The sequence below is a fragment of the Mustela lutreola genome, chromosome 12 (genome assembly GCF_030435805.1).
Source record: "Mustela lutreola isolate mMusLut2 chromosome 12, mMusLut2.pri, whole genome shotgun sequence".
Lineage (NCBI taxonomy): Eukaryota > Metazoa > Chordata > Mammalia > Carnivora > Mustelidae > Mustela > Mustela lutreola.
This window is the reverse complement of record NC_081301.1, coordinates 18,316,268-18,388,356: the sequence shown is the minus strand read 5'-3', so window position 1 is coordinate 18,388,356 and position 72,089 is coordinate 18,316,268.

The window sequence follows — 72,089 nt, the reverse complement described above, 5'->3', positions numbered from 1 at the left end:
CATTGACTTAGCTGTTCCTCGATGGGCAGGCATGATTGCTTTCAAGGGGCCATTTCTCTCACTGTGACCACATAGCTGGGGGCACTGCCAGTGGATGGGCTTCATCCAATAATTCCTAGTTGATTCACATTTGGGTCAATGATGTTGTGGGCAGCATCAGCTGCAGACCCAGGATCCAAAGGGCTACTTTCCAAGCTGGCCTTCCTTATAACCATGCCCTGTTAGTGGAGGTGAGGGGGGGAAACTAGGGTGGGTCACTCCAGGCATGATTAGGAGAGGAGAGGAAAAGAAGGAAATGGTTTCCATGAATTATTGCTGGGGTTTTTAGAAAAAGAAAAGCCTGGTTTTAAGGAAGAGGTAAAGGGAATCTCAGCATCATGTCACTCCCATAGCTGTTGAATTAAGGTTAAAATGGGCATGAACTGGTCTGTCTCTCTAGCCTCCTCCACTACTCTTATCTTCTCCAGCCAGGCTGTCCACCATCTTTAGTTCCTTTAATGCTCAAAGTCTTTGCAAATTCTGTTCTCTTATCCTGAAAAGGTTTGTCCTCTGATCTTTCTCCTGAGTGGCTCCTACTCATTTTTAGGATGTAATTGAAACATAATTTTCTGACCTCTCAGACTAGGTCAAATTGCTGTTCCAAGTTTCCATAGTAGTCTGGTCTTCACTGTGGTTATCCCAATTACAATCCATGGCTATGTTTCTTCCATTAGTCTGTGAGCTATACAAGGGTTAGGACATATCTGCTGTGGTCATCCCTGTACCATCAGTCTTACCCTAGCACCTGACCCATAGTAGCCATGACTGAATGTAATACTAAATTAGAGGTAATGGTGGAGAGAAAGAGCCAGAGGAGGAGTGGGGGAGGGAAGGAAAAGATGGGAAAAAGAAAGAAAGAAGCAAGGAAAAACTCCACATGAAAGAAACGATATCAATCATTAGGTTTAACTTCTGGAGTTGCCTAAAAGTAAATGGGAGAATGGAGAAAGTTAAAATCTAGACCTCCTGAATCTCAATCCAATAAAATAGACAAACACAATAAATCTATAATGAGTGTCCAGAAAGAGGTCAAGTATCCTCATACTTGGACGGAGTATTGAGTTTATGTCTCCATGTAAACAAATTCCTTCAGATATCCTATCAAGTCGCCACATGCCCTGCCTCCCGCCATTACTGACAGAATGGCTAGGGTCATTAATATTTATCAGGTAGGAGCTCTATGCCAAGGATTGTGCAGAGCACTTCAAATCTATTTTCTCATTTCATCCTCAGAAATCACACATTGAAATAAGGATTGCTTCCCTGTGGTGCTGATGGGGGAAATTGAGACTCAGAATCTCAAAATGTATTAGAAGAAAGCACACTGCCTTGGGTACCTGGAGACCTCATTCATTTATTCACTCTCTGACCCCATGCCTAACTGATGTCTTCTACTAATACTTCAATTGCTACTTTCTTAGGGGGGGGGGTGGTCCTTACTTCCCTTGCTGGGTCAAATCCTCTCTTGTGGGCTTCCATCTCACCTTCCTTATACCTCTCATAATTCTATCTTGGTATTTTTGAGAGATTAATTGACAACTATCTGGAAGCAAGACACATGCCTGGAATTGGCCTTGCTTCCCCAGCCCCTAAATAGTCCCCAGCCCATAAAAGGTTGCCAGTAAGTAGAGTTATAACCAAATGATTCAGATCCTTTTATAGTGCACTTATTGTGTTTTGGGCCCTGTACTTGTCTCCCTGGATACAGAAAAAGTATGTACATGGTCACTGCTTTAAAAGAATCCACAGCCACTTGGGGAAAAAAGTGCTACTAGAAAGAAAGACTGAGAGAGAGAGAGAATTGAAATTAGTAAACAGCTTTTGGGAAATGTTTTCTAGAGAGGAAACTTGATGAGAGTCCTCAACTGTGAGGAAGATTTTGTCAAGTATGCAAGGGTTAGATGTGATTAGAGAGAAGGAAATGCAGATGTAGGGAACAATATGAGCAAAGGAAAAAGAAAAGGAGGTATGAACATATGTGTCTGGCAAGTGTAAACAGATTGGTTTGCCTAGAGCGCAGAGCTGGTTAAGGGCATTGGCCAGGAAGGGATTGCAAAGATTTGAAGTGGGCTACAGCACGAAGTGGTTTTCATGATTGCTTTAGGGGCTTGAACTCTTTACTGTAGGTGATAGCAAACACATGTTGGTGGTGAAGCACATTTGGAAGAATATTGAATCATTCATCTGTTCTTTGAATACACATTCGCTGGGTATTGATTCTACACCATGCCCTGTGCTACTATACTGAAGAATGTGGGTAGAAATTAGAAATTAATAAGACAGATTCCCTCCTCTGCAAAGATTGAAATTGGTTAAATACATAACAGAAGTCAGTTCCTGACCTCTACTTTGCCTTTAGAGATGCAGATGCAAAAAAATGAAATGACTTGAAAGCAATCACAGAGTCTTCTCTCACTCAGCACACCCAGTGCAACCTGGTAATGACAGAAAGAGCAATGGTGTGAGGCAGTGAGGTTGGAGGGACTGCCATAAGGAGAAGCCATAAGACTCTTGAGGAGAGGAGCTCCTAGAGAAAGTGGATCATAGTACCAATTCCACATTACCAAGAGAAGAATGCACATATTTTTCTGCCCTTAAATATCTGTTGCAATTTTTTTCAAAATTCTGGCCTAAAAAGATTCTCCATCTATGACATCAGATGCTTGCCCAAATTTTATAATCCTCCTCTATCCTCCCCTTAGCTTATCTTTATTGGGTACCTACATTTTGCCAGGTACTTCCATAAACATTTACTTATACTATCCTGTTTAACAGGATACTAACTATGTGAGATCAGTTCCAGAAACACCATTTTACAGATGGGAAAGCTGTAGAAAGGCTAGGAAGTGGTCCAGCACAAAATGTGTTTCCAAAAATGTTCTACAACAAAATCTAAGAACTTTCCAATACATCATGTTGCATAACATGAGTTTTAGTTTGGATTTAAGCATACCAAAATTACCGTTATTAAAACATCACTGAGTGTTAGCAAAGGAATCATCCGATAATTATTATCCCACAAGTATCCATTACTCCCCATGAAGTCAGTGGATTTCACACAAACCCAACACTCATTTCTGAGACCCAGGGAAGCTCAACCCTGGCCCAAGGTGATAGTGTGTTGATAGCAATGCCTGGATGGGGACCCATGTTTGTAATTCCTGTTGCCCTGATACTGACACTAGGAGTTATAGATTCTAATGCTTGATTCAGATGTCTTTGCAATGTACTTTTTCCTTACAGAAAGGTATGTTGGAAAGGGTGTAACTTGTGAAGCCATCTGGGTCTTGGTCCAGATCCAAGCTCTACCATTGACTTATTTGGTGACTGTGATTGATTTCCTCCTTGGGTTTCAGTGTCCTGTGAAATGAGGTGAGCAATATCTTTCTAGCAGGTTAATGAGTATAAATAACTAGCACATGTATAGCACAGAGAGCATAGTGCCCAACACATAATATAACTTCATACATGTTAGTTCTCCAGCTTCCTATGCTAGAAGATGGAAGGAAGGGACAACTGCCAGTATGACCTGGATACTCAAGGGCACAATACTCTCAAAGGATGTGAACTTTATTTGCTTCTTCCCCAACCAGGATTTATCTCTTATCTTTGTGACTGTGCCATCAGTTGGGGAGACCTGGTTGGAAACACTTTCTAAGATTAGAAAGACCAGCTGGGATTCAAGGAATGCCTCTCTCAACTCTCCATGTCAGCATGCCCTCACAGTCACCTGTTGAGAAGGCAGTTACTTCTCTGGATTGATGGATCAAATCCATTATTCATCTACCCAAAAACTCTGTCCTTCATTGTCAGGGCTAACGTGCTAGTTTTATTATATGAGGGAAGACTCTGGGTCAAAGCCACTCTTTTGTCTCATTTCCAAGAGAGGGGCTTTTCTTAGAAATGGCAGGAATGGGCTGTGTCTGTTCATGGAAGGACACTTTGCTGAAATAGTGGGGCTTTGTAAGTCTGTAAGGGTATGGAGGTGGCCCAATTTCCAGAGGGGGATTTGGCTAAAGGGATTGCTGACAAATTCATCTCTTCAAATGGCAACCTTGGCCTCACTAGAGATTCTGGAGCAGAATGAAACAAGTTTTGCATTTTGAGAATAAGAAGCATGCCCTCCTCCCTCCCCCACCCCCTCATATTTATTTATTTTTTCTTAAATTTTATTATTACTATATAGTAAGAAAATAAGTAAAGTCAGAAAGACATGCACCTACAATCTATATTTCCAGTGGAAGAGGATAAGATTCAGACACTTCTCCAGATGTTTCCAACCCTACAGCTTTCTCGAATTACATAACTTTTTTTCAAAAATTGAGAATGTTTTTCAATGTATAGATGCAAGTGATGTTTTCAATATATAGATACAAGTGCTATCTTCTGTTTTTGTTTGTTTATTTCTCTCTAAAGGTCCACTTTTCTTTTTCTGTTTGAATAATTTTATTATTTATTTATTTTTTTTTTTTAATTTTTTATTTTTTATAAACATATATTTTTTATATACATATATTTTTATCCCCAGGTCTGTGAATCACCAGGTTTACACACTTCACAGCACTCACCAAATCACATACCCTCCCCAATGTCCATAATCCCACCCCCTTCTCCCCAACCCCCTCCCCCCGGCAACCCTCAGTTTGTTTTGTGAGATTAAGAGTCAATTATGGTTTGTCTCCCTCCCAATCCCATCTTGTTTCATTTATTCTTCTACCCACTTAAGCCTCCATGTTGCATCACCACTTCCTCATATTATTTATTTATTTTTAAAAAATTTTTTATTTCTGGGATGCCTGGGTGGCTCAGTTGGTTGGACGACTGCCTTCGGCTCAGGTCATGATCCTGGAGTCCCAGGATCGAGTCCCGCATCGGACTCCCAGCTCCATGGGGAGTCTGCTTCTCTCTCTGACCTTCTCCTCATTCATGCTCTCTCTCACTGTCTCTCTCTCAAGTAAATAAATAAAATCTTAAAAAAAATTTTTTATTTCTTTTCAGCGTAACGGTATTCATTGTTTTTTGCACCACACCCAGTGCTCCATGCAATCCGTGCCCTCTCTAATACCCACCACCTGGTTCCCCCAACCTCCCAACCCCCGCCCCTTCAAAACCCTCAGATTGTTGGTCCACTTTTAGGTACTCTCATGAGTTGTGTGTGTGTGTGTGTATGTGTGTGTGTGTGTGTTTTAAATAAAATTTTGATCTGCTCAACTGTCATGGTGACACTAGTGAGTGACTGGGATGGTACTGACTGGGATGAAAGCAAAGATCATGAACTAATGAAGTGGACAGAGTGCTTGCCATGTGGCAGATACTGGAAGCTGAAATAATAGCACAGCAAAATAAAAGATATAGTCTTTGCCCTTACGGAGCTATTTTCCTGTAAATTTTTGACTGAATTCAAAAATTTTTTTATTTTAAAAAATAATTAATTAACTTAAAATATTAATCAATTAAATTAAAATTAATTAAATAAAGTTTTAGAGCAGTATAAGGTCCACACGAGGAAGGCAGAGTGTTCCCTGCTGTTAAACGTGCATAGACCCTCCTATTATAAACATCATTTGTCAGTGTAGTACAGTTGTTACAACTGATGACCATACATCAACACATCATAATCACCCAAAGTACAGTTACATTAGGGTTCACTCTTGGTCTTAAACCTTCTATGGGTTTCCACAAATTTATAACTACAGGTATCTGTCATATTATTATACAGAGTGTTTTCACTGGGAAAAATTCAGTGTTCCATCTTGTCATCCCTTTTTCTTCCCTAAAGCCTGGCAACCACTGATCTTTTTACTGTTTCCATAGTTTTGCATTTTCCAGAATGTCACATGTTTGGAATCATCCAATATGTAGCCCTTTTAGAGTGACTTCTATCACTTAGCAGTGTGCACTTACATTTCCACCTTGTCTTGAAAACTCATCTCTTTTTAGTGCTAAATAATATTCTATGGTCTGGATGTATTCTAGTTTATTTATCCATTCACCTCTTGAAAGATAGCTCTGTTACTTCCAAGTTTTGGCAATTATGAAAAAGACTGCTATGGATATCCATATGTAGGTTCTTGTGTAGATATAAGGTTTTAACTCCTTTGGGTAAATAAAGAGGAGCACAATTGTTGGATTGTTTGGTAAGACTATGTCTGGTTTGGGGATGCCTAGATTGCTCAGTCAGTTAAGCTTTTGGCTCAGGTCATGATCCCAGAGTCCTGGAATTGAGTCCCACATTGGGTTCCTTGCTCAGCAGGGAGCCTGCTTCTCTCTCTGCCTCTGCCTGCTGCTCTGCTAGCTTGTGCTCTCTCTCTCTCTCTCCCTCGTCAAATAAGTAAATACATAAATAAAAATCTTAAAACAAACAAACAAACAAGAATATGCCTCCTTTTGTAAGAAACCACCAAACTCTCTTCCAAAGCAGCTGTACCATTTTGCACTCCCACCAGCAATGAATGGGTGTTCCTTCTGCTCCATATTCTCACCAGTATTTGGTACGGTCAGTATTCTAGATTTGGGCCATTTCTAACAAGTGTGTACTGGTACCCCATTGTTTATTTTGAAATTCCCTGAAAACAAAGAATGTGGAGCATCTTTTCATATGTTTATTTGCCATCTTTGTATCTTCTTTGGTAAGTTATGGTCATTTCTTCATTTATAAACTGTTAAAACAGTTGTGAAAATTAAGTGATATGCTATCTATGAAAATGGGGGGACATGGCTAACTAGATTAAGATGGCAATCTCTGAAGCCAGAATGCCTACCTTTGGAACCCAGATCTAAGCTACTAAGCCATTTTCTGCTTCATGTTTCTCCTCAGTAAAATGAGGAAAGTGATTATAATTACTTTATACAGTTGGTATAAGGAAAAAAATAGATAACTTATGAAAAGCATTTAGTGTCTAGCATAGAAAAAGTACCTAGTGAGGTTGTTTCTTGGGTACATAGTAAATGCTAAATTAAATTTGCTTGCTGTCATCCACTGAAGCCAGAAGAAAATGAAATTCTGTGATGTGGAGTTGGGTTTGCTTTTGGATGTATAACTTTCCTAATACAATTAGGTTTGGGAGATGCTGTTTCCAACCAAAAACTTAACAATTATTACACAACTCATGGGAATTTGGGAAAGATTTACTCATTCTTTCAAATCATCTCCCTGAAGACTAAAATTTTCCCCCCCAAAAGTTTCCACTTTCTTCATTGGTGTGGAATTTGATCAGAGAGACAGATTATTTCCCCCTTAATGGACATCTTAAATCAAGCCTTTTTCTTGAGTTCGCAACTGAGCACATGATTCCTTGGGAAGTTATAAATGAGAGAACCATGATGTTGTTAAGTCAGGCACTCAAGCATCAGGGATTCAGTTGAAATGAATTGATTGCTGAGACCCCTTGAAACTTATCTTCTAGATTCCTTCCAGCTTCTGTGACCAGAGGTAGGTGGTGACTCCCAGAAGCATTTCCCTTTCCTCTCAATCCTATCTTCACTGTCTTAAAGATCACAAAGCTGATTCATTCATTAATCAAATGTTTATTGAGCTTACTCTGTATATGAAGCACTACGCTACATGCTAATGATTTAGGTGTGAATAAATCACCATCTCTGTTCTTATTAGTGTCTTCCAGGGGAGAGTCAGATAAGAAGGCAGGACTTTTCAACAGACTGTAGCAGATGGGGTGCTCGTACAGGGACAGAGCTGGAGTATAAAGCAAGGCCCCTACTCCTTCTGGGGACCAGAGCACAGAGAGTGAGCTGTCTGAGCTGAGGTCTGAAGGACAAGTAAATGCCAACCCAAGCAAAGTAGACGTGGGCGTTTGGGATGCATTTCAGCCAGAAGTAACAGCCTAAACAGACCCAGGAATTAGCAAAAGCATGGTACATACAAGAAATGAAGGTTGGTATATGAAGTTGGGTGTAGCAAGACCTGAGGTTGGAAAAGTAAACAAAAGGCAAATCTTGACAGCCTTGTAAATCATATAAGGAATTTGAAATAGCATAGTTCTTGGAACTTTGGTACAACTTTGTTGAAAGACTAAATGGATAAATGAACTTCATTCTGAGGGCAACAAAGAGTTCTTAATTGATTTTTAAATTAAGTTCTGATTTGTGTTAGGTGATATATGATTGAGGTAAAAAGTGACTCACCCAGTGCCTTGGATGGGGGATTGACATAACAAGAACAGTCTTCTTCCACATGTTGCAACCACTGGGAATATGGGGAATCAGGAGAAGGAGCCAGATAGAAGAGGTTTCATCCTTGGGAACAGACTAAATAAGACAGGTCAAGTCCCCCCAAATGCAGAGACTATCAAGTCAACTGGGATGGATAAGCAAATGAATACATTTTGTTGTGGTTTAAGCAAGCTTTCATAGAGGATGGGGTTCGAAGCCTGCCTCTGTCCCTTACCGTCTATGGGCTTCTCTTCATATGGAAGAGGGAGCCATAAAATCCTCATACAGTGTTGTTGTGAGTCTGTAATGCTTTATATATAAAATTCCTAGCACAGTGTCCACATTTCCGCTGAGGTACTCAGAACAGATCATTTAAGATGAGAAGCCATCATTAAATTTGGATATTTTCTAGAATACCACCAAGAATAACCATATTCATTGAGTGCTTATATCATGCAAGGCACTTTCTCAGGATTTAAAGTGATAATTGATTTAATTGTCTAAGGACCCTTTGTGACAGAGAATTCTATTATCATTTCAGAATGGAGAAGACAGAAGCACAGAGGGAGAAAGTCTGAGTTCACAGGAGGATGCACTGCTGAAGTGGCAACGATGGAATTCAAACCCGGGCTGTCTGCTCCAGGCCATGGGACTGAAATGCTTTCTTATATTATCAAAACTCATCAGCCATATAATGAATAAAAGAGCAACATGTCACATGTGAACTCTCTGGATCAGGCAAGCATGATGCGACGACACAGCATGGGGTCATAAGCTGAAGTCTCAGGAAAGTTGTCTTTTGGAACAATCTTAAATCATCTCATCCAGCCCAGTGATGCGCAGATCAGAAATCCTATTTTGTGTTGATTGTTAGATAATTACCAATCACCAAACTGCAGCTTTGCCTAAGCCTACTTTGAGTCATACAGATTGAGCTGGAATATCTTGTAGCATTGCATAAATGTTTGTGTTTTTTTAGTATCTAAGTAGGAATCACCTTCTATACACAAAGCAAAACCAGGCTCTATTTAACATGAAGAGACTCGCTGAAGCATCTGGGATCTGTCCATACCACTGACTGCCTAATAGAAAAGATATTTGGGGCTATGGAGTTTGACAAACAGGAAAGGATATTCAGGTATGAGCTAGTCTGCAACACTGGACTCATTGGACTCTTTGGTTGTATGTAAGAGAAACAAGTCAAAGTTGTTTAGATAATTAAGGAAATTCACCAATGGTCACATCCAAAAGTTCAGAGGTAGAGCAGGCTTTCTGTGAAAATCAATCCAGTCACTCAACATTAAAACGAAAGGCCTATTATATGTCTTTTCTTCATTCTTTCTACCTTTTTGTTATCATCTTAGAATATAAGCTGGATATAAGATATTGGACAGATGCTCTAGGTCTTCATGTTTATTCATAAACAGAGACAAAAAGAACTTTGTTCCCATTAGGAGGTGCCTAGGTGGCTCAGTGTGTTAAGCCTCTGCCTTCGGCTCGGGTCATGGTCTCAGGGTCCTGGGATCGAGCCCCGCATCGGGCTCTCTGCTCAGCAGGGAACCTGCTTCCCCTCCGCCCCCACCGCCTTTCTGCCTACTTGTGGTCTCTGTCTGTCAAATAAATAAATAAAATCTTTGGAAAAAAAAAGAAAAAAGAACTTTGTTTCCATTAGCTCTCTTTAAAGAGTGAGAAACCTTCACTTCCAGAAGTCCTTAGCATGCCTCCCTGTGTCACATTAGCTTAAACTGGGTCACATGCCAGTCTCTAAACTAATCATGTGGGAAGTAAATGGGCTTCACTAGTAAACATATATCAGTCAAGGCCTACCTCTGGTACTAGGGGTAAGTCAATTCTACCTAAAATGCATAGCTAAGAGTGATGGAGGGTCAGGTCTCTAAAGGAAATCCAAGAAACTGTTACACTCAGAAAGGGAAATAGATGCTAAACCGTAAACCAAGGTGTACCCAGTCACCTCTTTCTAGGAGGACAGAGTCTAAGTTCAAAAGTCCCAAGTTTTGTCTTGAAGCAACATTTGCATTTAGAATGAACTTTTCAGCTGTTGCATCTGGTAGTCTGGGATCACCTAGCATGATGGGATCATATGGCCCAGCACTATCTGGGGGTCATCCTCAGAGCTTATAGGACTATGAGATGGTAGTGTTTTATTACCTGATAGAGAGACTGATGTTCTGGGGGAGAAAGTGCCTTATCTAAGTTCCTCAAGCTGGTAAACACAAAGCAGTCCTGAGAACAACACTATTCCTTGCTGTTTCTCTGAAGTACACAGAGATAAACAAGAGAGGTTTCAACTAGTCATGACAAGTACCAAACTATTCAAGAGATTACCCAAACAACTTAGCTAATTCCTCTGATTATTTTAAACATGAACTCACAAATGAGGCGGGACAAGAGTACGTCAGAAGCTCACACATACACTTTCGGCATGCATCTGAGTGGTAGTGTGTTTGTGCTATTATTTGTTTACGGGTCTTAGTATCCAAGGGACATGTTGTATTGTCATTCATCAAGACTGGGGCTTGAGTTTGACTCTGGTGTAAGTTTTCCATGGTCTGCTCGCTACATTTCTTCCTTTAGGCAGCTCTTCCACAATGGTAAAAGCATTAAGTGACAGCTTCCATCTGGCCAGTCCTAAGTTACTTTTCATGTAATTCATCATTATAAGTTAGCTCCCAACATGTTGGACCCAGCTTGACAAGCCATGGCTTTTTATGAGACATCGTTCTAACTATCTTAGGATCGTAGAAGAAAGAACTCGTAATTATCTTTTATGGAAAGACTCAGGACACACATTTTTAAATTGCATGCCCAGGACTTTATGTGCAGAAGAATCAAGGTATCATATTATCCAATGTCCCTGGCAATTCCCTAGGACTAAATTTCAGGCTACAAGATGTTTGTTGTTCATCTCAAAGGTCAGATTTGACCACATTTATTAAATTACAAACTTGCTTGTCTTTTGTCATCAGAAGATGGTATGAATTAAGGCTTTCTTGTTCTGGTTACAGTGCAGATTAGAGGTGAAAACATCTAAAAAAATTAAAGTGACCAAGAACATTGAACAAAACAAAAAAGATAATAAACACTCACTGATTTGGGGGGTCTCCTACAGCATCTGTTACAATACAGAAATGAACCATTTGTTAAAATACAAGACATTGTTAAAACACAATCCCTTTCTCAAAATAAATCAGGCTCTCACTAGATAAACCCTCCTGCCACCAAGCTTGCCTACTTCAGTTCCCAGTACAATGGTCGTGCTGTGTTCTTACTACATTTGCAATCAAACCATCTCAGTGAGTTTTCATTCCCTTAGCAAAGAAGTTCAAATGGCTTAGAAGATGTGCAAAACCTACTCCAGCCCTGTATCCTGCTATTTTTCAGACCCCCAATTTTACCAACAAGTACGAAAAAACTTAATTTTCTGTTAGAAGCTATCCTTAGTCACATATCTAAGCTTGTGTAAACAAATAATTCATCCTAGAATAAGTAATAAATAATTCAGCTTGGAATGTACTATCCTACTTATTCCAAATAAATACGTCCTCTTTCATGATGTAGCATAAGTATCAAAGCTTTTAGGAAGAGTGAATGTTATGGTATGTGAATTATTATATCTCAAAAATATTAAAAATAACAAAATTTTCAGAACTCTATCCTGACGAACTTCCATCTCTTACCTAGTTCTACTATGCACAGCCAGGTACCTGCATGCAGATAACAAAACACACACACACACACACACACACACACACACACACACACAAACAGGTTAAGGCACACAATTTGCCCTCCTCAAGCACTCTACATACTTACTTATTTTCCATATTTTTGAATTACTTATTCATTTTCATCTGGAGACTCGGCCATTAATGATAAGTGGCTGTGGAGCACTTGAAATATGTGCTCCAAGGTGATATGTGCTGAAAGTGTAAAAACCCCACACTAAACATCTTGTGTAAAGAATAATACAAAATATCATTAATAACTATAAATGATTAGATGTCAAAATTAAAATATTTTGGATACACTGGGTTAAATCAAAGTATTAAAATTCACTTTATCTTTTCTCTTTTAACTTTTTTTAGTGTTGTCTACTTGAAAATTTTAAGTTAGGTTTGTGGTTCCTCTTATTTCATTTGGATAGTACCGATCTAAACCTCTTGATTGAAGGGACAGTGTCTTGTTCATCTCTGTCTATGGAATCTGGCCCATTGTAGGTGCTCAATACTACTTCTCTGAGTAAGATGAGTGAATGAATATGATTAAGACTCAAATGAAGAGCACAGATACTGAAAACGATGTGAAGACACGGGAGAGGACATGAACCTATCCTCATGCAAGACTAAGAGTCTCCCTAAGAAGGGAGAGTTGATTGAGCCTTGAAGCTGGGAGGGGTATGGATAATAAAGTACTTCTTCTCTCTGAACTTAGGTTTCTCACATGAAAATAAAAAGGCAGGGCAAAATGACAATGCTTCGATGTCATTCCATTAAGAATCTATGGTAAGGTGATACCCGACAACTAATGGGGACCAATCCATTTGGAATATTTATTTTACCCTTGATTTCATGTTTCCGACTGGCAACCAAGTTGTGTAGAGGGTCCAAGCAGGCCTGGAGTTGCTAGAAAGAGTTTTTTATATATATATATGTTGATTCAGCTTGTGAGTTGGACAAATTAATCTAATGCTACCTCGACTTAAAACACCATGCCCACAGTCTCGATTCACGAAAGCCTCTGCAGGCTGTTCTTTGCATCTTTGATTGGGCTGTAAGTGGGCATGGGACCCATGGCAGCCACTGGCTGATGACCCAAGGTGATATTTTCTTTCTTGCTTGCTTTGTTTTAATATTTATTTATTTATTTATTTATTTATTTATTCATTCATTCATTCTAGAGAAAGAGAAAGAGAGAGAGAGGGAGAGAAAGAGCACATGGTGGGGAAGGGCAGAAGGAGAGGGAGAGAGAGTTCCAAGCAGACGCTGCTGAGCATGGAGCATGATGCAAGACTCTATCTCATGACCCTGAGATCACCACCTGAGCCAAAACGAAGAGTGGGACACTTAACCTACTGAGCCACCCAGATGCCCACAAAGGTGATGTTTTCCAATAAATCAATTCAGACAGACTACCTCTAACATTTGGATCTGAAGATACGAAAGAAGATATGATAGTTATTTGTAAGAGAAATCTCTCCCAACCATAAACATAAATATAAATATAGAGATAGAGGTGCCTAAAATGTATTATAGAAATAATGCTAATAATGACAGCTTTTCCTAAAATTTCATACTGTATTAGGCATCACACGTTATTTCCATTATTTCATTCAAGCTCCAGAAGAATAGTTTGGACCATTATTTCACATTTATAGACAATGTAAGAGGTTCAGAAAGCAGAAGCAACTTGGCCAAGAATAAGAACCCATGTCTATTTTGCTCGTTTTTGCCACTATATGACGTTATCTTTCATCTCCCAGATCTAAATCTGATCCATGCTGTCCAGCTGCTGATTTCATAAATCCATTGTTTGGGTGGAAATGACCTACACACACAAAAATCTCCAACTCATTCAAGAAAACGGAAGCTTGGAACTCTGAATTTCTGTTGAGTATCAGCCTTAGTGATGAATTAGCACCTAGAGTACCGGGGTCCCTGATTTTTCCCCTGGGACTCTGCAGACCACCAGGTTTTTCCCATCCTCTCATGAAGCCAGGTTGTTAAGGATATCTTTAGGTCTGACCCTTGTGTCAGGGAAAGGAGCCTCTCTGCTCAGCCCTTCAGATCACAGAGCCAGCCCATCCTTCCTAGATTCCAGGAATTTATGCGCAACCTTTATTTTTCCTTTTGAAGGCCCTGCACAGGCTGACATTTGTGACTTGACACATAAAAGAACATGAAAATCTGGTTCTGAACCACATGTTCAAGTCTATAAATGGGACCCTTTCCTGGATGTGTGGAAAATATAACTGCTGTTTTTTCCTTCTCTCTTGAACTACGAGTACAAGGGTCCTTCTTTTAGAATGGGCTCAGAAATGTCTATAAGGAGCTCCCCCCCCAACTCCACTTCTTTTCCAGATTATAATTTATATCTGAAAACATTTTCTATGGTTCAGAGATATTTTTAGAAGTGTGAGGGTGGCCTCAGGCAAAATATTAAATACTCTGAATTTTTTTTAAAACTTTCAACTTCTTGGGCTCTTGGGTGGCTCAGTTGGTTGAGCGGCTGCCTTCGGCTCAGGTCATAATTCTAGGGTGTCCTGGGACCGAGTCTCGCATCAGGCTCTTTGCTTTGCGGGAAGCCTGCTTCTCCCTCTGCCTGCAGCTCCCCCTGCTTGTGTCCATGCGTTTTCTCTCTCTTTCTCTCAAATAAATAAATAAATAAAATATTTTTTAAAAAGGAACAAAGAATAGGAAACTTTCAACTTCCCAATTTCAATCCTTAGCTTCTAATCTGGAAATTGACCCTCTCACTATCTCAGAAAGCCATCCTTCTCCCCTGTTTAATTTTGTCAGGGAACATCTGATGGAGGAGATGGCCACTCTGATAGTCATCATAGGTAAGTTGCGTCCTTCTGGAGATCACAATTTCTATCCTGACTGAAGCCTTCCGTGATTAAATCAGAGAAGCAGTGACTTCCAGGTTGAAGGAAATAGACCCGTGTATACTTGGGGAGAGGGGAAGGGTTAGCACTGCAGAGTTATTTTTTTTTTTTAATTTTTTATTTTTTATAAACATATATTTTTTATAAACATATATTTTTATCCCCAGGTCTGTGAAGAATAAATGAAACAACAGAGTTATTTTATAAGCAGCCTCTGACCTCATCTACAGACACAGAAAGGCAGAGGAGACCCTTTTAGGGTCATAATTCCATAATCTATGGGAAGGTAGGATTTTAGCATTGAAGAGATCCTAGACCAGTGTTTCAGTTAATGTGCAGTGTCCTTTATGCAACACCCTGACAAAGGAACATCAAGGCTCTATTTGAGTATCTCTGGTGGTTGGGCGCTTACTACTGCCACTGTTGGGGAGCCTGAGTGGCTCAGTCATTGGGCGTCTGCCTTTGGCTCAGGTCATGATCCCAGAGTGCTGGGATTGAGCCCTTCATGGGGCTCCCTGCTCATTGGGAGGCCTGCTTCTCCCTCTCCCATTCTCCCTGCTTGTGTTCCCTCTCTGGCTGTCTCTCTCTGTCAAATAAATAAATTAAATCTTAAAAAAAAAAAAAGCTTGTTGTTATTCTCTTCTGTTTCTTAACATGAAGCACATTCTTACAGCCTGTGGTGTAAAGCTGGGAAATCTCAAATCACTGGGGAAAAAAAGCAGTGCTCTGTATTTGCCCTCCACACAGATTACTTTCTCAGCGGGGTCCCCGTGTCTGGTACAAAACTGAATAAAAAAAGAACATTATGGGGCACACAAACATTTTTACTCCCTCCTGGCAGGACCAGAGGGGATTTTGGCGATCTGGGGTCAAAGACTATTATAGATGAAATAGCAAAATGGCTAAAGGATATGGCCTCAGGATCCAGAGAACCTGGGTCCAAAACCTGGCTCTACTACTTGAAATCTGCATAAACTTGGCCTTAGTTTCAGCATCTATAAAATGAAACTAATCATAGTACTTGTTTCATAGGGGTGTTGGTGTTGAGAGGATTAAATCATTTAATACACAGCAAGTATTGAGAACACTGCCTAGCACATAGTAAGCACTCAGTAAACTTTTCCTATTACTACTACTACTACTACTACTACTGTTACTGTTGTCATTGTTATTACTCTGGCTCAACTGCACATAGAGGATTCCTAAATTTCTAAGTGCAAAACTGTCTCCTACTGAGATGCAACACTTGGGGGTCAAATTTTTGCAACTGCAAAGATCTCACTGCGTACTAAGTGCCCTTTGCCCCTCTCCAAAATCCTGTTGTCTGGGCACATCTTATTATTCCCCATATTGCCCATGGGAAACCCGAAGCTCAGAGAGGCCAGATGCTTTTCCTGAGGTCTCCCTTTAAATGTTGCATCTTCAGAGATAGCTGTTTTCATCCACCCACGAATGCCCCTTCCTATTTACTCTAAGATTATCATTGGCATACTATTTACTATCATCTGGTATTTTCCATATATTTCCATGGATGATTTTGCTTATTTTCCTCACCTCCCAGCTAGAACACAAGTTCTCTATGTACAGCAGCCCTTTCTATCTCCCTAAAAGAATCAATCCCAAGTACCTAGTTCATTGCAGGCCTTTGGTAAACATTTGTTTTTTGTTTGCTTTTGTTTTATTTTTATTTATTTATTTATTTAAATTTATTTTTTTGACAGATACATAGTGAGAGAGGAAACATAAGCAGGAGTAGTGGGAGAGGGAGAAGCAGGCTTTCTGCCGAGCAGGGAGTGCAACGTGGGGCTCTATCCCAGGACCCTGGGATCAGAACCCAAGCCAAAGGCAGACACTTAATTATTGAGCCCCCCAGGAGTCCCTGTTTCTGTTTTAAAAACTTTATTTATATATTTATTTATTTGAGAGGGAAAGAGAAAACAAGTTGGGGGTGGGGGAGAGGACAGAGGGAAAAGCAGACTTCCCCATGAAGCAGAGAGCCCCATGTGGGACTCGATCCCAGGATCCTAGGCTCCTGATCTGAACCAAAGGCAGACACTTAACTGACTAAACCACCGAGGTACCCTGGTAAACATTTATTAAAGGACTATGTGAAGGATACCAGGAGGCATAATCAAACAGTATCTCTCTGAGAGTCACTAAAGGAGCTGGCTTTTTCCCAATTTCCTGACCTTGGGTAATTAACTTCCTGGCTCTAATTAGTGCAATGGGAATAATATCTCAACTTCCTTATAGCTGTGGTGAGGAAAAATAAAATAAGGTTTAAAAACCACTTAGCACATCACGAGGACTCAAGAAATGCCAGCTCTTACTCATCTGAGGAGACAGGATTTGTGGGATTTGGGTCAGAATCCTTCCTGCCATGGGCTCTGCATGTGTAGGATGAATAATAACTTTAATGGGCACAAGGAAGTTCAATAAACCGAGAACCATCATCTTTCTGTTTCCTTAGCTACTACAAATTCAACAGTTATCTTTTAATGGAGAACTGAACCAAATGTTCTCATTATTTTCCTTCTAGACCAATGTTCCTTCTCAATCAAAGTGTCTCAATGCCACCTCATATGTGACCATTTATTTCTTCCCACTGGTGTAAGGAACATCTGAAAAGGAACCCTAGCACATGACACTTGGTGGGATCTCAGGGAGGACTTAGAGGTTGCCTAATGTGACTCCTGCCTATGTTGGGGAAACTGAAGCCAAGAGAGGGAAAGGGATTTACCTCACATGACCCAGTAGACAAGCCAGGACATGAGCCCAGGTCTGTGGGATATACTTTCTGCCACATTTTGACACCGACACTTCTAGATGAAAAACAGCCCAGTTATGTCTCCAGTTCATAAACCTTCCATTCTCCGTGACCACTTCCAAATGAAGAACAATGGCAGTTACAGGAATAAATTGTTACTTTCCCATCTTAAACTGCCATCTGGGGACTACCACTTTTAACACATTTATATAAAGATTAGGCTACTCTCTGCTCTGTTGGTCATTTTTCCACTGAGGGAGTTGCATGAGCTCAGCCTGAAGCAGGCAGTCTCACTGATATACAGTTCAATCTACTGGGGCCAACACGGAAAGAGAACTCTTCCTCACTTTTTGTTTTGACCTCCCCATTCAGCCAAGGCTCTTTGAGAGAGGACTTCACTTACTAAACAACCCGCTTGGTGGCATCAATAACATTTTAGATTCCTTTTAAGAGGACTTCATATGACACTCAATTCTTGATTCCCCAATAAAACAACACAGCTGTTCCCTTGCTACTCGTCTCTCAGCAGGAGCTGCAAAATCATATTTAATCAACTCTGCTTTAAAAGCCATCCAATTTCCTTTAGGGCGCTGGCGTGCTTCCCCAAGCCAGGATGGCCCCTGCTGACATGTCAGCAGCAGCCGCCCAGCCCAGACAGAGGGAGCTGCCATTTCTTGAGCACTTACTCATGTGCTGGGCCCTCTACCGGGTCCTTCACATTTAAGATTTCATTTAATCCACCTTGCCATCCCATGAGGTAGGAATTAGTCTCAGATTTAAAGACAAGAGGACTGAGGCTTAAGAATGTAAAGTCATTTGTCCAAAGTCATAGTAACAAGTGAGAGAACTGGGATTCAGCCAAGTAGTCTCCAATTCCAAAATCAGAGCATTTTTGACTTTTCAGTCTGGCTTTCTACATATGGAAGTACCAGAGAATTAGAGAAGGATGAGTGTGAGCCAACTGGATCGACCTATCAACGCTGTCAACAGAGAGTCCCTGCCCAATGCTATAGGTCCTAAATTCCCTTAGGCTCACAGCTTTGTCACACAACAATGAATTTTCTGTTACAATGGGAATACCTTTTGGTTCATCTTTTACTCATCAATCCTTGACGGTAACCATATGCAGTTCACTCTCCAAAGCGAGGTGGAGGGAAACAGTGATGAAACGCATATGAATCTTGCCCTCAAGAAGTTCCAAGTCTAGGAATAGATATATCATAGCAACATAAGTCATTTTGGTAAGATGTAGAAAGCATAGGTATTATGAGTGAGCCAAAGTCTTATAGAAGCTGAGAAAGAAAGGTTATTGCAGTCAAGACATCATGTTAGGCTTTATGGGTGAGTGTAATAGCCAAGATAATTACCGCTAGCTGCTGTAACATATAGCCTCCCAAATCAGTAGCTTAACATTGTAAGAATGTCTTCCTTACTTTCTGCTGGACTTAGTGTTTTCTTCTACACCCTGACTCGGGATACAGGCTTCCTGCCTCTCATGGCTCGCTTTGAGAATCCTGTGTTTCTAGCCCCACGAGCAGGGAAGACTGAGCAAGTGGAAGGTTGAGGGTCCAGGCCTGGAAGAAGCTTACTTCATTTCACTCACATCCCAGGGAACAGACTCAGTAACATGGACCCAAAATAACGACACTGGAGGGATGGGGGATGTGTGCTTCCTGTATACCCAGGACAGATGGTTCATTGAGCGCCTAGCACTGTTTCTGTCAGGGAAGCTGACACAAATATTACAGAACTGTTAATCGAACAAGTTGAGGGAAAAGCAGGATGTAGATAGTGTAGGGGACGTTCAAGGCCACTTTGATTCAAAAACATTTGGTTTGGAAAGATAGTTCATATCAGATTTTGAAAGGCCTTGAGTGACAAGCATTTCCCAAAACATCTTTTCTTCATTTGTTAGTAAGTATGATGTTAAGAGTGGTTTGAGTGAGCAAAAGGATTTTGGGAAAGCTGGCTTATCAAATTATTATTGTTTTAATTCCTATAGGAGTCCTTGAGATTTTTGGAGGTAGGTAGGTTATACCAATTATAGTAAACCTTTTGATCACAAAATCTCTTTTTCACAGAGTATCTTATAAGATTACTATTTTGTGAATCATGTTTTGTATAAGGAATCTTAGGCAATGAAAAGCCACTTAGCAGGAGATAACAATGACTAGACCTGTTTTAAGCGTACAAGCTAGAGATGCGTTTCAGCTTGATTTGTTGGTCACAGTTGGCAACAGCGCTGCTGGGAGAGGAATCAAGAAGCCTTGTCTGAACTTACCTGGGAAAACACAGTGATTGATTAGTAATGCCTGCTGTGTATTTAAAAATGTAAACATGTGATGGCTGATTTTTTACATCAACCTAGCTAGGCTATGGTGCCCAGCTACTTAGTCAGACTACAGTCTAGATGTTGGTCAAATGTATTTTGTAGATATGATGGACATTTACAATCAATGTCATTTACTTTACAATCAGTGTTTTTAATAAAGATTACCCTTGATAATGTGTCTCACCCAATCAACTGAAGGCCTTAAAGCCTTAAGGTTTCCGAGATAAGGAGGAATTCTGCTTCAAGAAGGTAACATAAAAATCCTTCAGAGTTTCCAGCCTGCTGGCCTGACCTACAAATTTCAGACTCAGTAGCCCCCACAATCATGCAAGCCAATGCCATACACACACACACACACACACACACTCACACTCACACACAAACACACAAATATATGTGTATACACACACACACACACACACACACACACATATATATATTTTTTTTTCATATTCCATACATAATCTTTTTTTCTTGCCTTAGGTGAAGATAGCAAGGTGGCTACAAAGAGATTTTGGGTACCTGTAAATGGTGTCCACACCAAAATAGAAAAGGAATTCAGTAAGAGGAAGATAAGAGCTCTGCTTTGGAATTCTGTGCTTTACATGGCAGCAGGGCCGCCAACCCTTAGAAGCACATTCACTCACACATAAAGAGAAACCAGCATTATTTCCAGTGTGTAAAAATATTTTGGTGATAAGGGCATGACTCATTAAGAATCTCTGACAGATACACCTGTCAGTCTGTCTGTCCATAAGAATTTCCTGAGGTTGAAATACGGGAGAAATCCCTCTACTGACCTGGGGACAAAAAGAGCTACTTTGTTCTGAAAGGCAGCAGGCACCACTGGCATTCAGTGTCCAAGACACACCGAAGTGGGGTGTGAATTAAAAGAGAGAGAAGGAGACTGGACGTAGAGAAAGGAGGAAAGGAATGTTCCTTGTGGGGAAGCTGAATGGAGCCAAGTCACTGGTCATGACTAGGACCTCCAGGGTGCTGGGTGAAGGTCTCACCACTAGGAGAATGGAGTGACTTAGTAATGCATGTGTGCATGGTGAGCCACTTCTCATGTGGTTATGAGAACCACAGGAAGCTCTCCACTGTCACAGCTCGACAATTGTATATTGATTTCTCACAGTGCTGAAGGCACTCTCTAGGCACGGGTGTTTCACCCGGGGAAAGATATGAGTCCAGCCCTGTTTTGAATCAGTGTTCTGATAGCACCCTGAACTTAACCCTATCTTACCACTCATGGGTGTAAATGAGGTAGCTTTGTTCATACATTCATTCAGGATTTATTGAGTTCAACAATGTTCTTGTCATGAGAAATATATTAGTGAACAAAAATAGCAAAACTCCTTGTCCTCATGGAGCTAACATTTTAGTGTGGGTGACAGAAAATTCTATGATAAAGAAGTACACTATTTGACAAAATAAGTCATGATACATTAAGGAAAATAAAAAGCATCTATATCAATCAAGAGAAGCCAGGTTATGATGCAACAACAAACAACTCTGAGATCTCAATGACTTCTTCCATAGGCCCAATATCCATCATGGGCCAAGGGGGGGAGGTCTCTGCTTCCATATCTTCATAGTCTTCCTCACTTTAGGATCCAGGCTGATGGAGCAACCAATATGTGTAATATTGCTGGCAGCCGAGGCAGGCCAGGTGGCAGGGTGGGGGTCGGAAATCTTTTTTTCCCTGCTGGGTGTCGTATTGGCCGTGCAATACTCAGCCTGGAAGTGACACATATCACTTCCAATATAAATCACTGGAGTGAACGGATTACTTGGGTTGACCCAAAATATGGAATCAGAAAACACAGTCCTGGATGCCTGGGTGGCTCAGTGGGTTAAGCCTCTTCCTTTAGCTCAGGTCATGATCCCAGCGTCCTGGGATTGAGTCCCGCATTGGGCTCTCTGCTCAGCAGGGAGCCTGTCTATCCCCCCACCCCACATGCCTCTCTGCTTACTTGTGATCTCTATCTTTCAAATGAATAAACAAAATCTTAAAAAAAAAAAGAAAAGAAAAGAAAAGAAAAAGAAAACAGTCCTACCATGTTTTTTGATTGAAGGGAAACCTATACATTTGATAAATGACAATAGAGACACTGGGTCACAGTAAAAACTTCGGCTTTTCTCATGAATAAAATGAGAAGCCACTGGAGATCATGAACAGAGAAATGAGTATAAGATGAAACAGGCCTTTGTGGGTTATCTTGACTCTGTGACTTAAAAGGTGCATTTTGGGATACCGTGAACTGGGATAAGAGAACCTACCTTACTGCGCTGGAATGGAGATTAAATGAGGTATATGTATAATATCTGGCATAGAATAAACTTCTGTAAAAAGATGCTGATATATTGAATTTACTATATGTCAATTTGTTTCTTTAAATAAAGATTAATTTCTTCAAAAACAAAAACCATGTCTTATTCATCAATGAATTCCCAAGGCCAACATGAGTTTCAATCCACTTCACCCTTACCATGTGTGCTTAATTCTTCAAAGGATGGCTGAATGTAGGGGTAAGAAGCGCAGGATGTCTGTGTGTATGTTATTTCTCCTAATAATTCACTTTTTCTAAAAAAAAAAAAAAATGGTGGGGGGTGTTGCTTGAATATGAAAGGTCAGGAGAGCAATGCATCAGGCATGGTTAATGATTAAGCTGTGGCATTCCAGCAGCAGAATCTGGCACAGGCATGTTCTCTGTGGCCTCATGGCTTGGGGGCTGTTTGTAACAGGGTTAGCTGTCACCTTTTATTTCTGATATAAGATATGTTCTGCCCAGAGATGACACATCTGCCAGCCCCACAGACTCTTCATTCGAGGGAAAGGTAGCAGCAATAGCAATGCCTAGAGATAGAATTACAAGAAACCTGAAAAATCTTCCTCTGAATGTGTGTCACCACTATGAATAGAGGCTCCAGGGTCCAAGGTCAAGCTAATGCACAATGGGGAAATCAGAAATTATTCTCTTATACTCCACTGTATGTGTCATCTCTCACTGTGCCTTTTCCACAGCCCTCCCATCTCAATCTGACAGTGATGCTAACTTTGAGCCATCCGATAGGCTCTTGACTCTCATCCTTGTTTTTTCTCTGAGACACTCATCTTTCATATTATTGAACACATTCAGTTCATAGCTGTGCATTTAGAGAGATAAGCATATCATCAGGTAAGCAATGAGGATCATACTGCCTGGTTTGCTTAGAAGGATCATGGCTTTTTTCCTAATGCCCAGGGATAATTATTAATAGTGTCTTCTTCTGCTCTCAATTTTTCCCAGTTTGGGAGATATGTAGGATCATTAATTATAGCAGAGTTTTATCTCTTTTTAAAGGGCCAAAAAACCCCTCCAAATTATCAAATCTTTCCAACAGAATGACCCTAGAGTTAGCTTAACTGTTCATGTGATTAATTATAGTTGTGAAGGGATTGGTGGTCAACCAGAATAATCCCCTGGGGTCCCAGGACAGGAGGGTATTGTCGCAGGAAGTCTAGAGAGGTAGCAGTCCACTCTGCTGCCAATCCCAACTGGAGCTTGATCTTCCCAACAAGTTTAGGTGTCATATTCTTTGTCTTCTGGGAGAGGCCAAGTAGTGGGGATAAAATACCCAGCCTCAGGCTCTTATGAATCTTGGTTCAAACTTTGACTTTGTCAACTAAATTACTTCTTAATTCTAAGACTTTTTTTTTTTTTTTTTACAAACTCAAAGTATTTATTAGGAGGATTAATAGACATAGAACTCCTATATCACATTGCAGTGTGTTTCTAGATGCTACTAAAATTTTGTTAAGCAACAGGACTTTAGAACACAGATTTTATCTTCCTTTCCTCCTCTTTTATTTCCCATCTCCTCTACCCAAGCTCCCTACCCTGGAGCTGAATAAATCCATTTTTTGGGCAATGATTGCTCGTGCCTTCCTCTCCCACAGACAGTCTGTGAGGCCATTAATTTCAAGTTCTTAACAAGAACAATAATACAGATTGTTGTAAAATTTAGTCACATAATGGGTGAAACTGTTCAACATAGATTATTGAAAATAACTTAGGGCATCTCTTAATATTATTGATAAAATTTTACTTTTCAAACCACTGCCAATATGAACATCTGAAGTCTACGAGAGAGTGTGCATTGGTGGATTTGAACTGTTGAGACAATCATAAGAAAATCCTTCATCTTGGATCTGAAGTATAGATACAGCATAAATTGGTCCTCAGAATATTTTATTTTGATTGGGACAGGAGAGGTCTTGGATATGGGAAAGAAAGAAAAAAAAAATCTGAACATAGCTCAGGCATTTGGATGAGTTATAAGATATTCCCCCAACATGAGATCTGCATTTACATTATAAATAAATAGATGTGCTACTGTCCCATTTCAAAATAGGCAAGATATAAAAATGATGCAAGCTGTCTTGGAGAAGTTAGAGCCATTAGTAGTAGTAGTAGCAGTAATAGTAGTAGTAGTAGTAGTGTTTAGGTATTTGGTGTTTAGGTGAAGTTTATTGTGCATATAAGAAAAGATCACTGAGGGGTGCCTGGGTAGTTCAGTCGGGGGTGCCTGGGTGGCTCAGTCATTAACTGTCTGCCTTCGGCTCAGGTCATGATCTCAGCATCCTGGGATCGAGCTCCACATCTGGCTCCCTGCCCAGCAGGAAGCCTGATTCTCCCTTTCCCACTCCCCCTGTTTGTGTTCCCTCTCTCACTGTGTCTCTCTATGTCAAATAAATAAATAAAATCTTAAAAAAAAAATTACTGAGAGCAGTTGCGGAAGTAGAGCTGCTACCACTGCAAGCAAAAGGGAATTCAATCGAATCCGATTGTTCACAATAACAAGTCATGGTTAAACAAATGAGTGCAATCTGCTACTATTTTCATAGAGTTGGGTACACTGAGCAAAGTGCCGGAGAGCACACCATAGAGTTTGCCCTTATGTGCTGTGGCATTAACTCAAATTTGGGCTTAACCTGTTTTGAGGAGCCATATTTTTTAAATACTTATTTTGTATATTTGAGAGAAAGACAAGCAGAGAGTGAGAGAGCTCAAGTGGGAGTGGCAGGGACAGAGGGAGAAAGACAATCCAAGCAGACTCCCCACTGAGCATGGAGCCTGATACAGAACTCAGTCTCATGTTTGATCCATGAGATCATGACCTGGGCTAAAATCAAGAGCCAGATGCTTAACCATCTGAGCCACCCAAGTGCCCCACTGGGAAGTTAGGGAGTTAGAATTTGTATTAGAGAAATGCAAGGAACCACTAGAGAGAGAGACTTCAAATTATGGTTTTGAGACCATCTGGATTAAGTCACTTGGAAATCATCTTTGAAATGCTGACTTCTGGGTCTTCTCATTATCTAATGGAACCTATGCCATTTGACTATTTGGAAATGGGATCTGAAACTCACGTGGCATTTCTATCCTCATGATTGTTAGAAAGTTAAGTTAGTGGCTCTATGAACAATCCAGTGTAATGAAGGGAAATAACTCACCAAGACCCAGTAATGGTAGGTGACATTATCTTCATATAACCCTTGAGACAACAGAGGGTCGGAGGAAGTACAGAAGGCACAGGACCCAAAGGATTTGGTTACAGAAGAGGTAAATCATTGTTAGCCACCTCTCAACTGAAGTGGCAGTGAGATGCTTTCCCAGATTCCCATCTCCTTGAAACAGCAGACTTGGGGAGGTAAGATGATTTAGGATGGAATATATTTTTTTTGATTATTTAGAAATTCCTATTTTTTTGATTATTTGGAAATTTCTATTAAAAATCTGAAAAAGGGGGCACCTGGGTGGCTCAGTGGGTTAAGCCTCTGCCTTCAGCTCAGGTCATGATCTCAGGGTCCTGGGATGGAACCCCAAGTCGGGCTCTCTGCTCAGCGAGAAGTCTGCTTCACCCCCTCTCTTCCTGCCTCTCTGCCTACTTGTGATCTCTCTCTCTCTGTCAAATAAATAAATAAAATCTTTTTAAAAAATCTGAAAAAGATGATAACCAAGTACAAAATAATCCCTACCACTTTGATTAAGTCCCATCGTCCCTGCTACCTCTGATTATATCTAGAAGTCGGAGGCATTTTCCAGGGGCAAAAGTAACTATTGCCTTGAGTTTATGTTTTAATTCATGTTCAAGGAATTGGAAAACACTTAGATTTTCGGGAAATAGTAACTCACAGGTTACTGAGCAGATGGTAATTTCCCCTCTGCCTCCTACCTAAAAACACATATTGGGTGCGTCACCAGCAAAGCCCAGCCTGGTATAACCAGCTCTGTTACTCAGTCCTGAAGCATTTGCTTCTGTATTTATCATGCAGCCGAGAATATAAATATAGATCTTAGACATTTGTAGTGAGGCAGCTTCAGGAGACTGCAGGGCAGCATATCAGTACAGAATCTGAAGACAGAGCATTCATTTTTGGAATAGGTTTGATTTATAGAAATAGACCCTTGGGTCCTTTGCTTTGGATAAATGTTCTCATCTGATTAGTTTGTTTCTTGCCACTGCACAGAAAGCAATCACTCATTCACTCCTTTCTTATTCAACCCCGAAGAGCATCGCCTGCTGATTTAGAGCAAAGATTTTTAAACTTTAATGTGCATACAAATCACCTGAGGATCTTGTTAAAATGCAGATCATGATCCAACAGTCCTGAGGTTCGGCATTCCTAACCAGTCCTAGGTGACCTCATGCCCACTAGTTGGTGGACCACATGGAGTGACCAGATCTTAGAGTAGAGACCAAGTTACAACCAAAGTTTACAACTCTCTAGTTATGAGATCATGGAAACATTCTTTATTTTAAACATATATATTTTATGTATATATGTATATAATGTTCATAGATAATGAGAGTGCCTAACATAGGACTATTTTAAGGATCCAATAGTGGTAGGTGCAAAGTATTAAAATAATTTCTTGTTACATCATGCTATATCAACAGATGCTTGCTATCACTGTAACCAGGCATTTATTGTATGCCTATCAGATGCCAGGGCTTTAGGAAAAGAAACAGAAGATGTGATTATTATTGTCTTATATCTAATAGTCTGGAAGTGATCAGTAAAATGGATAGGGGATATACAGATACGTAAATCTCCCATAAGTTAGTTGATGGGCTAGTGCATGCTGTGATGGCGGGAATACTGGTTATGTGGTCAGGAAGACTGGGGACTCATTTTCCTCTGTCATAAAGGATTTTGTGCAAGCCCCCTTCTTTCTATGGGATGCTGTTTTCCCATTTGTAACAGAAAAAAATTATATCAGACCATACAGTAGTATTTTCTAAGTCATAATTTATAAGTTTTATGATCTTGGTTGATTTGTTAAACTCCTAGGCATTATTTTCCTCATTTATAAAGTTAAGATAATAATACGACAGTTGAGGTGATTATATATTAGTGTAGTGTTTAGATCGTTATCTGGCTTCTTTGAACCTTCAGTAAGACTCCTCTTCTTAATCCTTCTCCTCCTCTCCCTCCTCTTCATCCCTTACTGGCTCTTTTTTCATACTCTTTCTTACTAGGTCTGTGACCTGCCAATTCATATTTGCCACTACTCAGGGCTTTCTGAAATTGCTTAACTATATACGGTACTTACTTATTTTCAAATTTTATTTAGGGTGGTTCACAAAGCCAATCAATTCTTTAAATGAGAGGTCACCAGATTTTTTTTTTTCCCCCTGAAAAGGGCCAGACAGTAAATATTTTAGCCTTTGCCATAGACAATATGTAAACAGACGGTTGTGGCTGTGTTCCAATTAAACATTATTTACAAAAAAAGGAGGTAGGCTGGATTTGGTGTATAGGCCACAGTTTGCTCACCCCTGCTTTAAATTAAAGAAACTGTAAATGTTCTGTGATTTATGAGAAAGTTGTTTCTTCCAACACAAACCTTTGGTCCATAAAATGCATGACATTGTAGGAAAGTGTGTGGCTCTGAGCTCTTCCTCATCCATCTACAGGCCTGCCCTTACTCTAAGAACCCCACAGCCTTAGAACCAGAGTCTTACTTTAGAGGAGGCATTCTGAGGTTAAACCTCTTCTTTTTACAGCTAGAATAAACTAAGGTCCAAAGAGGGGAACTGATTTACTCAGTCAACTGCTCTGGGGACAGAGCTAACACCAGAAACTTAGTCTCCTGACTTGCAATCAGGGACTGTATACTTTTTTCTCTTCAGTCTGAAAAGAGAAAGGAATACATTCCTTAAGAGAGAGGAGAAAGAAAAAACAAACCTTCATTTCCACTGGAGTTTTAATACAAAAATGGATTTTTCAGTCTTTCTGTTAATGGATATGCCATAGTCAGACATAAAAACACTACTATGTCAGCCTAATGGAAATCCCAGTTCCCTGTCCTTGTCGTTTGGAGCTTGCATTAAAGGTCTCCTTTCATTTCTAGCAAAACAGAAAAACACCCTCCTCTTACATCTACTCAGATTCCAGAATAATTTCTCTGGCAGTAAATCAGCAGTGAATGAGATGGCTATTCACATCCATCCACATCCAATCCCCAAAGAAGAAATGAGAACAGAAAGCCCTGGAAAAGAAACTGGCTTCCCTCTGCTAGAATCTGAATGGAAATATTTCCTCTTTTAAACCTGTGATTTCTTTATCCTGGCCTTGCTGAGCTGTGCTGGGGTAAAATCAATAAAAAAAATAATAATAACAAAGTGTGATTTATTAAGCATATAGTATTTACCAGGCATTGCACTAAATGCCTTAATCATATGTGGGAGCACTATGAATCTCATTTTAAAGATGAAGGAACTAAGGCACAAAAAGGATAGGAAAAGGGTTATGCTCAGATTCTCCCTCCAGATAACAAATAGATATAAAATTCTGACATAGAAATTAATGATGTGGACGTGTATGACTCCATTTACATGAAATGTCCAGAAAAGTAAATCTGCAGGGATAGAAAGCAGATTAGTGACTGCCTGAGGCTGGAGGTCGGACCAGGAGTGACCAGTGGCCAGTCATGCTTGGGCTGATGGGAATGTCCTAACATTGTATCGTGTAATGACTGCACAACTTGGTAAATTTACCTGCATCATGAATTGCATTAAACTTGAAATTAGTGAATTTTATGGTAAGTAAAACTGAATGTCAATAAAGCTGTTAAAGTAATCATGCAGAGCAGAAATCATAAAGACTTCTCTTCACCTTCAGGGCCATTCCTTTCATGTGGGTATCTTCATTTCTCTCTCTCTTCTTTTTTTTTTTTTTTTTTTAATTCATTCAGGAGAGACACACAGAGAGAAAGAGAGGCAAAGGGAGAAGCAGCCTCCCCAAGGAGCAGGGAGATTGACATGGGACTCAATCCCAGGACCCTAGGATCATGACCTGAGCTGAAGGCAGACATTTAACCAATTGAGCCACCCCGGTTCCCCTCTTCATTTTTCTTTAAAGTCATGGGAAGGTTGGTCCCCTCTCACCCAGGGTTTTTAGCTCCTATTTCTTCTTTGATGACAGGACACGGAGGGATGAGTGTGGACTCCTACAATGCTAATTGAAAGCCCAAATGATAATCCTGGAATTTGAGCAGGTGCAGGTAGAGGAAGAGGATGCTTCTTTGTTTTAACAGAAAAGAAAGGAGACTTTTATTATGCATGGACGATTAAAAGATTAGGGGGCTGTTTTACCCATTAAATGGGCACAAGCAGATTGCAATAAGCTCATTTATGTATTTGTGTATTCACTCAACATATATTCATTAAATCCCTATTATATGTCAGGCACCTTCCTTAATTTGGGGAACAAAAGAATGAATGCCACAGGCAGTACCCCTGTCCACCTTGATCTCAGGTCCACCATGCAACTTTATTGTGAATATTTATTGTGAAATTTATTTTTATTTATTGTGAAGTTTATCTTTCCATCGTTGTGAAATTCCCACCTATTCTCTGGCTCTATTTGGAGTGAATCTCTCCCATACAGTTTCTCATTTTTTAAAAATTATTGAATACGTTTTATAGGCAACATTGTGTAAGTTTACCCCACACAATTTTATCTACCTCTAACGACTCCAGTTACACCTAAATTGCACTAGAGTTATATTTGTCACCTTCTCTATAAGTCTATAAAATTCCTACTAGTAGATGCCATGAATAATTCATCTCTCTATCCCTCACAGAACCCGTTATAATGCCTTGCACACAGCAGACACTCAGTAAACCTCTCTTAAATGAATTTGTTAATTTATTCACTAGCTGATTTTAATGTATAACTTTCTAGGTGACAGGTACTCTTCTGGGCATTAGGAGATTTAACAGTGAACCAGACTGGCAAGGTCCTTGCCTTTTAGGAATTTACATTTTCTTAGAGGGGACAATCAATGAACAAGAGAACAAAGTGCGTTCATATAATGAATATTAAAAAGAAAATAAACAGAGGGTGAATCATTGGAATGGGCAGTAGGGAGCCACTTCCACAAGGATAGTCAGAGAAGGCCTTTTTGAGGACTTGGCACTTGATATTAAACATGAAAAGTAGAAAAGAGCCAGTCTTATGAATAGGTAGGTGCAAGAATGTTCTAGATAGAAGAAACATCAGGTTGAAAGACTTAGGCCCAGACTCTTCCTTCCCTCCCTTCCACCTTCCCTTCCCTTCTTTCCTTCCTATCTTCTACAGATTCCCAGATTAACAGATGAGGATGAGATTGAAAAACTCATGCAGCCCAAGCCCTCGTATTTTCCTAATACATACGGTAATGACACCTTATGTATTTGGCTCAAATGTATTCAGATGTTGGTCTATTCAGCCAAGACTGTTCACAATAGGATGGTTCAGGTGTGCATTGATGGGAGTGGAGGGTAGATAGTCAAATCCAGTAGACCTGGAGGTTGTAGGTCTAATCAAATCTTCCCTTATGCTGATTCTTTTGTGAAAAGAGAGGACCAACACCCACCCCCCAATTCCCCACAATGTTCACATGGTTGGTGGTTGGTTTACTTAACCATATGGATGAGAAGAGGATCAGAGTAGTTAAATGCATGGGTCTCCCTCTCAACCCTGGGCATTCATCCTGGCGTTTATGAGTTGTATGATACAGGCAAGTTCTTGAGCTTTGTGGAACTTTAATTTCTTTATATACAAAATAAAGATTATATGATCTACTCATGGCTACCTGGAGACAGTATAAGAGAAATGCATGAGTGGGTTTTCAACACATGGTGTATGTTATTCTCCTTACTTTTATCAGTATTATAATTTTAGTAGTATGTGTATCAGAGTTATTAATAGTAAAGTATTAGTGTCATTAAATTATAACATAAAATTTGTTAGTATTACTAACAATATTGTTCAGTATTAATATTAATGATTATTTTATTTTAAGTATTCTGTCAGGGTTCTTAACTATTTGTATTCATATGATTACATAATACAGAAGATAAAAATAATACCCACAGTCAAAATCTATGCATGGGCTGATATTCCCATGGTGAAGACCAACAACTGGGCAAGCTGAGGTTATCTTTTAAAAAAATGGACTAGGACTAGGTTTCATCTTCTCTACAAGGTTGATGCTCAGCAAACCACACTTGAATTTACTGCTGTATCAGAAATCTCTGGGGTGGTCTTGTTAGAAGCTGGGGGCTAGAAAGAAGGTTAGAGAATGTGCTGGCTGGATGTGTGGGGCTGCTGCAGGTGGGTGGCCCAATTCTGGTCCACTCGGAATCATGGCACCTGCCCAAATCAGAAAGCACAATTGTTCACAAAGGAAAATTTTCCTGTGAGGGAAAAAACAGTGGGTTCATAAAGGAGAAATGAAGGGCAGGGCTTGCCTATCTGGGTCAGGAAGGATTTATAGGGAAACAAACATAGTAACTCGTGAGACATTAGAGGATATTATCTTTAAGAGAAAGACCGGCTTGGCTTAACTCATCTTTCCATGTGGTTACATTTTATTGGTGCTTTCTGGGTGACAAATCATCCATTTTTAGCTTTTATTTAGCTTTAGTTTTGATCTTATGAGTTAAGAATGACTAATACCCAAAAGGGTATGACCCTGGAGCAAAGCATGCTGGGAAAGCACATTTCTTGGTGCATGTTCCCTCTGTGCCTAGAGACACGGATTCAAATAAAAATCAAGACTACTGTCCCACCAGGGGCCATTACTTTGGAAAGTACAACAGGGCTTTTGAATGTGTCTTTGTTTGCCATTCTTATTCAAGGTTATCCAAAGAGGAATCTGCTTCAAGAGAGGAGAGAGTAGTAAATTTAATTGGAGCTTTCAAACAATGTTCAGACCAAAGCTAAGATGCTCAAAATCGAATAAGTATTTAAAACCACTGGCCAAAAAACACAATTAGTGTCTTCAATAGGCTTCACTTCTTGAGTCTCACTGGCTTAGAAGAGCAAGTACAAGGGATGAGAGGTTCTGTTCTTGTTTAATTCCATTAATGGTCAGGCTGTTGGGGAAGAAAGCTAATCATCTCCCATCCTTTTCTGACTATTTTTGTTGCTAGAGTTATTCCCATAAGAGGTCAAGTCTCTATGGCTGACGAAGGGAGCATATTGGATATCTAGTTTTGAACTTTGACATGCACAGGCTGTGATGTGCTAGTCAGAGGCTAACTCTGGCCAGTCTGCTCCTCTCAATGATCTTGGAAAGGAAGCATATTTATGGCTTTAACATCTCCACTTTACAGGTGGAGAAACAGATTCCTGTAGAATTAGGGACTTGCATCAAATCATACAATAAGTTAGTGACACAGCCACAATATGAATCAGAGTTTCCCAAATTCTAGAATCTATGCCATAATTGTTTGTACAGCCAATGTTGTTTTTCACATTTTCAAAAATCAGAAAAATGTTTAATGACCACCCTCTGCATGTTTCTTTATTTATCTTGACCTGTGGGCTAAGATGTCCACAATCTCTCCTCTTGCTAAGCCACATAGAATTGCCACCTGGTGACTTCTCAGTAAGCTTAATAAAAGCAGGTATGTGAGACTTTACAAGTTGAGATATTTCAGCATATCATTTGCTGTCATTAATTGCATCTTTAGAGTCCAAGAATGGTGGAGAATGAATGGAGCTTAACCCCATCATTTTATTTTACAGAAAGGGAAACTGAAATTTAGAGAGAAAGGAGTGATTGCTTGAGGTTCATACTGTAGACCCCTCAATGTCCTCCAAGAACTGATGTGACAGTTCCTGGTAGAAAAAGTTCATGGAAAAGAGAGAAGAAAAAAGATGTATGAACATTCCTTTTTTTATTTTTTTTTACACAACCCTGTCAACATTTATTATTTCTTGCTCTTTTGATTTTAACCATTCTGACAAGTGTAAGGTCATATCTCATTGTGGTTTTGATTCACATTCCCCTGATGATTAATGATGTTGATCATCTTTTCATGTTTCTGTTGGCCATCTGTATGTCTTCTTTGGAAAAAGGTCTGCTCAGGTCTTCTGCCCATTTTTAATTGCATTATTTGCATTTCAGGATTTTTTTTTTCTTTCTTTTTTTGGTGTTTAGTTGTATAAGTTCTTTACACATTTTGAGTATTAACTCCTTACTGGACACAATATTTGCAAATATCTTCTCCCATTCAATAGGTTGTCTCATTGTTTTGTTGATGGTTTTCTTCACTGTGCAAAAGGTTTTTATTTTGGTGTAGTCCCAATAATTTAATTTTGTTTTTGTTTCCCTTGCCTAAGGAGATATATCTAGACAAATATTTCTATGGCCAATGTCAAACAAACTATAATTTATAGCTTGTGTTTTCTACACTGCTGGTAGGAAAGCAAATTGGTACAGTCACTATGGAAAATAGTATGGAGTTTCCTCAAAAAATGAAAAAATAGGATTACCATATGATCCAGTAATTTCACTACTGGGTATCTACCCAAAGAAAATGGAAACATTAATCTGAGAAGTTATATGCATCTCTGTGTTTATTGCAGCATTATTTACAATAGCCAAATTATGGAAGCAACCCAAGTGTCCATCCATAAGTGGATAGTTAAAGAAGACACGCTACATATCTAGACACACACACGCATATGTGTGTGTGTGTGTGTGTGTGTGTGTGTGTGTATATGTATATATAATATGTTTTTATATATATATGGATTACTCAATCATAAAAAAGAATGAGATCTTGACATTTGTAACAACATGGATGGGTCTAGAAGGTATAATGCTAAGTGAAATACGTCACAGAGAGAAAGATGAATACCATATGATTTCATTTACATGTGAAAGTTAAGAAACAAAATGAACAAAGAAAAAAAGAGACAAACAAACAAACAAAAAAAAACCAGACTCTTAAATACAGAGAACAAACCAGTGGTTACCAGAGGGGAGGTAGATGGGAGGGTGGATGAAATAGGTGAAGGGAAACAAGAGTATCTTTATCATGGGGCTCCTGGGTAGCTCAGTTGGTTAAATGCTCTACTCTTGATTTTGGCTCAGGTCAAAATCTCTCTGTTGTGAGACAGAGCCCTGTGTCAGGCTCAGGGCTGGGCATGCAACTTGAGAGGGATTCTCTCTCTCCCTCTCCCTCTATCCCTTCCCCTCCTCTCTACCTCTCTCTAAAACAAACAAACAAACAAACAAAAACCCTAAAAGCAAAAACAAAGAGTACTCTTATGATGAACACTGAGTCATATATAGAATTACTGTTTCAATATCCCTTTGGCTATTCGAGGTCTTTTCTGGTTCCATATAAATTTTAGCATTATTTGTTCCATTTCTTTGAAAAAGATGGATGGTACTTTGATAGGAATTGCATTAAATGTGTAGATTGCTTTAGGTAGCATAGACATTTTCACAATATTTATTCTTCCAATCCAGGAGCATGGAACATTTTTCCATTTCTTTGTGTCTTCCTCAATTTCTTTCATGAGTACTTTATAGTTTTCTGAGTATAGATTCTGTGTCTCTTTGGTTAGGTTTATTCCTAGGTATCTTATGGTTTTGGATCCAATTGTAAATGGGATTGACTCCTTAATATCTCTTTCTTCTGTCTTGCTGTTGGTGTAGAGAAATGCAACTAGAATTACTGAACCCTTATATTGTATACCTGAAACTAATATGACACTGTTAATTATACTTCAGTAACAATTAAAAAAAAAGAAAAAAGAAGCGTGCACTTCTGTGAGGCAATCCCTGCCACTTCCTAGCAGTGCAGCCTCAGATAAGTCTCTTAAATTCTGTGACTCTCAGCTTCCTCTGTGTTAAATAGTAGTAACAAAAGAACCTATCCCACTGGGTAGGTGAGGACTAAATCATGTTGTAGATTCGACTCACTGAGTACAGGACCTGATCTATAGCTGGAATGCAATACATAGGTGCTTAATAAAGGCTGATCAGGTCAGAGCATGGAGAGATGGAGTGGGTTTGGGAGTTAGGACAGGGCCAGAGGTTGCTGAGGGAGTGATTTTTGTCTGTCTGTTCCCACACTTGGTTCTATTTGGGAAAACAGAGGGGTGAAGATAACAGGAAAAGGGGGCATGTCCTTGAGTAAATCATCTATTGTTGCCCAGATGTCACTGTGGTAACAAGGAAACCCCCTGAAATCAGTGTGTCCACAGCTCCAGATATGACTCTCCAGGGCTTTCAGCAGCAAGTCAGGGGTTCCAAGAAGGAGCCAGGAATGAGGCCGTGAGGAACGGGAACGTTTATTTCTTTGGGAGTCTTGCTCTTTGGATGTTCTCAGAGTTCTGGATGAACTGAAGTGATCTCTGGGCTAGAATTTGGTGCTGGAAGGCGGTCTCCATTCCACCTTGCCCATGTTTATCTTAGTCTATCACTGAGCTAGATGCCAACTTTCCTATTCAATCAACTAATTAGACTCGGTGATATTTATAAATAGCTTCTGGAGATGCTTTCTGAAACTCCCTTGAAGACTTCTAAAGTCTCCTTAATAAGGACAGATTGCAAGAGTAGAGGGTAACAATTTGCTAAAGGCAAAGGGAATAGACCCTACATAAAAATCATAGTAAAAGTGGGAATTGGGGGATGGCTGTCTGCTTAGGAAAATTTCCTGTTTTCAAGTTCATAAATGATCACTCAGACAGGATGTGGTTTAGATTGGCTCTATCACGATAATGATAATTTTTCCCACATCAAACAATAAGTAGTATTACTAGAGCCATGTGGAAAAAATAACCTTGTTTGAAAGAACACATTTTTTTTTTCCCAAGCACGTTTAGGCACTCAGTTTTAAGCTTCAACAAACAACCCTTATCTATTCATTTACAAACAATCCTGATCATTCCCTGCAAGTAGTCATACTTCCCACCGATATCCTTGCCTTGGGTGTCCTCCAGGTAAGGGTTAGTCTTCAAGTTCTAGGATAGAGTTGAAGCAGATTTATTCATGAGGGCACAGACTCACAGAGGATGGATAAAGTACAAGAAAGCTTCAGCCTCCACTGATACCCTGGAGCTCACTTGAGACACAATGGGAAGAGAAGGGGAGGATTCTTAGCAAAAATGATGCCTTTAGGATTACCATGTCTTATTTTTTATCAGTCCAGACAAGACTGGCAGTTTAAGCTGTGGGCAGTATAGGTAGAGATGTCAGACAGGCTGAGGCTTCTTTGTTTCCTGAACAGAGAGGAGACAGCTCTTTCAACAGAAGGTCCCAGTGGGTACTAGAAGAGTAGCACTAGCCTGGTGTGCCTCTGATGGCTTTAGCTGTCTCAAGAGAGAGCCCTCTATCCACCAACAAGGTGCAGTCTGGCTCACCAGGAGTAGGCAAGCAAGCAGTGGACAAAGAGCAGGCCCCTAGAGAAATGGCCCAGGGATACCTACCAATCTAATCAGAAATCAGATCACAGCAACATGGAGTTTCTGTGCAAGCAGCAGAGTAACCAAACCATATCCCTAGGTAAATAATGTTAATTAGTGCTTCTGGTGTTAAAATTGTATTTTGCTCCATATCATATCTCATATCATGTTGCAATGTTTATAGCAACCTTGAAAGGTAGATGTAGTAGACATGGTGAAAGTCCTCATTTTGCAGGAAGGAAAACTGAGCACTGCTGAGGGGAAAATGAATATATCAAGGTCTAGAGCTGTAAAATCCAAACTTTGAGGTCTTGGAACACGTTTTGAAAAATGAGCAATGTATCAGGACCTTTTTACTGGGTGGAATCCATTCAATCACATAATTCTCTAACTCATTTGAGTGCCTAACTAAGTCATTACAAGCACTATTCTGGGCACTTGGGTGACATCACAGAACAAGAAGGACTGAAATTTCTGTCTCTGCACCAGATACAGAATGAAATATGTGTAATGTCTCCCCTACCACCACATAGCTCTCGTACCCTGTGACTTCCAAATCAGGGTGCTTCTTGTCTAGGGGGGAGAGGGAAACAGATAATAGACAATAATGAGTTTAAAAACTAGATAAAAGGTGGTAAGTGATCTGGGAAAAGGGGAAGCAAGGTAAAGGGGATTGGAAGAATCTGGTGGAAGGGAAATTAAAATGTAAGTGGGATGATGCTTGTGGACCTCATTGAAAAGGTGAATTTGATCTTGAAGGAGATAAGAGATAGGGTGATTTGGGTAAGAACCTTTCCAGGCAGAGTATATCCACAGCAAAAGAGGACACTCTAAGGATCCCGGCATGGCTGGAAGCAGTGAGTGAGGGAGAGAGGAGCAGAAGTTGAGGTTAGTAAGATAATGGGGCCAAATCATGGGGGCCATGCAGGCCATTGTGATGACTTAGCTTTTACTCTGTAACAATCCTAGAGTCTCTGCCGAGTTTTGAACACAGAAATGGTATAATCTGATTTTGTTTTTATATTATCCCATTGGCTTCTGGGTTGAAATTAGGTTGAAGGGGGCAAGAGTACAGCAAGAAATCCAAAGAAGGTAAGTAACAAAGACAGTGAAATACTGGTCATGGAACCTTGCAAGTTGTCCTAGACACACAAGAAGACATTCCCCATTCTCTTTTGCAGTGAGGTTGGCATGGTGTGACTGAATTTTATCCTGATGTGATGGCACCATTTCCACACCTGCCCTAAAATCTGACATATGATATTCTAAACTTGGCCGCTTCTGTAGCCCTCATGAAGACCCCATGTTGTGAAGAGAAGCACTGTAAGATGAAAGGACTTTGGTTCTCAGGGACAGTGTGGAGCAGGGCTGCCCACTCCCACAGCAACCACACGACCCTGTGTGACCTGAGTATGTTTGGAAACTATCAGAAAGAACAAAGAGGGGCGCCTGGGTGGCTCAGTGGGTTAAGCCTCTGCCTTCGGCTCGGGTCATGATCTCAGGATCCTGGGATCGAGTCCCGCGTCGGGCTCTCTGCCCAGCAGGGAGCCTGCTTCCTCCTCTCTCTCTCTGCCTGCCTCTCTGCCTACTTGTAATCTCTCTCTGTCAAATAAATAAATAAAATCTTTTAAAAAAAATAAAAGTAAAAGAACAAAGAACTTTTTTTTTTTTAATTCCCAATCCCACTTATTTCTTTCAGCCTTATTACTAGTGATGGCTTCGATTCACTTCCTGTTTTGATTTTTCTAAAACAGGAGTGTACTGCACCGATTGCTTGTACCTTTCCTCCTCGTCTTCAGCAACAGCTGCTCAAAATCACACTTAGGTACTATCATTCTTCCCACATCACAGCATGCACCACTGACCTGACACACTTAGGGCAGCCTCTGAATCACTGCAAGGCTGGATGTGGAAAATAAGACAAGAAGACAACAACAAAAATAGCTAAAATTAAAATGAATTTCCCTTTCCTTTTTTTTTCTTACAAAGATATTCAATTTGTGGCAGGGTTTTCTGGAACATTTCAGAATTTTTACTATTCGTTAGAATTTTTAAAATAGAGCATGATTCACTATACCAAACCGTGAAAAATATTTAAAATCCCCACCACTACACTGTCTCTCTCTCTCTCTCCATCCATCCACCTATTTATTTCCTTTTATCCTCCATCAATTTTGTGATGCTTTATAAAATATCATTTATTAGAAATTCTTATTTTTTTAAGATTTCATTTATTTATTTTAGACACAGAGAGAGAGAGCATGAGGGGAAAGAAGCAGACTCCCCGCTGAGCAGGGATCCTGACCCTGGGATCATAACCTGAGCCAAAGGCAGATGCATGACCAACTGAGCCACCTAGGGGCCCCATTTATTAGGTGATTCTTACAGTTAGAATCTATGTTAGTGATAGGCAAACAGTGAACTCTGCCCAAAGATATTAGCATATATACTCTCCGTTTGGACACAGTAAAGGTATTGACCCTCCTTATCTTTAATAAAAAAAGAAAGAAAGAAAGAGGGCATGTGGGTGGCTAAGTTGGTTGGTTTTCCAACTCTTTATTTTGACTCAAGTGATGCTCTTGGGGGTTGTGGCGTCAATCCCCTCATTGGGCTCCATGCTGGGTGTGGAGACCGCTTAAGATTCTCTCTCTCCGGGGTGCCTGGGTGTCTCAGTCGGTTAAAGTCTCTGCCTTTGGCTGAGGTCATGATCCCAGGGTTCTGGGATCGAGCCCCACATCAGGGTCTCTGCTCAACAGGGAGTCTGCTTCCTCCTCTCTCTCTCTCTGCCTGCCTCTCTGCCTACTTGTGATCTCTGTCTGTCAAATACATAAATAAATAAATCTTAAAAAAAAAAAAAAGATTCTCTCTCTCCCTCTTCCTCTGCCCCTTCCCAACCCCTCTCTATAAATGAATAAACGAACCTGCCTCATCAGTCTCTTTAGTCTCTCCAGAAGGTTGGGGGTTAAGAAGGAGAGAGTCATAGCACCTCCCTCCTACTAATGGGTGAATAGACTCAGAGAAGTAACCTGAGTGTCACCATGCCACACTTCAAGGCAGAGCCTCTCTGGATATGAGGGACAGAGGGCCTCACCAAGACCCTCTATATCACTGCAGATGCTGCCAGATGTCAGGCCAGAGGCTGACACTGCAAAACCAACCCACAGAACGGAAAGAAGCACCAGGGCCAGGAGGTTTAGGAAACCAACCCGGATTCAGCCAGAATTGGGTGTGAAGCCTCTGCATGCCACTTTCTAGATGTAGCCCTTGACTATACTGATTACTCCTTGTGTCCTTAAATATCAGTATTGGCTCTAAGACATTTAGCACAATGCTCTGGCTGATGGTGAGGATTCAAGCTGTAACCACAGGGTTATTCCACGGCCACTAAAAGGTCTCCTGATTCCGATGGGAGCATCCCAAGGGCATTGTTGGGTCCATTTATAAGATCTGTAAAACATCACATTTACAAGCCCAGCATCTGACACATGCTCTCAACAGGCAGAGTGTGAGTCCTCCTTGCTGAAGGTCAGAACAGAGCTAGGCAAGGAAGGTTTTTCAGGGGTTCAGATGAAAAGGGTGCGCTGCTTCCAGAAGGCAGAGGGACCATGCCTGGCTCTCTCCTGACTTTGCTTGTCCCCTTTCATGTAAATGGGTGCCTTTGTGTGGGAGGGAGCAGCAACCCTATCCTCGCCACACATCTCCTTACCCCCTACCACGGCCAGGGACAGGCAGATGGCAAGACAGACATGTGAGAGACAGAGCAGCAGGGAATATGATGGACACTGGTCATTTGTCTATTACAGACGGCCTGATGAGTCTGCTATCAGAGGCAATGCGAAAAAACAGAAATCAAAACCTAAAACAACAACAAAAACAAAAGCCCCACAGTTTTTCATCTTCATCTCTGTAAGCTCTTTATGGTGTCAGAATTGACTTGACTCAAAGAAGATTTCGAGTATTGCTACCTTTTATAAGGAACGGAGGGATTCCCAAGGGATCTGCCAGGTAGGTTAGTGGAAGAAGAGGGGAATTAATAAATTTATACACATAATCAATTATAAGCTTGTGCTCTGTGCTACACATTCATGGGCATCTTACATTATTTCATTAATCTTTACAAAAGGTGGCTATCCCCTTTTTAGGGATAAGGGAAGCGCTTTTAGAAAAGCTGCATAGCTAGAAGGTGTCAGAACCCAGAATCGACCTAGGTTTGGCCACTCCAGTCTCTTAACTGCCCTCATCTCTCTATTACATTTCCAGATCTAAGGCAGAGGCTGCGGCACGTGAGGCTGTTGGATGCTTGCTGTTAGGACCCAGGAGACAGGTCTCACCTCCAGAGAGCCGGTGTCTGGCCCTAGACTGTGTAGGAGGAGAAAGTGCACATCTGTTAGTCTTCAGCACGCAATGCTCAAATTCTTGTAAAGAGTCTGCTTGGAGCTGGTGTTCTTCCCTGTGCGTGACCTCAGGCCAGCGAGCAGCCAGCAAGATAGAAACACACTGAGGTTCCCAGGGAGGCTGTTGATGAAAAGACTAGTCTTTCCCGGAATTGCTTCTCCTGCCCAGCCTCCTGTGGAAGGAATGGGGTGAAGTGGTGAGGGCAGAGGGACACTCTAGACAGTTTCTTTGTGTGTCTATTATCATTAGGCTTTTGCTGATACCTCCTACAGGGAGAAAGATCTGTAAATTATCAGGCAGAACCGTGCTGTCTGACAGGGGAGAGGATTCTTGTTCTGTCTCGGGTTAGGTCCCAGGCTGCAGAGGGGCTTGATGATATACCTGGCTTAATAATAGTGTTTGAAGACTGTCATCATTTCAACCAGATAGGCTCATCCTCGTTTTACAGAGGAAAAGAGACAAACCAGGGCCCAAAGATGTTTGCTTGTAAGTCTCCCACAAAGGTCAGACTAGAATCCAAGTCTCCTGATTCGTGGGGCAGCGTCTTTCCAACACGGGATCTCTGCAGTCGGAGGCAATAAGAGATCAAAAGGCTCTCCTTGTCCCAGGCTTGAACGAAGTCTCAGGGAATGAGCTTTCAGCTGGTGGGCAGTGCATTCAAGTCTGATATTTTTAAGGGTTGCAAATGGTTCACAATTTATGAGCATCTCTTCCGTGTGTTCTAAGAAGTGGATGAACATTCTGACTTTGCTTGCCTCAAACACAGGATCATAACAAACAGACAAAAAACGCTATGCCTGCTTATGCTTTGGGAGGAGACGTAAGAACCACACGTGCACAGGTAGGGTAGTTCAGTAATAAATCAAATCTTCAGAGGTCAGAAGCTAACAGTATTGGCCATCCACAGTTTAGTCATAAACTCAGACATTTGAAAAGGCTCCTGAAAATGGAAATACACTTGTTAAAAGGTTATAGCTCCCAAACAGTGTGCTTTGCTGCCCAGGACAAACTATAGCCTGTGGATTATCACAAGGTTTTACACAAAGAAGCCTGGTGAATACTTGTAGATGGAATTTAATGAATGAAGGCTCAAAACCCCTGACTCTTCTGCCAGGTCTCACGAAAGCTTATTAAATACACTTTACGTAGCTGGCTTCATTATTTGCTTCTCTCCCCTCCCTCGACCACCCCCCCTTCTCTCTCTTTTTATTCCCCCAGCAGATGAAACATAGTGATTTAGAAAAGGAAGAGGAGTTGGCAGACACAGCTAAATGTCAATAGAAGACTTGACGGCTTGAGAATGGGGGAGGGGGACGGAATAAAAGCAAAGCAGACAAAGCAGCTCACCTCCCCCACAATATAACACTGGGCTGCTGAACCAACAAAAACTAAGTAAGTTTAGGATCATCAGAGATGTGCACTGACTCTTCTAGACTGATGTTTGCCTATAACAGTTTACTTAGAAATGTTTGACACTTTAAAGAGGGTGTTAAGCCTCAGTTATCACTTGATAGAAAGGCCTCTTTTTATGGGAAGGGATCCTTGAGCTTCCTCTATGCATTTTACTGGGCTTTTCTCTATATGTACGATTGGGAACCATGGGACACTGTGACCTGGAAGACCCATATGTATCCTCTCTCTGGCATATTTTACACCCTGACATTATTTTCTATTGTAGATAGTATGGTGAATTTGCAGTCAGAGGCAATGCAAAAAACAAAACAAATCAAAACAAAACACCCTACACCCCAAACAACAACAACAACAACAACCCAAAACCCCCTTTTTCATCTCCTCCCTTTTAAGTCCACCATGGCACAACTGTCAGAAAACACTTGCCCCAAAGATTTCCTTTATTAACAGCTTGCATAGCAAATTGAAGTGGGTTTACCATTGTCTATCCTGGCTTCAAGATCTGTGATAAACAAAATACAAAAGCAAAAACAAAAACAAAAACACAACCAAAAAACCCCATAAAAAAACAGCAAACCAAAACACAAATAAAAGGACAGACATGACATATATAAAGATTATATGTAGACAGGCAGACAGACAGATAGATAGAGTTACAGATATGGATATAGAATAATGGCTAGGGGCATCTGGGTGGCTCAGTGGGTTAAAGCCTCTGCCTTCGGCTCAGGTCATGATATCGGGATCCTGAGATCGAGCCCTGCATCGGGCTCTCTGCTCACTGGGGAGCCTGCTTCCTCCCCTCTCTCCGCCTGCTTCTCTGCCTACTTGCGATCTCTGTCAAATAAATAAAATCTTAAAAAAAAAAAAAAAAGAAGAATGGCTATTGGCAATGAATGAGGAGCAAATTGTCTGAAGAACACAAAAGATAGAAAGAGACCCTGTTTCCATGCTGGGCTCTTCCTGATTCCTAAGTCCATTATGTGTATTAATTGGTCAGTGTCTATCTACCTGCAAAGCCTTGAGATCAGCTGAGACAGAAATTCAATGTGTGGTTTTAATCTTTGCCATGAAGAAGTGAATCAATGACACTTTAGGGGACCAGTGGGAGCCATAATAGATTTACTGTGCTAAGCCATGAGGGTTTCTTGAGAGTTAATCACAAGAAGCTATGTTTAATATTGTCAATAATGGACATAATGATGGAATAATAATGTCAACAGGGAAACTAATGATGACAATAATAAATGAGAATTACCTTTTATCAGACCTCTGGCGTGTGTCTGAAAGTACTTTGATCACTTTACCTGCATTCTTGCGATTACTCCTCCCAAGAACACACTGAGAAGCCGTGAGCTGCATATCATTGATCAGGACATTGAGTTCAAGGAGGTTAACTCAAAGCCCTAACTCACGGAGGCAGTGAGTGACAGAGCTAGAATTCAACTCCAGATGGGTCTGTCTTCCAAATTTGAGTTCCCCTCTTCGCCGCCTCCTCCCCCACTTTCACCCCCATCTTCTAGACCTTCTCATTTTCTTCCACTCTTTAAGGCTAGCTAACTCCATAGATACCCTCTTTGATCCATTATAGCTTAATACATTTTTTCAGGAATAAAAATATTCAAAACAGCAACATAAGTTTATAAGCATCTACTTTTACAAGGCACCAAGGCACAAAAACTCACATTTTACAAAAGAATGGGGGAAACGGGCATCTATTTACTAAGTGCCTGTGATGAATCAGGCACTAAATAATAATATTTTATTATATTTCCTCTTAATTTTCTCAGCCACAGTATGCATTTCGTTCCCATTTTACAAATGAAGGGACTAAGACCCAAGAAATTTTAAGGAAGAAGCTTATCTGGAATCACACATCCAATGGAAACTCTGACTTGACTGAATCTTCATCAATCCAGGCAAGGCAGCTGGACCAAGTTATGTACAACCTGAACCTCCAAGACATCAGGGCTTAGAGCACCCCTGTGCTCAGGCGCATGCCCGCCTGAAATGGAGCATTTTCTAGACATTCTTGTACGACATGTGGAAAGTATAAATTTGGGGCACTTTGATGATAGCTATCAAATATATAAAGGAGCATAGATGTTGATGAAACAATTATATTTTTTATTAATAATAGGACAAATGCTAAAACGCACATATTGAGTGATCCTCATTGTATATGCTTTCAATAATAATAATAATAAAAAAGAGCAGTAAAAGTGAAAATGTAAATATCATAAGTAATATCATTAGTAAAATATTGTTGTAGCCATACAATAGAATAAAATGCAGCTCTTAAAATGATGAATTGCATTTAAAGTTTTGACATAAAAAGCTGTCTATTATGTAGTCCAGTCAAAAAGCATTTTAAAAACTGTGTATGAGATGCTAAAAAAAAAAAAAAAAAAAACCTATCTCTGAAATGGAAGTCCCATTCCTGAAATACACATAGTCCTGGAAAAAAAATGACCTTAATTCCAGTTTGCTGTAGATAGTAGAATAAAGGATAATCTTTATTTCCTTCTTCAAATTTTCAAAGTTCAATTTGCAATAACAACTTACCTTGGTTGAGTGCTTTTGATGTGAAAAATAACTTATCTACATTACTTTCCTCATTACAATGACACTAACACAATAATCCCACTTTATAGATATGCAGTTTGAAGCTCAGAGAGGCTCATGATGTGCCTAAGGGGGTGGCAGAGCTGAGATTGAAGTAGGTTTTCTGCTTCTATCAACATACTCTCTTAGCTATAATTCTGTACCACAATGAATATGTAACAATTTTGTTATTATGAAACAATATTTGTAACTATGATAATAATTTAGAATTTTTGCTTTCTACGAAATGCACAATTATCTGCATTCTGCACAATCTATTACACTGCGTCCCAACTCTCATTATTTTAGGGCTCAGCCATTCTTTATTTTCAGGTGCTTCCTTTCCTTGTTTTTTTTTTTTTTTTTTTTTTTTAAATTAACATATAATGTATTATTGGTTTCAGAGGTACAGGTCTGTGATTCATCAGTCTTCCGTAATTCCCGGTGCTCATTCCATCCCGTGCCCTCCTGAATGTCCCTCACTCAGGTACCCCACCCCCCGCATCCTCCTCCTCTCCAGCAACCCTCAGTGGGTTTACTATGATAAACAGTCTCTTATGGTTTGTCTCCCTCTCTGGTTTCTTTTTCTTTATTTCTATTTAACATGCCTTCCAACAGATGGTTAAAATAAATACTAATGTTTCCTCAACTCCTGAGAAAGACTGTTTCGCAGGAATTATTAGTATTCAAGGTGCCATGGGACTTCCAGAGGTGGAGTGCGCAGGGCTGGGATCTACTGCACCCAAACCTCACAGGATACTAATAAGGCCCTCCAAAATCTAGGTCCACCACTCTACCTTTTGTTGTTGGATTGTACTCACAAATAATGTCACTGTTCCCGGCCATCAGGCCTTACACTTTTCTATCCAGTTACCACATAGGATTCCATGGCTCACACACTAAAATAACCTGGGAACTCCCTGAAACCAGTAGCCTTGGGTTTGAGGAAATCTTGCCAAATCGGTATCTCCAGCCCCTCCCAGCGCTCCCCTCCCCTACCCCTGCACACCTCTCCTTGTCCCCCACTCTCCTGATCCACAAGCGAGGAGAAACTAGACAAGTTCTTCAGGTCCACCCAGCCTTTTAACGATTGAAGAGAAACTACTGTAGTCAACTGCAGGATAAATAAAGAGATTCCTAAGGCCATAAGCGCAGCATGACAAATTAGCAAGCACATGGCCCTAGGACAGCAGGGAGCTAGCTTCCCACCCAGGCTGAATCACCAGCTCACTGTTGGGAACAATTTATTTGATGCAAATGAAAAACCAAACATTTATAAATCAGTTAAACAAGAAGCTTAGGGAGAGGGCTTCTGGGACTAGGAAAAAAAAAAAAAAAAAAAGATTTTATTCTCCATGGGAATTAGAGGATTGGAAATCTGTCAGGATTTGGGACATGCACACATCTGGTGTGTGTTGTTGGGGTAGTTAGTCACTTAGAAAAGCCTTGACCAGTGTGAGGCTTTTGTTTCTAAGCCTTGCTCCTCCATTCTCCCAATGCCTTTCTTTTAATGTTAGAACTCTATAGAGAGTTCCTCTAGATTCCTTACCAAGCATCCCCTAACGGCTCATTTGCCAAAACTAAGAAACTGATATATTGGTGCATTACTATTATCTGACTTGGATCATATTTGACCCATTTTTAAAGACTTTCTTCTGTTCCAGAGTCCAGTTCAGGAGAGCACATTACACTGTCCTGTCTCCTTAGTCTCCTCAGGGACCTAAGTGTCTAAGTCTTTCCTTATTTTTCATGTCTCTACAGTTCTGAAGAGTACTTGCCATCAAGTATTTTGTAGTCCCTTATTCTGAGTTTGTCTTATACGTAGCCTCCTGATTCAACTAACGTTAGGGATTTGGGGTAAAAATTCTACAGAAATGAAGCTCTCTTTTTATCACAATGCAACCTGCCTACAAAGCCATAAAAACCTCTTAGACTTAGAAACTCCCGTGGCAACCCTCTTGGGTCCCCTGCCTTTTCAGGAGCCTTGTGTTATCATTTAATAATCTTAACTATCACTCAGTAAACTTTGCTTTGCTGCCTACCATTCTTCTTCTGGTCTGTCTCTTCATTTTTCCAAGCTGTGTGACCTAGAACCACTGCCACTTAAGGAAAAGAAATCCTGCAACATTTGGGTTCTCATAACAGAGTATCCTAGACTGGGTAGCTGATAAACCACAGATATTCTCTCTCTCTCTATATATATATATGTATATATATATATATATATATATACATATATATATATATATATATTCATTCAATATATAAAGGCTGAGGTGATACAAACATTTAATCTAGAGTAGCTTGTAACATTAACCTTGATCATTGGCTAAGGACATGTTTTCCAGGCTTCTCCCTGGTAAAGTTACTGCTTTTCCCTTCTCCATCCTCTCTGTATGTGATTGGATCACTAAGGATAGACCACATTCAAGGTGGTGCAGGAGGCATGGAAGTAGGGGGTTGGGATTAACTACTTCTACTCTTGACCCAATGCAAATCCATTATACATGCCAAGTGCATTTAAAAATAAAAAATGAGATCAAGCAACTCTCCCATCTGATACTTTTCAATGGCTTCCTGCTGTCCTCGGCAGAATTATCTTACTCATTCTGCCATCATCTACCTGGGACTGCTGTAGAATTACTTGATACTGAAGTTAGTTCCCTCTATTAACACTTCCCTATAGATGGAGTTCTTCATAGAGATCATAGAACTAATCACAAATTATCATAACTTGTCATTCTTTTATTTTTTATAAATATTTTTCTCCTGCCCCCCCCTCTTAAAGATTTTTATTTATTTACTTGAGGGAGAAGGAGAAGCAGACCCACCGCTGAGCAGAGAGCCCGATGGGGGACTGGATCCCAGGACTCAAAGATTAGGACCTGAACTGAAGGCAGTTGCTTAACTGACTAAGCCACACAGGTGGCCCATAATTTGTCATTCTGTATTTTTTTTTTTTAAGGTCAGCCTCCTCCACTCCCTTGTAAGAATCATATAGTTGGAGCCAGAGGATCCTTATTAGTTATAAAGCTCTTAGTATAAACAGGTTTCTTACACATAGGCAATAGAAACCAAATCTAGTGGTGCTAGAAAATCATGCTCAGGCCTGAATTTCCAGAAAAAAAATGTTCCGAACCATGTTTCAGAACTGGGATGATAAGCATACCTCTGTCCCTGATGCTGTCCTCTGTAAAGAAAACCACCAGACTTGATCTTAAAAAAAAAAAAATCTCACTAGCAAAAGGTGGGTGTCTCTGAGACCACCCTGCAGACAAAAAGGATTTTGAGGGGTGCTTCTTCCCTAGTTGCTCACTTGTCAATCAAAGTTTACTGAGGGCCATCTCATTGGTAGAGCCAGATGACTTGAGGAGTTGAATTCATCCCATTCAACCCCAGTGAGACAGGATTCAGAAAGTTAGAAATTCCTAAAAATGTAAGGTGGGAGTTTAACAGGTACTGGTAGCAAGAATGTATTAAAAAAGTCCCATTTACTAACACGTCATTGATTTTTAATATCTATCAAAGGAAGGAAGGATTATAGGACCATCAGATTTAGCAAATATAAATATAGAATGCCCAGCTGGATTTGAATCTCAGATTACACAATGAGTCATTTTTTTAAAGATTTTATTTATTTATTTGACAGAGAGAGAATGAGAGAGAGAGAGAGCATGAGAAGAGGGAGGGTCAGCGGGAGAAGCAGACTCCCTGCTGAGCAGGGAGCCCCATGAAGGGACTAGATCTCGGGACTCCAGGATTATGATCTGAAATGAAAGCAGTCGCTTAACCAACTGAGCCACCCAGGTGCCCAGTGAGTAATTTTTTTCACATAAGTATATCTCATGCAATATTTGGTACATGCTTCTACTGAAAATTTAATTGGTTACCTGAAATTCAGATTTAATTAGGTATTTGGTATTTTATCTTGCAACCACAGGAAGGAGGGAAAGAAGGAAGGAAGGAAGGGAAGAAGATCTGAATCAGGCTACCTTACATGTGCACCACTTGACTTTTGATCCATCTGATTCCAGTTTTACCCAGAGAACATATGTCTGTAATTTGACATTTCATGGGGAAGTAGCCACTGGGAAAGAATAAACTGGTCAGACTGCCTGGAATCTCTCACTGTTAACTGACAAATTGGCTTTTGACTAAGATGTGGTGTACCCTTTAGCTTGGTACTGGGAAGGAATGTACTGACTTCAGGGATAGTCATATGCGAGTCCATGTGACAGTTAGATTTCACAATAAGAATTAATCAATTACAATTCCAACTTGATACCCCATTCCTGGGGGTTCAATTACTGTGCTGCCAACCTTGAGAGAGGAACTCAGTCTCCATGGGTTTGCTCAGGGTGAGGGAAGGCAAGGATTTGTAATTACATTAGGCATGTTTTCCTTCTCAAACAGAATGGCAGGTATATGAGTGTTAATTATTTTACTCTTTGAAACATTTTATACATCAAAATATTGTATAAGGTATTTTCAAACAAAAAAAGGATGGAATTGCTTTTAGACCATATTTGCTCGCGTCCAGAATACCGCACTGTGCCATTTTCTTCTGCTTTATCCTGCAATAACATTGAGTTAGCAGATGGTTTCCAGTTACATCTCAGATTATGCTACCTCCTTTCCCTTTCCAGGCCTTATGCTTTGCCTTTTGTCTTGGAAAGCCTTCCTTTATCTCTTCTGCAGCCACTCCTTACTTTCTTTTTAAGAAAACCCACAATCTTCAAAGGAGACAATGTAGGGTGGTTTTTGTTTTTTGGTTTTGGGCTTTTTTGTTGTTGTTTGTTTTTCCTGATGGCAAGCCTTTTTTCAATCTCCTTTACCGTCCTTGAAGGAGGGTCTAACTTCTGCCCCTGCCTTATTTCTATCACTAGGCTGTAGGAGGTCCTTTGTTGCTCCTACCACACTGTGCTGTGATTATCTTTTTACAGGTCTTGCCACCAACTCAAAACTCCTCAAGAGAAGGAAATGAGCCTTATTCTTCCTCTACCTCCTGAATTTAGTAATATGCCTAAACCATGTTTACCCAAGTGGACTGACCCTAGAAAATCCTGTCTTTTAGCCTTGGTTTATAAATTCCATTACAAAGTTGCTGCACACACAGACACACAGCAGTCTAGAGTAAAAATTTCTGCTTTATCAGTTGCATAAAGCGAAGCTCGCTTTTCTGTATTTTCAAAGCCTCAGAGCAAAACCAAGATCCTACTTTTAACAGTGAGGAAACTAAGACCCAGCGTGGGAGCGTAACCTGTACAAGTTCATGCAGGAGTGTGTGTGTATGTGGTGGGGAGCTGATTCAGAGTCAGAACTCAGGTCTCTCCCAGTAACACTTGTTGCTAGGTGACGATAAGCAGGTTGTCACACTTCCTAGCTTCTCTAACTCTTTAGAGAAGTTAGGTGGAAGTGGCTCTCCCTGGCACTGCCCCTTGGCTAAACCAGGTCAGACCACCAAAGAGCAGCTTGTAGAAGTGTCCATGGTCAGTGGCCATTAGAACAGAACTTTTGCACTTCCTACTGCCTGGCCTGCCTTAGCACTACTGTGTTGTTTTGGTCAAAAGTCTCTTTGGCAGACCCAATAAGTAATATCTGTGGACTTTTTGGAGGCCTTTTCCCAAGAGCCTCCTTAGCCTTGGCTATTGGAAGCCTTGGCCAAGGTCATCCTTCCATATTTGCTGACCTGAGGTTATTTGGTGTGAATGGAAACAGGAGCTGGCTCCCTAGAAATGCTTGCAAAAACAAGTTGCTTTCTTTTCAAACTGTGGATTCCATCAACTAACTGGAATGGCCTTCATTTATTTGGCATCAGATACAGGATTGCCCTCCCCCTGTCCCTTCAAAATAGAAGAGGTAAGAAGACTCTATCCTCAGAGATCTCCAAGGTCAACCTGGAAGAACATTCCAGCGTGGATTTCCCAGACTGGTTGTCCTCTCTTTTGGAATGTGTAATCCTACTTATTGCTGTGCCCATTGCTCTGTGGGTAGCTGCATCAATCAGTTAATCTCTTCTTCTTGCCTTCTCACCTAGTTCTAGAGGGAAACTCCAGAATAGCTCCATTCTTTTCTAGGTCGACCAGAATAAGCTTCTCAAAGCTACAAGGACCTTTTGACTTCACCTGGGTGAATCCTTCATCTCTACAAATGGAGAAACAAACCATGTAACTTGTATCTTAAAACTAAGATGAAAATACTAAATGTTTATAAATACTATCTTAAATTTTAATCATCACCTCAATAATTTTGTAATTAGATCTCTGATATCTTTCTGTTAACATCCTAGGAATGTATGCTTTTGTAAAGGTTTTCTCCTGTTACACTAGTATAGGCCCCTAGAAGATCCTTTATGGCTGGCTGACTTTCTTACTTTTTTTTTCTTGTATAATGTGATTTTAAAATCCTTTACTATTACGGTTTATCTGCTCTGCCTTTCCTAGTTTGACATTGATCCTCTTAAACACATCAGCTAAAAGTGACTAGACTCTAAAGGCAATCAAATGTTTATATTTTGCTATGGCCTGAATTATGTCCTCCCCCAAATTCATATGTTGAAGCCCTAACCCTCAAGGTGGAGGTATTTGGAGATGGGACCTTTAGGAGTTAATTAGATTTAGATAAGATCACGAAGGCAGGGCCCTGATGATGGGATTAGTGCCCTTCTAATGAGAAATGCCAGAGAACTTGCCACTTGCTCTCTCTGCCATGTGTTAGGATGGCAAGAAGGCAGCCATCTGCAGGTTAGGAAGAGATGTCTCAGCAGAAACAGACCAAAGCTGGCACTTTAGTGTCCGGCTTCCAGCATCCATAAATTTCTGTTTCGTAAGCCAGCCAGTATTTTGTCATGGCAGCCTGAGCAGACCAGGGCACCTCCCTTCCTGCTCCCCACATGGTGTCTAACAAGGTGCTTGGCTTCCATGGCCCCATGGCCTGGGTGACAGACTGGCCCCTCGGATGCCAGCCTTAGGAGACCATTCTTGGTTTGCCCAGAATTGACACATTGATGAGCCCAGCAGGCCCTGGAACTCGATGCCAGACCTTTCCACTGTTGGTCTGGATTTCTGGGCTTCCAGGGCTTGCTTACCCATGCCAGCCTCTGGGGAGCCAACGACGTCTTGGGTAAGATACCACATGCATGAATAATATGACAACCGTCTGAGTTGGCAGCAAAGGGTGACAGAACTTTCCTAGGGATGAGGCCAACGCTGGCAGATTTCCTGTCTCCATTCAGTTCTTGGAGGCCCAGCAAATTCCCGTGGCCATGTCTGGGGCTCTAGGACTCACTGGTGGGAAGATTTAGACATGGCTGGGATAATATTCTCCTCCGCAGGCACTGGGCAACCTACCCAGTTCAGTTGTCCTTTGGTCTCCCTCCGGAAGGATTGCTGTCACCCACGCTTACCGTTCAGCTGCCTCATGCCATATGCAAGAACAGGAGGAAGTGTGAGTGAATCTCTTCGATTCCCTCACCTCCTAGATGGGGATCATGATGGTAACAAATAATGCTCAAGAAACAGTTTTGAGAATCAAATGGGGTGGAGAGATCACATACAGAGGCTGAACTGCTAGAGTTGCCATCACCAGGCACTGTTCTCACAAGGGTCATACACTTGCTTCCTATAGGGCCAATAATACCTTGAGATAGGTTGTGTTATGCACATCTTACAAATGAGTAAATCAAGGCTTAGGGAATTTACTGAGCTCACAAAGCTAGTGAGTGGGAAATGTATTTCCCGGTGCTTGGCACACAGGGAGCACTTAATTTGTACTTATTAAATCAGTAAGAGTAGAAGCTTCTGTTTTTTTAATTTAAGTTGACGCCACAGTCCATGTCACCAATATTGTGCTGTACTGCTTAACTCTAATTGTGGAGTGTTGTGCACCTGTAAGACATTGTTCCTTCCCATTCGGCCACCATTTTTGCTATTTTTAAAAATTTCATTTATTTATTTGAGACAGAGAGGATGAGAGGATGAGCAGGGAAGCAGCAGAGGGAGAAGGAGAAGCAGACTCCCTGCTGAGCAGGGAGCCTGATGTGGGGCTCGATCCCAGGACCTGAGCCAGAGGCAGATGCTTAACTCACTGAGCCACCCAGGTGACTTAGTCATTGATTTTGACTTCTGAACTGATTACCCTGTGAGTCAGATCCCAGCAGACCTCCTGGATCCCATGTCCTGCCCATTTACACCTTTTGTGGGTGACAAACCTTGTATAGGTTTCTATGTGGGCCAAAAATAAAGGACACATTGGTACTGACACAGCCTGATGACCATTATGCAGCAGAAGAGAGAGGGAATAAGAAAATGACATGCAAGGACCATACTAACAGTAGCTACTCCCTTACTAAATGTTTATCTGCAGGAGGCCCTCCATGATGTGTTTTATATATAGTATCATTTTATCCCAATATAGCCTCATAAAGCAGGGACCCTTTTTTATTTTTATTTTTCTTAATTTTTTATTTTTTATAAACATATATTTTTATCCCCAGGGGTACAGGTCTGTGAATCACCAGGTTTACACACTTCACAGCACTCACCAAATCACATACCCTCCCCAATGTCCATAATCCCACCCCCTTCTCCCAAACCCCCTCCCCCCAGCAACCCTCAGTTTGTTTTGTGAGATTAAGAGTCACTTATGGTTTGTCTCCCTCCCAATCCCATCTTGTTTCATTGATTCTTCTTCTACCCACTTAAGCCTCCATGTTGCATCACCACTTCCTCATATCAGGGAGATCATATGATAGTTGTCTTTCTCTGCTTGACTTATTTCGCTAAGCATGATACGCTCTAGTTCCACCCATGTTGTTGCAAATGGCAAGATTTCATTTCTTTTGATGGCTGCATAGTATTCCATTGTGTATATATACCACATCTTCTTGATCCATTCATCTGTTGATGGACATCTAGGTTCTTTCCATAGTTTGGCTATTGTGGACATTGCTGCTATAAACATTCGGGTGCATGTGCCCCTTTGGATCACTACATTTGTATCTTTAGGGTAAATACCCAATAGTGCAATTGCTGGGTCATAGGGCAGTTCTATTTTCAACATTTTGAGGAACCTCCATGCTGTTTTCCAGAGTGGCTGCACTAGCTTGCATTCCCACCAACAGTGTTGGAGGGTTCCCCTTTCTCTGCATCCTCGCCAGCATCTGTCATTTCCTGACTTGTTTATTTTAGCCATTCTGACTGGTGTGAGGTGATATCTCATTGTGGTTTTGATTTGTATTTCCCTGATGCCCAGTGATATGGAGCACTTTTTCATGTGTCTGTTGGCCATCTGGATGTCTTCTTTGCAGAAATGTCTGTTCATGTCCTCTGCCCATTTCTTGATTGTATTATTTGTTCTTTGGGTGTTGAGTTTGCTAAGTTCTTTATAGATTCTGGACACTAGTCCTTTATCTGATATGTCGTTTGCAAATATCTTCTCCCATTCTGTCAGTTGTCTTTTGATTTTGTTAACTGTTTCCTTTGCTGTGCAAAAGCTTTTGATCTTGATGAAATCCCAATAGTTCATTTTTGCCCTTGCTTCCCTTGCATTTTGCGTTGTTCCTAGGAAGATGTTGCTGCGGCAGAGGTCGAAGAGGTTGCTGCCTGTGTTCTCCTCAAGGATTTTGATGGATTCCTTTCGTACATTGAGGTCCTTCATCCATTTTGAGTTTATTTTTGTGTGTGGTGTAAGGAAATGGTCCAATTTCATTTTTCTGCATGTGGCTGTCCAATTTTCCCAGCACCATTTATTGAAGAGGCTGTCTTTTTTCCATTGGACATTCTTTCCTGCTTTGTCGAAGATTAGTTGACCATAGATTTGAGGGTCTATTTCTGGGCTCTCTATTCTGTTCCATTGATCTATGTGTCTGTTTTTGTGCCAGTACCATGCTGTCTTGATGATGACAGCTTTGTAATAGAGCTTGAAGTCCAGAATTGTGATGCCACCAACGTTGGCTTTCTTTTTCAATATCCCTTTGGCTATTCGAGGTCTTTTCTGGTTCCATATAAATTTTAGCATTATTTGTTCCATTTATTTGAAAAAGATGGATGGTACTTTGATAGGAATTGCATTAAATGTGTAGATTGCTTTAGGTAGCATAGACATTTTCACAATATTTATTCTTCCAATCCAGGAGCATGGAACATTTTTCCATTTCTTTGTGTCTTCCTCAATTTCTTTCATGAGTACTTTATAGTTTTCTGAGTATAGATTCTGTGTCTCTTTGGTTAGGTTTATTCCTAGGTATCTTATGGTTTTGGATGCAATTGTAAATGGGATTGACTCCTTAATATCTCTTTCTTCTGTCTTGCTGTTGGTGTAGAGAAATGCAACTGATTTCTGTGCATTGATTTTATATCCTGACATTTTACTGAATTCCTGTATAAGTTCTAGCAGTTTTGGAGTGGAGTCTTTTGGGTTTTCCACATATAGTATCATATCATCTGCGAAGAGTGATAATTTGACTTCTTCTTTGCCGATTTGGATGCCTTTAATTTCCTTTTGTTGTCTGATTGCTGAGGCTAGGACCTCTAGTACCATGTTGAATAGCAGTGGTGATAATGGACATCCCTGCCGTGTTCCTGACCTTAGCGGAAAAGCTTTCAGTTTTTCTCCATTGAGAATGATATTTGCGGTGGGTTTTTCATAGATGGCTTTGATGATATTGAGGTATGTGCCCTCTATCCCTACACTTTGAAGAGTTTTGATCAGGAAGGGATGCTGTACTTTGTCAAATGCTTTTTCAGCATCTATTGAGAGTATCATATGGTTCTTGTTCTTTCTTTTATTGATGTGTTGTATCACATTGACTGATTTGCGGATGTTGAACCAACCTTGCAGCCCTGGAATAAATCCCACTTGGTTGTGGTGAATAATCTTTTTAATGTACTGTTGAATCCTATTGGCTAGTATTTTGTTGAGTATTTTCGCATCTGTGTTCATCAAGGATATCGGTCTATAGCTCTCTTTTTTGGTGGGATCCTTGTCTGGTTTTGGGATCAAGGTGATGCTGGCCTCATAAAATGAGTTTGGAAGTTTTCCTTCCATTTCTATTTTTTGGAACAGTTTCAGGAGAATAGGAATTAGTTCTTCTTTAAATGTTTGGTAGAATTCCCCCGGGAAGCCGTCTGGCCCTGGGCTTTTGTTTGTTTGGAGATTTTTAATGACTGTTTCAATCTCCTTACTGGTTATGGGTCTGTTCAGGCTTTCTATTTCTTCCTGGTTCAGTTGTGGTAGTTTATATGTTTCTAGGAATGCATCCATTTCTTCCAGATTGTCAAATTTGTTGGCGTAGAGTTGATCATAGTATGTTCTTATAATAGTTTGTATTTCTTTGGTGTTAGTTGTGATCTCTCCTCTTTCATTCATGATTTTATTTATTTGGGTCCTTTCTCTTTTCTTTTTGATAAGTCGGGCCAGGGGTTTATCAATTTTATTAATTCAAAGAACCAGCTCCTAGTTTCGTTGATTTGTTCTATTGTTTTTTTGGTTTCTATTTCATTGATTTCTGCTCTGATCTTTATGATTTCTCTTCTCCTGCTGGGCTTAGGGTTTCTTTCTTGTTCTTTCTCCAGCTCCTTTAGGTGTAGGGTTAGGTTGTGTACCTGAGACCTTTCTTGTTTCTTGAGAAAGGCTTGTACCGCTATATATTTTCCTCTCAGGACTGCCTTTGTTGTGTCCCACAGATTTTGAACCGTTGTATTTTCATTATCATTTGTTTCCATGATTTTTTTCAATTCTTCTTTAATTTCCCGGTTGACCCATTCATTCTTTAGAAGGATACTGTTTAGTCTCCATGTATTTGGGGACCCTTTTTTAGATGAGGAATTTTAAAATATCAATTTAACAACTGCTTCATGCAAGTTTCTGTTTCCTTGGAGAAAACAATCATGGTGAAGCCATGTTCTCTGTATTTACAGCCAAATTTCGCAAAGTCACTGGCATAATTTAGAAGCTGTGTAAGAGCTCTGGACCCTGGAAGCCCTGTGTTCAGATTGCTTTCTCTTGGAGAGTCCTGATGAACCAGACAAAAGGGGGTTGCCTTCTCCGAGTTTTCTCACATGCAAAAATGGTGATACTTACACAATAAGTTGGGAGACAGCTGTGAAAATAACACTGGATAATGTCTGTAAAGTACAACATGCATGGCACAAATTAAACACTTAGTAAATGTTCACTGTTAACATTATTATGCACATGTAGTAGGAAAAAACAAAAACAAAAATGCTTTAATTCAGCAGATTCAACAGGCAGATGAGGATTTCAAACAGTGAATGTTTTTGGAGCAATAGAAACCACTTCCCTCCAGCTTGGGGTGGGAGTGGGTGGGGGGCTGTGACCATCACCAGGAAGGTCTCAAGAATCAGCCCTTGTAGAGTTGCTCTTCTCTTTAAGGCCCTAGGACCAAGGAGGAGCAAACAAAGAAACAATGAGACCCTGCCTTCCTGATGTGCTCAGTTTCAATGACAATGTGTCTGTAGGAAGTCCTAGTATCTACATTTTTTATTGACTACCAGTTTGGAGGGTACAGGGATACTGCCTTCTCCATGTTCAGCACTTTTATGGCACCCAGGGTTCTCTCACATGCATGAGGTCATTCATGTGGCTCCCTCTCCAACCTCCTGAGAGCCCCATCTCCTTCTTGGGAGAGACAATAATTTAGGTGGTCATCCAATTCACATGTGTGGTAAGTGGCCAAGTCAGGACTCAAACTCTCATCTGCGCAGCACCAGGTCCACTGCTCTGTCATCTCCTGGAATATGTCAATGAAGGAGTTATCCGGGTGATTATAGGAAGGTCATTCAAGCAATGATCCTCAGAAGAGAGGACAGTTGAGTCCAGTGACCCCACCTACCACAGATCCCAGTGATATGGCGGGGCAGTCCCCCACTTCAGGGACCAGTGAATTTGGTCATCCCAGAGAGAAAATCTCTTTTACTACATTACACTGTAGATGAAAAGCAAGTGATTCCAAATAATCATTTTTCTTTATTGATTCTGAAAGTACTGGCTATCCAGCTCTGAAACACTGAGAAGCATCTTCATGGAGTAGAAAGAACACAGGCTTTGTAATTAGAGAGATGTGCCTTCTTACAAGAGCTCTGACACTTACCAACCAGCCCCATGACTCTGGACAACTCATTAAGGCCACTGGGTGCCTCTGTCTCTTCGCCCTTGAAATGGGGGCTAATAAGACCTACTTGCAGGCTTGTTGAGAGGATTAACTTAGGTATTGGATTCAAGGTGTTGAGATCACAGTGGACTCTTTAAGAAGTCTTGATTTTTATTACCATTTTATATCAATTAATTAAGAAACTGCAGTTACAAAAAGACCTGCTTTCTAGATCCAGTGGCCTTCACACATAGTGCCCAATGATTATAATATCAGATTGCCAGGCAGTTAGCTTGATTTACAGCTTCTAAAGAAAAGCTGTGTTTTGTGGTAGGATGAGAGAGAAACTCACTCCCCAGGTCAGGCAAACATGTGGTCAGTCAACATGTGAGTAAGAGGAAATCTTGAACAATGAAGAGAAAATTTCAGATCTCCGGACTAGATAAGAGTACTTCAGAGTGTAAGCCACTCCTTAGACAGCTGTGTATCATTTCCAAAACATGACACTTGTCACAACTCTTTGAGCTTTGTGCATCCAGTGCATTGTCAGACAGTGTTCTGTTGTCACCTTGAATTGGTGGTGTTGAAAAGGTCACATCAGCCACAGTGACTTCGAACAGGCTATAACCTTAATATTTTCATATCTCTGCTTTGGATAGTAGACTTTGGACACTGGTGAACAGAGCTGTGGAGCTCAACAGTTTCCTTAAGTCATCTAAAATCATCCAACAGATAAGCCATCCCTGAGTTTGAAATTCAGGGGGAGATAAACAAAGACTAAGGACAATAGTCCTGACAGTGCTATACCAGGACAAGCAGGAGGTGCTGTGGGGGTTGACAGGAGGACCACCTTAGTTAGTATTGGTGATCAAGGCATTATTCATATTACAATAGTAACCAAGAGGTGCCTGGGTGGCTCAGTTAGTTAAGCATTTGCCTACAACTCGGGTCATGACCTCAGGGTCCTGGAATCGAGACCCACATAGGGCTCCCTGCTCAGCTGGAGTCTGATTCTCCTTCTCCTTCTGCCACTACCCCTGCTTGTGCAGGGGTATGTCAAATACATAAAATATTAAAAAAAAAAAAAACAAAAAAACAGTAACCAAGTGGAGGCAAGTGGAAGGAGGAAGTAAGAGGATGGAGACAACATCCTTGGACAAAGGAACAGAATGTGCTGACACAGAGATTTAAAAAAAAGAGCATGGCATATTCAAGGAACTGAACAAAGATCATGAAGTACTGGAATGTATAGTGGTTGGTAGGAAATTGATAAGAGATGGGTATAGAGAGAAAAAAAGTCTGATAAACTACAAATGGTCTGATAATTTTTTTATTTAAATTTTGTGTGTGTGTGTGTGTTTAGGCGCCTAACATATAAATGGTCTGATAAACTATAAGAGGTCTGTTAAACTATACAAGAAGATTGGACTTCATCTTCGAGTGGATGCAAAGTGTCTAAAGTATTAAAAAGGAGCATGCACAACTGAATCTTCCAGGAGGTCATATAGAAAAGAAGGTCGATTGGAAATAAAATATGATGGTGATGAGAATGACAACAAAGAAGAAGAAGAAGGAGAACTGCTACCATCAACACTACTACCACCACAGTAGATTATGTGGCCACGAGTTCAAAAGCCCCTCTTGTGGCCTCTGATGACTTTACTCCCTGCAAGCAATAGGGTTGGCACATGAAAGGAATTTGATAAATGAATGCCTGGTGGTTCATTTGATTTCACAGTTGTCCTTGTGATGGCTGGCATGGCACTCTCAGAATATGGCACTGGAAGGGTGAATGAGCTCAAAGAGTTAAGTATCAAAAAAATTCATGTATTATTCTTGAAAACCACAGAATAAGCTTTATGTTTGATTCTTGAAAACCACATAACACAGCTTTATGTTTTGCAAAAATATTTACAAATGAGAGAAGTGTCTGTTTAGCCCAAGTTGATCTTCTCCCCGCCCCCCCCTATGGAACAGACCTCATTGCAGGCATTGAAAGGTGGGGCAGTAAGAGGAACTGTGGGTTATTTTGTACCATGTATTTATTGAGGAGCAGGGGAAATCAGCTTAAAGATGGGGAATGTTCATGGTCATAAAGCAATTTAATGAAAAAATCATAGCACATTTTCTGAATTGCAGTGTTTAACCCTTTTGATTGTATCTGTGACCTTATTATTTACAAAAGTTAGGAACAAGTAACTTAGCTAGTAATCTATTCCCTAGGGTAACATGCCTCAAGGTATGTTCACCAGAATGCAGCATTGGTAAATGTTAGTAGTTGGGGTGTGTGTGTGTGTGTGTGTGTGGTGGCAGTGGGGGTTGGGGTGGGGTATTCTAGTTTCTTCATATGTTTGGCAATAATTGTAAAAACAAAGCTAATCAGATTATTATAGTATGTTTAAGAGCTTTTAATAAGCTAAAACATCTTTGGGAATCCTAAAAGGAAGATTTCTGTCATCCTAAGGTACTCAGGATAACATCAGATTGACATGTTTTTCATAAATTACTCATCATATTATTTCTTTAGGGTCCTCAGAATTGACATTATAATTCTATATTATATGAAAGGCTCTTAGGCTTTTATCTGCATTTCCTATTATATACTTAATTTAAGTATGTGTCTCTAGAAGTTAATCTGTTTCTCTTGAAATTCAGCTGGAAGCTTTTGACAGATAAAATAGTTCAATGTCTAAATAAATCACATCAACTTCTAGCTTTCAACATTTTATGATCTACTTCAAGAGATTTGGCAGTGTCTACTACCTTAAATTGGATTAGTTGTCTTGTGACTGTCAATCTTCTGCCTTCATAAAAATGTTTTATTTCAGTGCAACATTTAAGTGTAATCTCCTACAAGCAAAAATTGACGACCTGAGTTAAATTTCGCCACATGAGGAACAGGAATGCAAAACAGTTGACAGGAGTGATGGTCAGAGGAATGGACCTTATCTACGCGCAGGTAAATTTGCCCAAGCGAGGCCTCACGGCTAAAAATATCATATCACATTGTGTACCAGGCAGCATATTTTTCAGAGACATCAAAATCTGGAATGGGTATGTGTGCAATGAATGAAGAAATGAAAGAACAAAATTTTACATTTTATAGGCCACACTCCAGGAAATGCTGTTTCCCTAATAAGGGCAAGAAACAATGCCCTAGAATCTTGCCAAGCTCTCATCAGGTATAACCAACCTTTCCAACGTGATACTCACAAATGTCTTGCTCTGTTCAGGATGCATAGCAAATTATCACAGATTGGGTGATTTATAAATAACAGAAATTTATTTCTGTTCTTTTCTCATACTTCTGGACCCTGAGAAGTCCAAGATCAAGGTGCTGGCAGATTCCATATATAGTGGGCACTTCCTGATTCATAGATCACCTTTTCTTCCTGATCCATAGATCACCTTTTCTTCCTATGTCCTCACATGGTGGAAGAGGGAAAGATCTCTCTGGGTGTCTTTTGTAAGGGCACTAATCCCATTCATGAGAGTTGCACTTTCATGATCTAAACACCTCACCAGTGCCCCACCTCCTAATACCACCACACTAGAAGTTAGAATTTAAAAATATGAATTAGGGGAAGCAAGTATTCAGTCTATAGCAACAGATATTCAGATAAATCTTCAGGTCATTTATCAAAGGCATTATTATATTTCTTCAACCATAATCCCATCTTTTGTTCAAGGACTCAAGGTATTTGAAGTTTTAAATGGATGAACCTGTCGTGAGATTTTAAGATTTCTGATACTCAAACGTGTATGGGCTAAAAAATATAAAAAGATAAATGAGAATGTACATCCCAATATTAAAAGTAATATACAAATCTATTATTATCCTTAAAATTTGTTTCAGTTTTCTTTTAAAAAAATCTTTTTACTCATTTTCTCCAGTCTTATTTTCTTCTTTTTGCCAAGTTAACATCTGAAGGGCATTTTAAAGCCTGTCAAAAGAGGGAAAACTAAAACATATGATCTTAATTAAGTTTAAGTGAGTGTTTTGTCAATTCAAAAGTTATAGTTAAGAGAGTTAGCATTTTATTTTAGAGAGGGAAAGTGGAAGTTTATTAGTCAATTCTATTCTTGCTCTATTAAGTCAAAACAAGTCTCTCTGGAGTTCAAAATCATTTATCTCTTTAAGTCAGAGACCTTTATTTGATAAAGGCCCCAAAACATTCATGGTGAAGCACAGGGCAGTTACCCCATTGTAAGTCAAACTATTTCGGATTGTATCTTAAACACTACTAAATTTCTTACAAGATCCTGGAAGAACTTCCAATTATTTGCAGTAGGTTGAATGGTGGCCCCCTAAAACATATATCCATGTCTCAAAACCTGTAAATGTGACCTTGTCTGAAAAAGGTCTTGTAGATGTCATTAAGTTAAAGACTGTGAGGTAAGATCATCCTGAATTATGAGAGTGGATCCTACCACCATTGATAGAGGGGCAAACATGTGGCTATAAGCTGAGAAATGCCCAGGAGCCACTAGGAGTTGGAAGAGGCAATGGAAATCCTCATTTACAGGCTTCAAGGAGACCCATTGGCATCCTGATCTCAAGCTTCCAGAGGTGCAAAGGAAAAGATTTGATTGTTTTAAACCACCACATTTTTGGTAATTTGTTAGGCAGCCACAGTAAACTGGTATGCAACCCAAATTCTCAATGTCTTCCTTCTCCTGAAGTCATCAGAGACGAATACTACAGGCTTAAGATTCCACAAACATGGGAACAATGACTTCACTTCTCAGTGATTTTGTCAAAGAATGGGAATAGGGTATTCTTTCTGTTCCTCCTGAGGACTTTTTTTTTTTTTTTTTAAATCACTTAATGAACCTTAAGCAGTACATACAAGGTAGTTGTTAAAACCTTTCTCTGTGCTATAAAACTTAGCACATCGTATTTTATTTTCTCTTGTTTGCAATTCCTCTATCAACCGTTTGTTTTAGAACTTCCCGTAAAAGTTTGAGATGAAAATGCCTGACAGCTTCTACTCTCCTCACTGTGTCTCAGGTTTCTCATCTGTAAAATGGAGATCATATGATAATACTGACCTTATAGGTTTTTTGAAAAGTTTGGTTGATTTCATACACATCAAGAATTTAGGATTCTGGGACGCCTGGGTGGCTCAGTTGGTTAAGCAGCTGCCTTCGGCTCAGGTCATGATCCCAGCGTCCTGGGATCGAGTCCCACATCAGGCTCCTTGCTCAGCAGGGAGCCTGCTTCTCGCTCTGCCTCTGCCTACCATTCTGTCTGCCTGTGCTTGCTCTCTCCCCCCCTCTCTCTCTGATAAATAAATAAAATCTTTAAAAAAAAAAAAAAAAAAAAAAGAATTTAGGATTCACATGTCTGATAGCCATTTGTATGTCTTCATCGGAGAAGTGTCTGTTCATATCTTCTGCCCATTTTTTGATATAATTGTCTGCAAACTCAACACACACAAAACAGACATCATATCAAAAAATGGGCAGAAGATATGAACAGACACTTCTCCGATGAAGACATACAAATGGCTATCAGACACATGAAAAAATGTTCATCATCACTAGCCATCAAATTAAACCACATTGAGATATCACCTTACACCAGTTAGAATGGCCAAAATTAACAAGACAGGAAACAACATGTGTTGGAGGGGATGTGGAGAAAGAGGAACCCTTTTACACTGTTGGTGGGAAGGCAAGTTGGTGCAGCCTCTTTGGAGAACAGTGTGGAGATTCCTCAAGAAATTAAAAATAGAACTTCCCTATGACCCTGCAATTATACTACTGGGTATTTACCCCAAAGATACAGATGTTGTGAAAAGAAGGGCCATCTGTACCTCAATGTTTATAGCAGCAATGGCCATGGTCGCCAAACTGTGGAAAGAACCAAGATGTTGGGGAGCCTGGGTGGCTCAGTGGGTTAAAGCCTCTGCCTTTGGCCCGGGTCATGGTCCCAGGGTCCTGGGATCGAGCCCCGCGTCGGGCTCTCTGCTCAGCAGGGAGCCTGCTTCCTCCTCTCTCTGCCTGCCTCTCTGCCTACTTCTGAGTTCTCTCTGTCAAGTAAATAAATAAAAAAATCTTAAAAAAAAAAAAGAACCAAGATGCCCTTCAACGGATGAATGGATAAGGAAGATGTGGTCCATATATACTATGGAGTATTATGCCTCCATCGGAAAGGATGAATACCCAACTTTTGTAGCAACATGGATGGGACTGGAAGAGATTATGCTGAGTGAAATAAGTCAAGCAGAGAGAGAGTCAATTATCATATGGTTTCACTTATTTGTGGAGCATAACAAATAGCATGGAGGACATGGAGAATTAAAGAGGAGAAGGAAGTTGGGGGAAATTGGAAGGGGAGGTGAACCATGAGAGACTATGGACTCTGAAAAACAATCTGAGGGGTTTGAAGTGGCGGGGGGTGGGAGGTTGGAGTACCAGGTGGTGGGTATTATAGAGAGCATGGATTGCATGGAGCACTGGGTGTGGTGCAAAAATAATGAATACTGTTATGATGAAAATAAATAAAAAAGAAATTAAAAAAAGAGAAAAGAATTTAGGATTCACAGTAAAGTTTGTATACTTGGATTATTATCATTATTAATATTATTATTTTTATTATTATCATCATTATTATTAATGAACCAGAAACCCAACAACTCTAATCTCAGTAAATACCTAGTCTAAGTCTGATTTAGCTTGAGTGTCTCTAAATTGAGAAATTCTAAGTATTTATTACGTATGGACAAACTTTTATGGTCTTTCTTCAAACTGCAAAACATGATGGCATCATTGTGTGGTAAAGATATCTTGGACTCTGAGCTTAACTACTTGTTCAACAGTGAATTTGCTTTGTGACCAGAGTCAAATGACTTGTAGTAGGTACAACTTAGGCTATCATTTCAACCCTGCTTGACTTCTCCACCCACACACTAAGGGTCCCAGCAGCTGTGAACTGGTCAGAGGTCACTGATGTTGAGATCAAAGTTGAGGATGTAATGCGGGCTAAGCCATCAGAGTACACTTGTGGGGATTTAGAAAGTGACCAAAGAAAAAGAGAGATGAATGCATTTCTAGGAAATGAAAACCCAAAAGTCTGTCAGAAGTAAGAGGAGGGGAGAGAGAAAACAAAGAAATGAGAATGAGATAAGACACATTAAGTGGAAGAGAAAGGAAAGAGAAAGCCTTTTTCTTGGACACACATGAAGCTGGGCGGTCTCTTTGTCCTTAGGTTCCACGAGACACATTGATTTCTAGGCTTATACCAAAGTTCACCTTTTGTTCATTTTAACTAGTTGGGTTTTGCTGCTGTTGTTTTCACAATTTCGTTACTTATAGGTCAAGGAGTCCTATAATACAACACATATTTTACTTGAGTTTGGGGTTTTTTTCTTTTAAAAATGAGTACATGAATATCTCAGATCATGGTGTTGAGCATTAAAGACTGTGCCCATAAAATGTGCAATTCCAAGTCTGAAAAAATAAAATGTCCTGTTACTAGTTATCTTCCTCCTGCTTCTCATTTGGCTTCTTCCTCATTATCTTTATTATTGTTATGGTCCCTTTGCTCTCATACGAAGAAAAAAGAATAAGAACACAAATGACTGGGTTTGTATCTGGACCGTAGAAGAGACATCATCATTTTAAACAAATATATAAAGGCACAATTTTTTAATTCCCAAGACTTAATAAAGCCCATGATTTCATTATATTGTTTTCCCCCAAGAGTTCCAACTAGGTAGGATTAGAATTTATCAAAGCATTTAGTAAACTATATCTTGTCTACATTAGTCCAAACGAGCAGATGTTCCCAAGTCCTTTTCTGAGATTGTTTTGGTATGTGCACACACCCTCAGCTACTAGAGGGATGGTTCTGATTAGTCTGATCAATTGAGTCACAGAATCAGTCATACAGGCAAGCAATCAATTGGTCTATTTCTACTCTCCCTCTCTCACCAAACTGAATTATTTGATTACATTGTTGATGAATTTTACAATTAATATTCATGAATTTCCCCTAAAATAGAATGGGACATTGCAAGGTATAACATAATGTCCCCGACACAAAAACAGGGATGCAGCCAGGGGTATATTTGAGGTTTTCCAATTTCCAATTTTCCTTCACAACCACCTCACAAAGACACACAAGAGAAAGAAGCAACTACCTTTGCCTTGAGGTACATCAAGTTATCTTCACTTTATAGGTGGGAAAACTTAAGTTCAAAGAGAGGTGTGGTGACTTCTCTGGTGCCATAGAGCATTAAGACACAGGGTATCCCCAGGGACCAAGGTGGAACCCATATAACCTGGATCTGCTACTCAGGAATAGTACCAAAATAATACCCCACTGATCGTACCTGGTATGGGGCTCCAGAAAACGATTTTTCCAAAAATATCAAACCATTGAAAGTAGGGTGGATAGCTTCCAACAAAAAAGGACTTGGAAAATCATGTTAGGGTGGCATGCTCAATTCTGTGGCCCAAGCATAGAGTAGAAAGAGTATAGGATTAAAAAAAAAAAAAAAAAAGATACCGTGGAGGAAGATTGCTATCTTCAGGCTGCCTCCTTTAACTTTATTGAAAAAATAAAGATAAAAATACCATCCAAGACTGAACGGGCCATTTGCCTAGAGCTAAATAAGCCAACCCCTAGTTTTTGTTCACTTTCAGCTACTTTGTATTAAATTAATGCTTTCTCCAGTGGCTTATATGAGTTAGAATACTCCATGAGCCAAAAACTGTGTCTTCTTTGCTATATCCTTGGGGCTCAACAAAGAGTACAAGAAATGTTTGTAAGATGCTGATTGGAAATTACCTGAGCTGCAAAATGCTTTGCCTTGCTGCTAACTCTAAAAGGTCCAGTTTAAAGTTCATGTCTTCAAGGAATATTTTCCCATTTTCATCATTTCCCTGAATGTCCCTTGTTGTAAGCATTTTGTTTTGTTTAATCACTGTGTTAGTTAAATGACATGAAGAAGACTACCTTTTTAGCTATATGGTCCTAGAAGTTTGGAACCATTGCCTACTAAACTCCGGGTTTTGTTTTTCTTTGTTCTTGTTGTTTGTTTGTTTTAAGATTTTATTTTTAAGTAATCTCTATACCCCACATGGGGCTTGAACTTACAACACCAAAATCAAGAGTTGCATGCTCTACTGACTCAGCCAGCCAGACACCCCTACTATGTTTTACCTCAGTATCTAGGATACTGATTTTCACTCAGTAGAAGAAAAATGATAAATAGATAAAAGCAAACATGAACATGGCTATAAATGTGTTTGGTTGGCTCTAGGCAAAAGTTGATAATGTTTGCTCTTGGTTTTTCTTCTCTAAGACTTGGTGTCTATTACTTTCTCTTCTGCTTTTTCCCCATCAAGGATAGGTTCCTGAGACTATCACAAATTAAATTATGCCAAGATATAAAGGACTGAAAAAATCCCAAAGGAGTTTCATTTATGCCTGGAAAAGGTATTAAGTTGAAGAATGATGATGTCATTGATCTAACCAAGATGATTTTACTTGGAGAAGTGGACCAAGGAAGCAGTGCTTCTCCCCTCCCCCTCTCCTTCCCCCTTCCCCTCCCCTCCCCCCTCCCCTTCCTCCACCTCCTCCTTCTTCTTCTTCTTCAGATTTAGTTATATATATATATATATGAGAGAGAGAGAGAGAGCAGGTGAGGGGCAGAGGGAGAAGCAGACTCCCTGCTGAACAGGGAGCCTAATCTGGGGCTTTATGCAGGGCTTGATCCTGGGACTCGGTGTCAGGACTCCAGGACTCCAGGTTCATGTCCTGAGTGGAAGGCAGACACTTAACTGACTGAGCCACTCAGGAGCCCAAGAAAGCAGCACTTCTTAAATTCCTCTACGCCTGAATTTTGAAACATATTTTACTTTGTAAAAGATATAGGTGTGGCTAATTATGATTAGGAATGGGGGATTTGGATGAGTCTTGGCTCTGCCAATGCAGTAGCCCTGGATCACATAAAATGAATTTTAAATTCTGTATCTATAAAAATAACTCTGAAGTCTTCCTAAGGTTTTTTATTCACTGTTTCTAAGATATCAGTTGAAGCCAAAATTTGAAAAGTTATTTCAGACTCCAGAGCTAGAATCGAATACCAACTAGGAATATGAAGAACAGACAACTAAGTAGTTGATTTTAGGGATCTCCCTGACACTTTATAAACTAATTTCCTTCCTTCCTTCCTTCCTTTCTTCCTTCCTTCCTTCCTTCCTCCCTTCCTTCCTCTCTCTCTCTCTCTCTTAATCTGAAGCTAGGATTGAGATGAGGATAAGGAGAGAGTCTAGGAGTATAAGCCATTTCATGTATCCAAAACTGGGGATAGACAGGCAAAATATATGGGAGAAGGTTATTATATAGAAGGAAGAAAAAGAGAGAGAGAATATGAAAAAGAAAAAAAAGGCAAGAGCAAAAACATTCAGGAGCTAACCTGAGCACATTAAATACCACATGTCATTAACTGTTGGAAAAATAGACATATCCCACAAAACCCAAGTGCATAGTAACAGATGTAAATATTTTCTGCAAAGATCCACTCCATCCTGGGTTCATGTCTGTTTATGATTGATGACAGCTACATCTTGGCCCTAAAGGACAATATTTATTCACATCACTCAGCGAGGCTGGTTTTAATTGCCTAAATATAATTCAATCTTCAGAGTCTATATTCTTAACTAGGAAATGTCAACATTGGACTTGGCCAATGAAACATCAAGGGGAAGACAGCTACCCTTCTTTCAAACTTTCTCATAATGTGGATCATAAACAGAACCTTCTACTGACCAGTTCTCACTTTTTTCTCCTCTTTGTTTTCCATAGGATAAAGTTATACAAAAACAGAATATGTTTATCAGCTACTTATTTTCATCCTTCACTCTGATTTGTACTAATCAGAAAAAAATTTAATGTTAATTGGATATTGCCCTCTGTTAAGCACTTTTATCTATATATAGGGCCTAGAATTTGTTGGGCACATACAATTTCTTTTTTATTCTTATACTGATCCAATCAAGGCAGTGTTTTTACTCCCCCCACCCCCATCTCCTGCTACCATATTTTACAGATGAAAAATGTGAAACTTAGGCAATTCAATTAATTTACCCCCAAATCCCAAAGTTAGTAAATGACAGAGTAAATATTACAGCACATTGGTTAACATTAGTCACCTGACAGTCTAACTGTTAGGGAATCTGTGAAGTCTTCCCATAGTCCCAGGAAGGGGAAGAAAATCATACATGGTAAGCATCGTAATTTCTCTTGCAGCAAGCTTGTACTCTTTTTTCCATTTTGCATAACCTGATGCCTCCCTGAAATGTCTGCATTCTCAGTGCCAGAAACAGTCCTATTTCTGGTCCTTCACAAGCAAGTACAGGCACAATAGCTATTTATTCTTCTCCACAGACCATCCTGAGCTGGGCATTCATAAATCTCACTTCCTTTGTCTTCCCTCCTTCTTCTTCTTCTTCCCCCTTCTCTTTCCCTCAGAGTCTCCAAACATCTTATCAATACCATCTGTTTTCAGGCTGCCCATTGAGAGTTAGCTTGGATCCTCACTTCTTCAGACTGGCTCATTGACATATAAATGAAACTCTCTGGTGCTACATTAATAACCTCTCAGAGGATAGTGCTGATGTGTCATTGCCTTAAGAAAAAGAAGTCTCCCCATCAGAGAAAGGCTGGGGAGAGAGAAATAGTACAAAGACAAGAAAGGGTCCTATGTTCCCACTGACAGACTAAGAACTAAGATGGAGTGGTTTTAAGGGGTTTGCCTAAGGTCACAGAGCTCTTTAGTGTGGCTAAAGGGGAGGGTAAGGAAGGCAATGACCTTTAGAGTAAGTTCTCTTCAGCAATTTTAGGGTTGCTTCATGTCATGGAAGGAGAGATAGAGTTCATGTTTTGTACTCTTAAATTAAAAGCACTTTTTGGTGGAAAAATAAAAGGATAGCTTCCATCTATGTGCAGAGATATTTTTTTCTTGAAGTGTCCACCATTCACATATATTAACCTTTACCTGGTGAGGTAGTATCACACATTCACTTATTTTTTTCCAACAAATGTCTTCTGAGCAATTACTGTATGTGGGATTTTAGGGGCTAAGGATACAGTGCCTACTGAAATCACTGCGCTTTCATTTTTCCACCAAAAATGGAATTTTTTTCTCTAAAATCTCCCATTCAGATCTTTCATATCCTAATGTATTTTTTTATTTCTTTTTAGCCTAACAGTATTCATTGTTTTTGCACCACACCCAGTGGTCCACAATATGTGCCCTCCCTAATACCCACCACCTTGTTCCCCCAACCTCCCACCCTCTGCCCCTTCAAGACCCTCAGGTTGTTTTTCAGAGTCCATAGTCTCTCATGGTTCACCTCCCCGTCCAATTTCCCTCAACTCCCTTCTCCTCTCTAACTCCCCATGTCCTCCATGCTTTTTGTTATGCTCCACAAATAAGTAAAACCATATGATAATTGACTCTCTCTGCTTGACTTATTTCACTCAGCATAATCTCTTCCAGTCCCATCCATGTTGCTACAAAAGTTGGGTATTCATCCTTTCTGATGGAGGCATAATACTCCATAGTGTATATGGACCACATCTTCCTTATCCATTCGTTCATTGAAGGGCATCCTGGTTCTTTCCACAGTTTGGCGACTGTGGCCATTGCTGCTATAAACATTGAGGTACAGATAGCCCTTCTTTTCACTACGTCTGTATCTTTGGGGTAAATACCCAGGAGTGCAATTGCAGGGTCATAGGGAAGCTCTATTTTTAATTTCTTGAGGAATCTCCACACTGTTCTCCAAAGTGGCTGGACCAACTTGCATTCCCAACAACCGTGTAAGAGGGTTCCCTCCAGTATTTTATTTTTTTAAGGTTATATGTAAATAGTGAATCATGGAAAACTACATCAAAAACTAATGATGACTCTATGGTGACTAACATAACATAATAAAATTTTTTAAAAATGATATATTTATTTGAGATAGAGAGAGAAAGAGACAGCACATGTGTGTGAGCAGGAGAAGGAAGAGAGAGAGAAAGAATCTCAAGTGGGATCCATGCTCGGCATCAGCCCAGTGTGGAGCTCAATCTCACACCCCTGAGATCCTGACCCAATCAGAAATCAAGAGCAGTATGCTTAACTGACTGAGACACCCAGGCATCCCCCTAATGTATCTGAATTCACTTGTGAATAAGTACCGCTGCTGGCCAACACATATCCTGCGGTGCTCCTCCTCTTATCAACTAAGGTGGGGCACTGCTGTTCCCCCTCTCTGCCAACAATCTGATAATTTCCCGAATCAACAGTGTAGTCAGTGCAATTAGACTTATTTAAACTCAGGAGAGACATATTTTTCTCATGAAGTAGTGGAAATTTAAGTTAATTCAATTGCAGTTAGATTTCTAAAGTAAAGAACTGAAATGTCAAAGATAGGAAAAAAGTGTTATCCCCATGGCTACTGTGCTCTGAGCTAGGGATGACTCATGAGACATTGCGTGTGTGTGTGTGTGTGTGTGTGTGTGTGTGTGTGTGTGTGTTATCTCCAGATCACTGACAAATTACTAGAACTAGAAACTTGGAAATTACAACCAGAAAATGTGGACTAATCTGAGATTTGAGTTCTCTTTGGGTGGTTTTGAAATTTTCTTGAAACATGTACAGAAGTACAAATAAACTGCAAACAGAAGGGTTTTTCTTTCTTTCTTTCTTTCTATCTTTCTTTCTTTCTTGTTTGTTTTGTTTCTTGTTTCCACCTTGCCACGATTAAACTCTTCACAAGCAGGCTAGAAAGCTTTTCTGAAAAAATGAGCTTTAAATCTCAAAATACGAAATTTGTTAGTAAGTAAAGAAGACTTTTTTCTCCTTAAGTCACAGAACTTATCTA